This window comes from Moschus berezovskii, chromosome X (assembly GCF_049115385.1).
Source record: "Moschus berezovskii isolate FMDL1 chromosome X, NW_MosBer_1.0, whole genome shotgun sequence".
Classification (NCBI taxonomy): domain Eukaryota; kingdom Metazoa; phylum Chordata; class Mammalia; order Artiodactyla; family Moschidae; genus Moschus; species Moschus berezovskii.
The window spans coordinates 144,934,387-145,004,999 of record NC_142488.1 but is presented as its reverse complement, the minus strand read 5'-3'; the positions used below and the strand labels follow the sequence as shown (position 1 = coordinate 145,004,999).

General features: G+C 46.9%; 2 protein-coding genes, 1 long non-coding RNA gene and 2 pseudogenes across 8 annotated transcripts; 3 read left to right on the top strand and 2 right to left on the bottom strand.

The window, feature by feature from the left end:
* The first annotated feature begins 3,125 nt into the window (after positions 1–3,125).
* LOC129564075 (melanoma-associated antigen 8-like) lies at positions 3,126–5,121 on the top strand (annotated as a pseudogene).
* Positions 5,122–9,423: 4,302 nt separating this feature from the next.
* Positions 9,424–10,244, top strand: LOC129564074 (nudC domain-containing protein 2 pseudogene; annotated as a pseudogene).
* Positions 10,245–38,258: 28,014 nt separating this feature from the next.
* On the bottom strand, positions 38,259–50,376 carry LOC148773524 (uncharacterized). Of its 2 annotated transcripts, XR_016036820.1 has the most exons (4): positions 50,222–50,376; positions 49,528–49,723; positions 48,948–49,122; positions 38,259–47,610 (listed from the first exon to the last, which is right to left on the bottom strand). It is a non-coding gene; the product is annotated as an uncharacterized LOC148773524 (long non-coding RNA). The 2 variants fall into 2 exon arrangements; XR_016036819.1 differs by having other exon boundaries at positions 48,948–49,723.
* On the top strand, positions 50,260–64,169 carry LOC129564143 (protein EOLA1-like). Of its 5 annotated transcripts, none has more exons than XM_055437821.2 (3): positions 50,260–50,394; positions 53,629–53,909; positions 54,641–64,169. In XM_055437821.2, exons 2-3 carry the CDS (start codon positions 53,657–53,659, stop codon positions 54,856–54,858), a joined length of 471 nt encoding a protein of 156 aa, XP_055293796.1. In that variant the 5' UTR covers positions 50,260–50,394; positions 53,629–53,656; the 3' UTR covers positions 54,859–64,169. The 5 variants fall into 5 exon arrangements, with proteins under 5 accessions (XP_055293796.1, XP_055293798.1, XP_055293797.1 ...); XM_055437823.2 differs by lacking the exon at positions 50,260–50,394 and adding an exon at positions 50,402–50,575; XM_055437822.2 differs by lacking the exon at positions 50,260–50,394 and adding an exon at positions 50,402–50,712.
* Positions 55,785–57,038, bottom strand: LOC129564073 (heat shock transcription factor, X-linked member 3-like). Its single transcript, XM_088834323.1, has 2 exons — positions 56,813–57,038; positions 55,785–56,374 (listed from the first exon to the last, which is right to left on the bottom strand). Exons 1-2 carry the CDS (start codon positions 57,036–57,038, stop codon positions 55,785–55,787), a joined length of 816 nt encoding a protein of 271 aa, XP_088690449.1.
* Positions 64,170–70,613: the final 6,444 nt, after the last annotated feature.

The following is a 70,613-nucleotide window of genomic DNA, read 5'->3' as shown; positions in this document are numbered from 1 at the left end:
GGTACTTCACTCCCACCGCTCAGTCCTTGGTAGATTTTGACTGATGTTTGCAGAGTGAAGTGGCTAAGCATGAGTCCTCCTGGGCCGGACAGAGGCAGCAGCCTAATATCACACAGGAGTGTAGGGAGGGAGCCTGGCTTTGATGGGCTGGCCCTGGACAGTCAAACTGTCTCAAGCCCCACACATGCCCAGGTCAAAAGAAGAAAGGCCTGGCAGCTCCAGAGGCACGGGTTTAGTTCTGTCCCCCGGGACTGCAGAGGCGACAGTGTCTAAGAGAGTGGAAATGCAATTCAACCAGACAGCGTGTCTCAGAGAGGGGACCTGCCTCACAAGTGCTCCAACTAGGTAAGGGTGATCCTGGAGGCCCAACCATGCAGACCCCGGGGAACCAGTGATCCATGGCCAGCTCACTTCCTACCAGCTCTGCCTGAGCCTCCGTTGTCCCAGTGTTCATCTTGTGTCTTCTGTGGCCCCTTCATCCCCTGGGCTCCCTTGCTTTGTCCCTTCGCAAAAGGAGGTGCCATGGCCAAACAGGGATGAGGTCGGGAGGCTGGAAGAGGCTGATTTCTGGATGACAGAAACAAGGCTTAGTCTGCAGTGAGCAAAGCTGGTGGTGCTCTGGATTGCCAGCTCTCTGCAGGAGGAACCACCTGGGAATCTGTGGCAACTGTCATGAGCCAAGACTCTTGGATGAATTGAGCTACAATCCAGCAAGGGAGTCTAATGAGATACCGCAGCCTGAGTCTTGTCCACACCCTACCCCACAAGCAAGGCCTGTGATGGGCAGCAAGGTGCTCACCCATCCCGTGAACCTCTGGAAAGGGAGGGAAGGTCCCCATCTCCAGCGTCTGATGTCCCGGCCAGGGAGTCCCCTGAGGTACCATGCAAATTCCCCAGATGATGAACTCTGCATGCTCCCACCATCAACAAACCTGGGGATCCCCAAGCCTCGATCAGGCAGCATCTCTGGCCTCTGAGCAGTGCTCTGGTGGGTTGTAGGTGGGCAGGTGGCGGCCAGCCCATCGTGTGGACTGGGCTGGACTGCAGTAAGGCTGAGATTTTGGCCCTCAGGGGCCCCAGGGGCAGGGCAGTTCAGCCACCCACCCTCCTCCCTAATGTCTTTCCTTCCTGGGGGAAGAGTCTAGTCACCCAATCAGTGGGGCTTAGAACCCACAAACTCACAAGCTCTTGGCCCCGAGAGCCCCTCTGGCCACTCTGCACAAGAAGGGCCATGGCGGGGAGAGGGCATCCGTGCAGACCAGTGGCAGAGAGCCACCAGGAGATGACCCTGGGTGAGGAGGAGTGTGAAGTCACTATGAGCAGCCAAGGCCATCTCCAGGCTGCTGAGTTCTTGCTAACTCACTTGCCTCTGCTTACCCTCTTCAGCTGAAACATGCTGCTGCTAAGTCACTTCAGTCGTGTCCGACTCTGTGTGACCCCATAGACGGAAGCCCACCAGGCTCCCCCGTCCCTGGGATTCTCCAGGCAAGAACACTGGAGTGGGTTGCCATTTCCTTCTCCAACAGCTGAAACATAATTTATACAAAAATTTCTGAAGTGTGCTTACACTGAGGGTCCCCCATGGGAAGGTGAGTGGTTCCATGTGCTTCCCCATGATCATGGGCACAGCAGCACCCCCATCCAGCATCTGTGCTATTACTGCAGCCTTCTCTCAAGTGTTAACAAGGAACCCTGCTAAGACAGGACAAGGGGGTCCAGTCACCCCGTCCAGTGGACCCTATAGAACACAACTCAACCCCCAACTGGGACTCCTGGGGGCCCTGGTCCAGGCTGTCAGACTGAGACCCCACACCCACCCTCACTTCCTCAGTGAACTCGGAGAGTCAGAGGCTTGGTCTTTGGGGCACAGTCTCAGGTGGGCAGAGGGAAGTGCCCATGTACTGTGAAGACTTGAAGTGAGGACCAGAGGAGACTGAGGGTCCCCACCGGATGCATGCGCATCCCTCTCAACATCCCTGAGGGACCAGGGGGCAGAGCATTCAGATGTAACCTCACTGATCCTAATGGGAGGGGAGAAGTGAGGGCCTGGGTCAGGTGCCCGGGTTCAGGTCAGCAGAGTAAAGGAACCCAGCTGTGCTAGGAATCAAGGTAGAACCCTGAAGGGGGCTCTGGTACCACACGACATCCACATCATCAATGCTCTCAACCCTGGGTGTCCCCAGCAGAATTGTAGGAATGAACCCCCTACTCCCACTTGCCTCTCAGGGGTCCTCACTGGGGAGGGCCTGGTTCTAAAGGGAGCAAGGTCAGGGAAAGACGGTGGTTCCCAGATCTCCTGAGAGTCAAAGTGAGGAGCAGAAAGAAGGTTGCGGACGGCCGGGGGCATCGTCTAAGCCCTGGGAAGCACTGGGCTTGGAGCCGTGATGTGTCCGCAGACTATCCCTGGGTGTCCCAGTGGTGGCTTTGGTGATGAGGGTCCCACTTCTAGTCAACACAAGGGGCATCCCCAGACCTGCCAGGGCTCAAGATGAGGACTTTGAGGGAGGACACGAGGAATCCCACAGGTCCCGGCACCTGCTGTCAGCCTGGTGGAATCTGGTGGGGGCATGAGCACGGGGTCTCAGAGACGTTGGAGACTTGATATAAGAGGCAAGGTCTCAGAGATTGGAGGGGAGATTCTTAGGTTCTGAAGGAGTTTAGGTTCTGAGGGAGGACTGAGGGGATGCTAGACCCCAATCAGAGGAGACCAAGAGAAGCCCATCCTGGCTGTTTGTCCTTGGAGACCCTGACCCCAATCAGAGGAGACCAAGAGAAGCCCATCCTGGCTGTTTGTCCTTGGAGACCCTGGGGTACGATGAGCACAACAGGCATGGCCTGACTTCCTGACATCTGGGTCTCAGAGAGAGTGGGGCCGCGGTGTGAGAAGCCGGGCCTCAGGTGTGGAGAAGACAGAGCCCAGGTCCTAGCGGGAGTCAAGGTGAGGACCCTGAGGGAGAAGTGAGGGGAACCGGACCCCAGAGGGGACCCTGGTATTCCCCGGGTGGAACGACCTTGTGCAGCATATCCTGACATCGGGTCTCAGAGAGACTGGGGACCTGGTGAAAGTGGCAGGGTTTCAACGTGGCAGATGGGGAAATCCGGGTCCTGCCTGGAGTCCAGGCTCCATGCGAGGAAGGACGGTGGTTAGACCCCAACGCAGGGAGGGATCCTTGCCTTTGATGGGGATACTGGGGGCCCTGGAATGGGGTGAGCAGGGTGAGCATTTTCTTGACCTCTGGCTTAGGGCCTCGGGAGGTGAGGTGTTTGGGCAGAGAGCGGAGGCTTCAGGTCTGCTGAGGGTGGACTCCCCAGATCCCGAGGGAGGACTGAGCAGACCTCCACCCCTGTGGTCAGTGCTGGAAGTCCTGGCAGGACGTGAGGAGAAGCTGAGGCCCAAGAATCTCCCCAGCCTAGGACCCCTGGGAGGCCCTGGGCAGATGCAGTCGCATGTGGGGCCCTTCAGCGCTTTCTGTCCAGACTCGGGTCTTGTTCTGAGTTTCCCTGCAGGTCCCCAAAGGGGCGGGTCCAGGCCGGCCGGGGGAAAGGTGAGCACTACAAGGGATCCCCGATGGGACCTCCCACTGCACAATGGGGGAACTCACATATTCCACCCCTCCTACCATCACAGAAGTCGTAAGTCTGCGCCACAGTCTACCGCCGAGGTGCCCCCTCCATTTCTCTCACAGGGGCTCCAGGAACCAGGAGGCGAAGGCAGAGGTCTGAGGCCGGTGTCCTGAGGTCAGAAAGCAGAGGAGGTCTAGGCAGTGCCAGGAGTCAAGGTGAGTTGTTTCCTCTGAGTGTGCACCAGGGACTCCCTATCCCAGACAGAGGGGGCCCCACAAGGCCCTAATTCCCCCACCTTGTCAGCCCCGGAACCTCAAGCTGTGCTGGCTGCACCCTAGGGAGCCACCTCACATCCTCCTTCGGGTAGCCAGGGGTCAGGCCGCTCAGCAGGAGCTCATCTATGAAGCCCGAGAGCACCCCTCAAGAGGAGACCTGTAAGTGGCCTGAATCAGACGGCCCAGGGTGGGTTTCTCAGCGGAGGCCGCTCACAACCCCCCTCTCCCACAGGCCTGTGGTCCCCATCTGTCCCCTTCCTCACACCTGTCTGCAGTTCGACCCCAGTCATCATGCCTGGGATGCATGAGCTCCGCCTGCCTGAGAGTCTTTCAGGATCCAGGAGAGGACGAGGGTCTGATGGAGGCTCAGTTCATTTGGAGTGAGGAGGAGGAGGAGGAGCAGATGGAGGAAGAGGAGCAGGTGGAGGAGGTGGAGCAGGTGGAAGAGGTGGAGCAGGTGGAGGAGGTGGAGGAGGTGGAGCAGGTGGAGGAAGGAGATGCAGCTTCCTCCTCCTCTCTCCCGGTCTGGGGCACCCTGGAGGAGGTGGCTGCTGCTGCAACAGCCAGTCTCCGCCAGAGCCCTGTGAGTGTCTGCCCTTCTCCCACTGCCATGGCTGCCACTCCGGGGAGCCAATCTGAAGACCATGGCTTCAGCAGGCAAGATGAAGTGCCAAGCACCTCGCATGACCAGGAAGGTGCCAGGTCCTCACTCCAAGATGCACTACGGGTGAAGAAATATGAGCTGATACAATTCCTGCTCAGTAGGTATCTCGCCAAGGAGCCGTTCACAAAGGCAGAAGTGCTGAGTAGTGTCCTCCAAGATTACCAGGACCACTTTGTGGTGGTCTTCGGTCAAGCCTCAGAGTACGTGCAGCTGGTCTTTGGTTTGGAGGTGAAGGAGGTGGACCCCAGTGAGCACACCTATATCCTGGTCCCCACCCTGGGCCTCACCCTCAATGAGACGCTGAGAGATGAGCAGAGGCTGCCCAAGGCCGGCCTCCTGGTGATGGTCCTGTGCCTGATCGCTGTGGAGGTCGACTGCGCCCCTGAGGAGGCGATCTGGGGTGCACTGAACAGGATGGGGGTGTGTCCCGGAAGGGAGCACTACATCTATGGGGAGCCCAGGGAGATGCTGACCCAAGTGTGGGTGCGGGAGGGTTACCTAGAGTACCAGCAGGTGCCTGACAGTGATCCTGCTCGCTCCGAGCTCCTGTGAGGTCCCCAGGCCTATGCGGAGACCAGCAAGTTTAAAGTCCTGGAGTATCTGAGCAGAGTCAGTTGAAGCGGTCCCAGGTCCTTCCACCCCCTCTGCAGAGGCTGCGAGGGAGGAGAAAGGGGAACTCTGAGCCAGAGCAGCAGCCAGGCTCCTTCCAGGCCCACATCCAACAGCTTGTCCTGGGGGCAGGAAGGGAGGCTGTTCTTTCCCTCTGTGACTGAAGAGGGAGCAGTCAGCCTTCTTAGCAGTGAGGGCCTCGGCCTATTGGGGCAACCTGGTATGCGGCATCTTTGTGTTCCTTTTCTCTACAATGACATGGGGACTCACCTCTATTTTCTTTAGGAATTTTTCAGGTCTTACTCTTTTTTTATAGGAGGCTTAAGGAGTTTCAGTGTCTAACTCTGTCAATGCCATTGATCACACTGTGTTTGTACTTACCCATTTCAAGAACAAGAGTTTTCCTATTTTGTAAAATGAAATGAGGAACTCCTCCATTTTATTTCATGGTTTTGAACAAGATAATATGGAATTAGAAGTATTTTGGAAATGTGAAATTACTTAGTAGATACACAGTTGGTGGAAGAATTCGAAAATAAAAAGTGATTGTAGTGAAGTCTTGCTTCTTATACTTTTTGTCTATCATTTTGTACAACTAAGCTATCTCTGTTTATTTGGATTTTCCCAGGTTATTTAAGAAGGTATGAGAAAATTGATCTGAGTTCATGTTGATCTCACGTGTATTTGTACATACCCAATTCAAGACTGAGTTTTGCTATTTGTAAAATCAATTGGGAAGCCTTCAGTCATGGTTTGTGATCCCAAATTAGATAACATAGCATTGGAACAGGAATTTACCTGGAAATGTGAAAGTAATTAGCAGTACAATTAATGGGGTCAAGAAATAGAGAAATAAAAGTAAATGGTTGTTAATTATTGAATTCTTATCCTCTTCTTCTGTCATTCTGTAAAATTAAAACATATATGTATAACCTGGATTTGTTTGGCTTATTTAAGAAAGTAATAAAATAGTAATAAATGAAGTCTCTGCTCACTGGCTCATTTATTCCCAAGACCTTCACGGAGCCTGTGCCCTGTGGAAGGCCCTGTGTTAGCAGTGGGGACACTGGGAGAAGCAGGACACCCCCACACCTAGAGCGATGGTCTAGGAGCCGCAGTCACAGAAGGAAGATGGAGAGATGTCCCCTAATCCCACAGAACAGGGCAACATGGGGCAAGGCGGTGGGGCTCCAGAAGGAGCACTGGAGTGTCGATGCCAGAGCCAGGGCAGTTTGGGGCTTTGGGAAGCTGGAGTTCCTGTGAGAGGTGACTATGAGAGGTGATTGTGATGAAGCTGAATGGTGACAGCCCTCAGACCTGCAGACTGTGTGTCTTGGGGATGAGGGGAAAGTCTGAAATGGATCATTGCTATGAGGTGTCCTTTTGGAGGGCTTCCTGTGACTCAGCTGGTAAAGAATCCACCTGCAATGCGGGAGACCTAGGTTCAATCCCTGGGTTGGGAAGACCCCCTGGAGAAGGGAAAGCCTACCCACTCCAGTATTCTGGCCTGGAGAATTCCGTGGACTACAGTCCTTTTGGATCCTGGGTAAATCCCAGAGAGATCTCACCCTGGGACAAGAAGGAAGGGGTCCTGGCTCTTGTTGCGTTGCTGTTGACCACAGGGATGAAGTAGGTGTTTTCTACCCTCCATCTGCTAGGATTTCTTCTCAGTATGTGGTCACACTCCTTGAGAATGATGCCAAGAAGTCCGTGGACAAGCACTGTTTTCCCTGGTCTGGGAGAGCCAGAGTCCATGGCATTATTACTAGGTAATCTTAGGAGTATTAGGGGCAACTCTTAAGTAGTGTATAGATTTTTGGTGGAGGTGGAATTAGTGAAAATCATAGTTTGGATGGAAGAGCAGCTGGGAGGAAGAGGCGCTGGTTCTTGACAAACTGTAGAAGCTTTGAGTTGCATCCAGCTGGGGAAGACTCCTCCATGCCCAAATGAAATAGTAGATCCTCAGGGAAGGAGATCGCGCTGAGTTTTAGTTATAAAACAAAATTTCTGGCTAAATTTGCATTCTCTGTCATATTGTGTTGCATGCTGTCTGAGATATCTTAGGTAACAGCAACAACAAAATCTCCCAGAGCCCAGAGCTGTGAAATTGAGATCCAAATACTAGTACAAATAACTGCTAATCATAAAGATCAGACAGGTTCTGCGTGAGGTGCTTTATATATATCCTTGCAGTCCTACAGACAGGGCTCCTCATACCTGTTTGCTGCACAGATGAAGAACTGGGGCCCCGGGGCTTGGGCATCTTCCCAGGATCACATGCTATTAAGGACCAGGGTGGAGTCAGGCTGCCATAACAGAATATCATAGACTGTGTGTAACTGAAGCAATAGATGTTTATTTCTCACAGTTCTGGAGCCTGGGCAGCCAGAGATCAAGATGCCTTGATGGTTGGTACCTGGTGTGAACTCTCTACCTGGCTTGTACGTGGCCACCTTCACACTATGCCCTCACATGGCAGGAGGGAGAGAGAGAGAGAGAAGTAGTAAGTTCTGTGGTGTCACTTTGTATAGGGGCACTGATCTCATATTGAGGGCCCTACCCTCATAACCTCATCTAAATCTCATTACGTCCTTAAGGTTCCATCTCCAAATCCATCACATTGGGGGTTAAGCGTCAACATATGAATTTTAGGGGGACACTATTGAGTCCATAGCATCTCCCTTGTAGATGAGGAAAGACCATGAAACAAACATCTACTAAGGCTGAATTCCTAAAACTCTAGAATATTCCTACTAGGTGAAAAATGCTTCCTTAATGGGCATGCCAGCTTCAATTTAAAAAGAGTAAGTAACCATCCTTCTTCTGTCTCTTGTCTGATACATGTCTCACAGGAAATCCCTGAGTTTCAGTGTGCCTAATGGCACCTGTGCAGGTGCTCAGGCAAGTTCAGCCACGTGGAGGGTAGCAGAGACTTGGACTGAGATTGTTCTTGCATCAGAAGAAAGAAGAACATTCTTGATTAATGAGATTATAGATAGAAATTGCCATAAGTCAAGGCGCAGGCCTGACCCTGCCTCCTCCCAACCCTAGCAGCCTTTTTGAGCACCAGTCAGAGTTTAGTACACAGTAGGTACTGGTACAGCTGTCTTTAGACTTCTCTCTGGTGCAGAAAAACCTATCGTGACTCTAACCTCTACTTTCTGGGGCCCAAGGGCTTAGGCTGAGTGGGCAGGTACCTGGCAGGCCAGCCCATGATCTTTTCAGAGGGTGAAGCACTTGGCACCATGGCACCTGGAAGAACCTCCTGTAGTGAGGGTACAGCTTCAGGAGGGCATAGGGTCATTTGCTGACTTGGCACTCTGTGGGCTTTTTCACATCTGGCAGCCTGGGAGGGGGTCAAAGAAAATCCCAAGATGGAAAGATATAAGATCAACAGATAAAATTAACTGTATTTACACACAACTACAATTTTAAAAATTAGAAACCAAAAATTTTAAACACCGTTTTCTGATGAGTTATGATGAATATTATTTACTCTGATTTCTTTATTTTAATTATAATTAATAAATAATGATATAATTATTTTTGCTATATAATATATAATTATTTGTATTTATAAATAAATATAATAAGTAATAATTAATTTATTTTAATTGGAGGCTAATTGCTTTACAATATTGTAATGGTTTTTGCCATACATTGACATGAATCAGTCATGGGTGTACATGTGTTCCCCATCCTGAAGCCCCCTCCCACCTCCCTCCCCATCCCATCCCTCTGGGTCATCCCAGTGCACCGGCCCTGAGCACCCTGTCTCATGCATCAAACCTGGACTGGCAATCTGCTTCACATATGGTAATATACATGTTTCAATGCTATACTCTCAAATCATCCCACCCTCACCTTCTCCCACAGAGTCCAGAAGTCTGTTCTTTACATCTGTGTCTCTTTTGCTGTCTCCCATATAGGGTCATTGTTACCATCTTTCTAAATTCCGTATATATGCGTCAGTATACTGTATTGGTGTTTTTCTTTCTGACTTACTTCGTGCTTCAGTATAATAGGCTCCAGTTTCATCTACCTCATTAGAATTGATTCAAATGCTCTGATTTCTATGATGAGTATATGTTGCTTCTATAGTGATCAAATAGATTCTTAAGGTATTATAAAAACTTTAGGTTTTAGAAGGCTTTCCTTTCAGCTGAAAAGTTATGTGAGATATCCACTAAGTTTAATTTCATATGTAACAAGATATCTTACAAATTATCTCAATTAATATATGAATTTCCTCTTTGGAAAAAACTTACCATTTTCCAAAATTGCAATATTTAGGTATAAATCTAACAAGACATGCACAAGATCTGTGTGTTGAAAGCTACAAAATGCTAATGAAAGAAATCAACACCTAAATAAATAGTAAATAAATAGAGATAAGTATCATGGACTGGTCAACTCAACGTAGTGATGATGTCTATTTTCACTAAATTGATCCATACATTTAAAGCAATGTCAATCAAAATTCCAGCAGAATTTTTTTTGTAGATATAAACAAGCTGAATCAAAAAGTTTATGGAAGGACAAAAAACAAATTAATGTAAGGGCAAAAGAACAAGAATAGCTAAAACAATTATGGAAAAGTAGAATAGCTGCTTGCTTGGTGCCACCGTGGCCAGGAGGTGACTAGAGTTTGTCAGCCCCATTTGAGGCATGCAGTGGGGTGGTTCCATGCAGAGCGCCATGGGGCCAGTGGTACCAGACCTCGGAGGAGGTGCTCATTGAAGTTCAAGTACCGCCAGGCACTCGCGCCCAGGATAACCAGTGTGGCCTGCAGAGCAAGCATGTGGCACTGGCCATGGGTGGCCACAAGATCCTCAAGGTAGCGTCAGGGCAAACTCTTTGACTCTACAATAGCTGATGAGGGAACATGGTCTCTGGAGGATAGAAAAATGATCTGTATTGTTCTTACAAAGATGAGGAGAGATGCAGCAAATTGTTGGACTTCTCTTCTAGAATCTGAATATGCAGCTCACCCTTGGGTTCAAGACCAAATGCAGAGAAAACTTACATTAGAGAGATTTCAGAAAGAAAATCCTGGTTTTGACTTCAGCGGAGCAGAAATCGCAGGAAACTACATTAAAGGTGGACCAGATTTCTCAAATCATGAGAAATAACTGCCCTTCTGGCTGCATTCCATGGATCCTAGCAGATGTTGCCAATGTAATCAGAGGAACAGATTATGTGGTGGAAGGAAAACGAGGATGCCTACTTAACAAATTGCAAAATACATTTAAATATGGTTCTAAAGATTGCATTAAAATATGATTTACATAGGAAACATCTTAAATACTGTGGGAACTATTCTATTGATACATGGTAACTTTTCTTCTGGACTTGTTTTTGCTCAGCATGACGTTTTATATGTGGCATTTTACTAATTTCATATTTAACCTGTATGTTTAATACAAAAAGTTTTAAGGTATCAGTTAAGTTCAGTCGCTCAGTCGTGTCTGACTCTTTGCAACCCCATGAATCACAGCACGCCAGGCCTCCCTGTCCATCACCAACTCCCGGAGTTCATTCAAACTCATGTCCATCGAGTCAGTGATGCCATCCAGCCATCTCATTCTCTGTCGTCCCCATCTCCTCCCACCCCCAATCAATCCTAGCATCAGAGTCTTTTCCAGTGAGTCAACTCATCGCATGAGGTGGCCAAAGTATTGCAGTTTCAGCTTAAGCATCAGTCCTTCCAATGAACACCCAGGATTGATCTCCTCTAGAATGGACTGGTTGGATCTCCTTGCAGTACAAGGGACTCTCAAGAATCTTCTCCAGCACCACAGTTCAAAAGCATCAATTCGGCGATCAGCTTTCTTCACAGTCAAACTCTCACATCCATACATGACCAAGGGAAAAACCATAGCCTTGACTAGACGGACCTTTGTTGGCAAAGTAATGTCTCTGCTTTTTAATATGCTATCTAGGTTGGTCATAACTCTCCTTCCAAGGAGTAAGCGTCTTTTAATTTCCTGGCTGCAATCAGCATCTGCAGTGATTTTGGAGCCCAAAAAAATAAAGTCTGACACTGTTTCCCCATCTATTTCCCATGAAGTGATGGGACCAGATGCCATGATCTTTGTTTTCTGAATGTTGGGCTTCAAGCCAACCTTTTCACTCTCCTCTTTCACTTTCATCAAGAGGCTTTTGAGTTCGTCTTCACTTTCTGCCATAAGGGTGGTGTCATCTGCATATCTGAGGTTATTGATATTTCTCCCAGCAATCTTGATTCCAGCTTGTGCTTCTTCCAGCTTGTGTTTCTTCTGCGTTCCTCATGATGTACTCTGCATATAAGTTAAATAAGCAGGGTGACAATATGCAGCCTTGACGTCCTCCTTTTCCTATTTGGAACCAGTCTGTTGTTCCATGTCAAGTTCTAACTGTTGCTTCCTGACCTGTATACAGGTTTCTCAAGAGGCAGGTGAGGTGGTCTGGGATTCCCATCTCTTTCAGAATGTTTCACAGTTTATTGTGATCCACACAGTCAAAGGATTTGGCATAGTCAATGAAGCAGAAATAGATGTTTTTCTGGAACTCTCTTGCTTTCTCCATGATCCAGCGGATGTTGGCAATTTGATCTCTGGTTCCTCTGCCTTTTCTAAAACCTGCTTGAACAACTGGAAGTTCACAGTTCACATATTGCTGAAGCCTGGCTTGGAGAACTTTGAGCATGACTTTACTAGCGTGTCAGATGAGTGCAATTGTGCGATAGTTTGAGCATTCTTTGGAATTGTCTTTCTTTGGGATTGGAATGAAGACTGACATTTTCCAGTCCCGTGGCCACTGCTGAGTTTTCCAAATTTGCTGGCATATTGAGTGCAGCACTTTCACAGCATCATCTTTCAAGATTTGAAATAGCTCAATTGGAATTCCATCACCTCCACTAGCTTTGTTCATAGTGATGCTCTCTAAGGCCCACTTGACTTCACATTCCAAGATGTCTGGTTCCAGGTGAGTGATCACGCCATCGTGATTATCTTGGTCGTGAAGATCTTTTTTGTACAGTTCTTCTGTGTATTCTTGCCACCTCTTCTTAATATCTTCTGCTTCTGTTAGGTCCATACCATTTCTGTCCTTTATTGAGACCACCTTTGCATGAAATGTTCCCTTGATATCTCTAATTTTCTTGTAAAGATCTCTTGTTTTTCCTATTCTGTTGTTTTCCTCTATTTCTTGGTATTGATCACTGAGGAAGGCTTTCTTATCTCTCCTAGCTATTCTTTGGAACTCTGCATTCAGATGCTTATATCTTCCCTTTTCTCCTTTGCTTTTCGCTTCTCTTCTTTTCACAGCTATTTGTAAGGCCTCCTCAGACAGCCATTTTGCTTTTTTGCATTTCTTTTCCATGGGGATGGTCTTGGTCCCTGTCTCCTGTACGATGTCATGAACCTCCGTCCAGAGTTCATCAGGCACTCTATCTATCAGATCTAGTCCCTTAAATCTATTTCTTACTTCCACTGTATAATCATAAGGGATTTGATTTAGGTCATATCTGAATGGCCTAGTGGTTTCCCCTACTTTCTTCAATTTAAGTCTGAATTTGGCAATAAGGAGTTCATGATCTGAGTCACAGTCAGCTCCTGGTCTTGTTTTTGCTATAGATCATGTAAAATGACAGGGTGCCTTCAGGGGAAATTAAGTTTTTCTTTCAATAACTGTGATGCAGGAATTATGTTCAATAAATTTTTCTAAATAGGGAAAAAAGTAGAATAAAATTCTACTTTCTTAAAATACCTGATTTTTTTTTTTTAAAGAAAAGTTTGTAGTAATCAAGGTATACCTATGGATGATTCTTTTTGATGTTTGACAGAAAACAACAGAATTCTGTAAAGCTCTTATCCTTCCATTAAAAGATAAATAAAAATTTTTAAAAAGAATGTGTTATTTATTAAAGGGTAGACACACGGATTAGTGGAGCCGATTAGCGAGTTCAGAAACAAACTCACTGGGCAATGAAGAATTTGGGAAACAAGAAACGGGATCATAACAGGATCATAAGAATGCAGAGGTTAGGGTGATATTTGTTGGCAGTGCTGGAAACCCAGACAGTAAGTTTAGAAGTTAGTGTATTGGACAGAATGGGGTCTACACAGATAGGTGTCTGTGCAGGAGCATAAGGTCCATGTCTGAAGAAGGGTCTTCCAGCACAGAGCCTTCCCAGCTGTGGCCAGAAAGACTTCGGAGTTCTGTGGCTGAGTGTCAGAGCCAACTTCTGTGAGGGGGTAGGCAGGACTCTGGGATTACAGTCCTCACTTCCACCAGAGTGCTCAACCTTGTTTATATTTGTGAAGTGGATTTCTGCGGAAGGCTTCACTTGGAATAAGAGATTCCACATCTAAAAAAAATTTTGACATCCAACCAGAGATAAACCCATGCACCTATGGACACCTTATCTTCGACAAAGGAGGCAAGAATATAAAATGGACAAAAGACAGTCTCTTTAACAAGTGGTGCTGGGAAAACTGGTCAGCCACTTGTAAAAGAATGAAACTAGTACACTTTCTAACACCATACACCAAAATAAACTCAAAATGGATTAGAGAGCTAAATGTAAGACCAGATACTATAAAACTCCTAGAGAAGAACGTAGGCAAAACACTCTCTGACATAAATCACAGCAGGATCCTCTAAGACCCACCTCCCAGAATATTGGAAATAAAAGCAAAAATAAACAAATGGGACCTAATTAAAATCAAAAGCTTCTGCACAGCAAAGGAAACTATAAGTAAGGTGAAAAAACAGCCTTCAGAATGGGAGAAAATAATAGCAAATGAAGCAACTGATAAAGGATTAATCTCCAAAATATACAAGCAGCTCCTGCAGCTCAATTCCAGAAAACTAAGTGACCCAATCAAAAAATGGGCCAAGGAACTAAACAGACATTTCTTCAAAGAAGACATAAAGATGGCTAACAAACACATGAAAAAATGCTCAACATCCCTCATAATCAGAGAAATGCAAATCAAAACCACAATGAGATACCATTTCACACCAGTCAGAATGGCTGCTAGCCAAAAGTCTACATGCAATAAATGCTGGAGAGGGTGTGGAGAAAAGGGAACCCTCTTACACTGTTGGTGGGAATGCAAACTAGTACAGCCACTATGGAGAACAGTGTGGAGATTCCTCAAAAAACTGGAAATAGAACTGCCATATGATCCAGCAATCGCACTCCTGGGCATACACACCGAGGAAACCAGAATTGAAAGAGACACATGTACTCCAATGTTCATTGCAGCACTATTTATAATAGCCAGGACATGGAAGCAACCTAGATGTCCATCTGCAGATGAATGGATAAGAAAGCTTTGGTACATATACACAATGGAGTATTTTTCAGCCATCAAAAAGAATGCATATGAATCAGTTTTAATGAGGTGGATGAAATTGGAGCCTATTATACAGAGTGAAGTAAGCCAGAAAGAAAAACATCAATACAGTATACTAACGCATATATATGGAATTTAGAAAGATGGTAACCTTAACCCTGTATACGAGACTGCAAAAGAGACATAGGCATATAGAACAGTCTTTGGGACTCTGTGGGAGAGGGTGAAGGTGGGATGATTGGGGAGAATGGCATTGTAGCATGTATATTATCATAAGTGACCAGTCCAGGTTCGACGCATGATACAGGATGCTTGGGGCTGGTGCACGGGGATGACATGGAGGGAGGATATGGGGAAGAGGGAGGTGGGAGAGGGGTTCAAGAAAGAGAACACATGTACACCCGGGGCGGATTCATGTCAATGTATGGCAAAACCAACCAATATATTAATGTAAGATAATTTGCCTCCAATAAAATAAATTTTAAAAAAATAAATAAATAAAATTTTGACATCCACTATCCACTAGGTAAATGATGCATCATATCATAGAATTCCAGCCTTCAAGTAGCTGAGCCCAAGGTTGTCTTCAGGTCTCTGATCTATTTATCCTGAACACCTTTTGTTACCAAAGATCTGCCAACTGCCTAAAATTCACACATTAGGCTTGAGGAGATAAGTTTCTGCATATTGGGGGATGTGGTGAAAGGTTGTAAGCTCAGTCTTGGCAATGACTATCAAGAGCAAAGTCTTAAAAGTGTCCTGACATAACAAGTACAAGATGGAAAGGTCATTATTATAACTGCATAGTGTATTCCATGGGGTCACAAAGAGTCAGACATGACTGAGAGGCTGAACAACAACAATACATGAGCGACAAATACACAGAAAAAATAAACTTAAATACAAGAAAACTTTCTCCCGTTTAAGTCTTTCCTAAATTTAATCTTTGTGCAACTTTAGTTTCCAGCTGTGTTTGCAGGAGAGGAGATGGCATCCTATAGCATGTAGGCCACTATCTAAGCAACAGTCTTTAAAAAAAAAAAATCTTTTCTGTTATGGTTTATCACAGGATACTGAATATATTTCCCTGTGCTCTACAGTAGGACCTTTTTGTTATCCATCCTACATGTAATAGTTTGCATCTGCTAATCCCAAACTCCCAATCGACTCCTCCCCTATCCCCTTCACCCTTGGGAACCACAGGTCTGTTCTCTATATTCACAAGACTAATTCTGTTCCATAGATAAGTTAATTTGTGTCATGTTTTAGATTCCACATATAAGAGATACCATATGATGTTTGTCTTTTTTTGTCTGACTTACTTCACTTAGTATCATCACCTCTAGATCTGTCCATGTTCCTGAAAGTGGCACTGTTTCATTCTTTTTCATGGATGAGTAGTATTTCATTGTGTATACCATATCTTATTTATCCATTTATCTGCTGACGGGCATTCAGGTTGCTTCCAAGTCTTGGATATTGTAAATATTGCTGCTATGAACAGTGGGGTGCATGTATCTTTTCAAGTTATGGTTTTCTCCAGATATATGCCCAGGAGTGGGATTGCAGGATCATATGGTAACTCTATTTTTAGTGTTTTAAAGGAACTTTCATACTGTTCTCCATAGTGGCTGTACCAATTTACATTCTCACCAACAGTGTAGGAGGGTTCCATTCTCTCCACATTCTTTGTAGACTTTTAATGATAGCCATTCTGATCAATGTGAGGTCATACCTCATTGTGGTTTTGATTTGTATTTCTCTGAGAGTTCAAAAAAAAACACCTATTTCTGCTTTATTAACTACACCAAAGCTTTTCACTGTGTGGATCACAACAAACTGTGGAAAATTCTTCAAGAGATGGGAATACCAGACCATCTTTCCTGCCTCCTGAGAAATCTGCATGCAGGTCAAGAAGCAAGAGTTAAAACTACACATAGAACAACAGACTGGTTCCAAGTCAGGAAAGGAGTACATCAAGGCTGTATATTGTCACCCTGCTTATTTAACTTCTATGCAAATTACATCATGCAAAATAACGGGCTGGATGAAGCACAAGCTGGAATCAAGATTGCTGGGAGAGATATCAATAACCTCAGATATGCAGATGACACCACCCTTATGGCAGAAAGCAAAGGAGAACTAAAGAGCCTCTTGGTGAAGGCAAAAGAGGAGAGTGAAAAAGTTGGCTTAAAACTCAACATTCAAAAAACTAAGATCATGGCATCTTGCCCCATCACTTCATGGCAAATAGATGGGGAAACAGTGAAAACAGTGGCTGACTTTATTTTGGGGGGCTCCAAAATCACTGCAGATGGTGACTGTAACCATGAAATTAAAAGATGCTTGCTCCTTGGAAGAAAAGTTATGACCAATGTAGAGAGCATATTGGAGAAGGAAATGGCAACCCACTCCAGTGTTCTTGCCTGGAGAATCCCAGGGATGGGGGAGCCTGGTGGGCGGCAGTCTATGGGGTCGCACAGAGTTGAACACGACTGAAGTGACTTTAGCAGCAGCAGCAAACAGCATATTAAAAAGCAGAGACATTACTCTGCCAACAAAGGCCTGTCTAGTCAAAGCTATGGCTTTTCCAGTAGTCATGTATGGAGGTGACAGTTGGACTATAAAGAAAGCTGAGTGCCAAAGAATTGATGCTTTTGAACTGTGGTGTTGGAAAAGACTCTTGAGAGTCCCTTGGACTGCAAGGAGATCCAACCAGTCCATCCTAAAGGAAAGCAGTCCTGAATGTTCATTGGAAGGACTGATGCTGTAGCTGAAGCTCTAATACTCTGGCCACCTGATGTGAAGAACTGACTCATTTGAAAAGACCCTGATCTGGGAAAGACTTAAGGCAGAAGGAGAAAGGGACCATAGACAATGAGCTGGTTGGATGGCATCACCAACTCGATGGACATGAGTTTGAACAAACTCTGGGAATCGGTGATGGACAAGAAGGCCTGGGGTGCTGCAGTCCCTGGGGTTGCAAATAGTCGGACACGACTGTGTGACTGAACTGAACTGAATAATTAGCAATGTGAAACATCTTTTCACATAAGCACCAATCTTTTTAACTTAAACCTATGGTCTCCAATGATCCCTATTAATGCAGCTTAACACAATGTCCAGCCCAGGCCCCTCTGCTGATAGGCATGTTTCCTACTGTCCACTAGACAGCCCTACATGGTCACCTGGCAGAAGCTCAAGGTCGATATAGCCCACAATGGCCACATCCATTACATCTTTCCTCATCAACTAACCACCACCTCTTCCTCAGTCTCAGCCGAGAGCAATAACTTCTAGCTAGCAAGAAACCTCAGAATTCAAGATCATTATAGACTCTTCTCACCATCTAATGGTTTGTAACTCCCTGAAACTCTATCCCAGAGATTAAATTGCCAACATCCATTGGATCATTGAAAAAGCATGAGAGTTCCAGAAAAACCTCTACCTCTGCTTTATTGACTATGCCAAAGCCTTTGACTGTGTGGATCACAACAAACTGTGGAAAATTCTTCAAGAGATGGGAATACCAGACCACCTGACCTGCCTTTTGAGAAATCTGTATGCAGGTCAAGAAGCAACAGTTAGAACCAGGCATGGAACAACAGACTGGTTCCAAGTCAGGAAAGGGGTACATGAAGGCTGTATATTGTCACCCTGCTTATTTAACTCATATGCAGAGTACATCCTGAGAAATGCCAGACTGGATGAAGCACAAGCTGGAATCAAGATTGCCAGGAGAAATATCAATAACCTCAAATATGTAGATGACACCACCCTTATGGTAGAAAATGAAGAAGAACTAAAGAGCCTCTTGATGAAAGTGAAAGAGGAGAGTGAAAAGGTTGGCTTAAAACCTAACCCAACCCAACCTTAAAACCCAGAAAAAAAAGATATGTCATCTGGTCCCATCACTTCATGGAAAATAGATGAGGAAACAGTGGAAACAGTGGCAGATTTTATTTTTTGAGCTCCAAAATCACTGCAGATGGTGACTGCAGCCATGAAGTTAAAAGATGCTTCCTCCTTGGAAGAAAAGTTATGACCAATCTAGACAGCTTGTTAAAAAGCTAAGACATTACCTTGCCAACAAAGGTCCATCTAGTCAAAGCTATGGCTTTTCCAGTAGTCATGTATGGATGTGAGAGTTGGACTATTAAGAAAGCTGAGCACCGAAGAATTGATGCTTTTGAACTGTGGTATTGGAGAAGACTCCAATTGAGAGTCCCTTGGACTGCAAGGCGATCCAACGAGTCCATCCTAAAGGAAAGCTGTCCTGAATATTCATTGGAAGGAGTGATATTGAAGCTGAAACTCCAATACTTTGGCCACCTGATGTGAAGAACTGACTCATTTGAAAAGACCCTGATGCTGGGAATGATTGAAGGCAGGAGGAGAAGGGGACGACACAGGATGAGATGGTTGGATGGCATCACCAACTCAATGGACATGAGTTTGAGTAAACTCCGGGAGTTGTTGATGGACAGGTAGGCCTGGGGTGCTGCAGTCCATGAGGTCACAAAGAGTCAGACACGACTGAGGGGCTGAACTGAAAATTCTCTCACATCTATCTATACCTCACCATTGTCCCACCCAGACTGAACTGAGTTCATGTTTTTCTTTGGTTCACTTGGTGTTCTTTCTCAGCATGTATTCAATAATATTTGGTGGATCAATGAATGAATGAATCAAATCACTGATTCAAAATATGGAGCCTGTCTCCTCTCTTGCCTGGGCCTTCTGCCTCTATGGAAGAAACACCAAGTGCTGCAACTGCTCACATAGCTCATAATTCCTATGGGAAACTCACCAAGAGTGCACACATTATGGTTGTGTCTTCCCCAGGTCCAAGCACCATCTTAGAGTTGGGTATGCTCTCAACTAATTGATCCATGGTGCTTCCTACATCACCCTCCACACATCTCTCATCATTCTGGATCCACCATAGTCACAGCCTCAATTCTAGTCACCTTCCACGTGAAATAGTGAAAAGAAAAAAATGAGAAGAGAGAAGAGGAAGAAAGAGTAGATCTGATCACTAAGCTGAATATGAACATTACAGAAATAGATCAGCCATATAGAAACACTGAAGAAGGAAAGAAAGGAGAAGCAATCCTTCGTGTGTAAGAGAGACATCCTGGAGCTGATAGTCTCTTCTGTTATTTCAAATATCATTTAGTAGTGTTCCGGAGAGTTACTAAGGGGAAAGTGAGGATCTCTGACAGCATGTAAGTCAGAACTGGATAGTCAGCCCAGATCTGGTTTCCTGAAGAGGACAGCTCCCCAAGCTGTGGAGAAGACTATGTTGGACCATATTATGCCACAGAGCACCCACACCTACCTAAGGCCCTATGCGTTTCCTTAGGACAATCTACACTGTGGCAAGACTCCAGGCATTAATGAATAAGTTTCTCCACACCCTCTACCCACATCACTTGCTGCTGAAGGCCTCTTCTCTCCTTCATTCCAATAGCTAGACACGAGTCACCTTCTAAATAATGAAAAATAAAGACTGAAAATACAAGACAGACTTGTTGTTTAGTTGCTAAGTCTTTGCGACCCGATGGACTGTAGCCCACCAGGCTCATCTGTCCATGTGATTTCCCAGGCAAGAATACTGGAGTGGGTTGTCGTTTCCTTCTCCAGGGGATCTTCCTGACCCAGGGATTGAACCCGCATCTCCTGCATCTCCTGCATTGGCAGGCGGTTTCTTTACCACTGAGCTACCTGGGAAGCCCACAAGACAGACTAGTATCCTTACTAGTGGATAAAATATCCTTACTAGTGGATAAAATATCTTTACTAGTGGAAAAAATAGTGGCCCTCCATCCAAGCAATGATTTAACTGCATGCTTCCCACTTTGAATATAGACACTCAGCAGCACTGAGAAGAGGGGGCAAAGAGAAGATTAAGAAACCAAGAAGGTGCATAGTCCCAGATTTGTGTGGAATGGCAATTGCCTCAACCCTCTTCAACTCATTCTTGTGTGACAGCCTTCCTCTAAACGCTTCCAGATCTGTCATCCTAACTGCCTAGGGCTCGTAAAGCAATCCCCAGAGGATGAATCTGACATTTTGAAGAATGACGGGGATTGAGGGGAAAGTCTGGCTTTGATTACAATAGACTACAAAGAACCAGTTGAAATCACTCCCTGGGAAAATAGTAGACCTGTGTTTGTGTTTTGTTTTTTTAAATAGGAAGGGAGGAAGTAATGAAGGAATAGAAGAAGAGGAAAAGAGATGGAAGAGAGGAGGAAGGGAAGGAGATAGAGAAGGAAGATAAGTTTTTAATTTATGAAGCAAATAACTGAAACGGCTGTTTTGAGGGAGGAGTGAGCAGAAAGGAGGAGGAAGCAAAAGATCGTAAGAAGGTTAATGAAAACTCGTCCAGTGGTAAGAGCCTTGGACAAGGCGTTAGGAGTTTCAAATTCTAGTCACTGTTCTGCCACTGACTTACTAATTTGCAAGAGCCAGCCCTTCTCTAGGTCTCAGTTTCTTCATCTGTGCATTGGGGATGTGTGGGGACTTAGAGCTGCCAGCGAAGACACTGCCTGCTTGGTTTCCACAGAAGAAAGACAGATCTCACAGAATTAGGCTGTCAATAGGGATTTTTGTGTTGTTCAATTAAATTAGTAATGGATTCAGTAAATACAGATATCACTTGTTTGTGAAAAGTTTCTAATACTCCCAAACATTCAACTTAATAAATCACATCATTTGCTCATAAGCTGTAACTTCCTCTTCCAAAAAACATCTTTATTGAGATATAATTCACATACCATGAAATTCACCCACTTACAGTCTACAAAGTTGCAAAAACAGTACAGAAATGTTCTGTGTAGGCTTCATCCAGTTAAACCAAGGAGTTACTATAATACTATATCAACTGATACTGACACAATGTTTTAGTACAGTTCTGTCAGTCTTTCATGAGTGTAGAAAAGATATACATTCTGTCATGTATATCTCCTTTGCCTTTCGCTTCTCTTCTGCCTTTGAGCTATAGTAAAACTTTTATGCCCATATGCATCACCCTGGGTGAAGTTTTTAGATGTTTAGCATAATCACAGAATACAAAGTATGAATGTGAAGGAAAAGAACTTAGTTTTATCAGTTCTGTGAGCTTAGGCAAACTACAAGAGAAATTGTGAAACATACACTGGCTGTTGCATTCATCACTGTGTGTTTTCAAGCTGGATCTGGACCAAGGTGGGGTAAAGGCCCTTATGAGTACACTTCCCCCAGTTCCTGTATTGTCCTGTTTCTCACACTTGTCATAATACTTCTTATTATGTGCTGGTATTGTGACCTGATAGTTCTGTGATGAATTTTAACCAATGTGATTAAGTTCTGATTGGAGTTCTAATGATACAGTCATGTCTTATCTTTTCAACTATATGTGGAGCTTAGGAACCCATTTTATACAACTCTGTCCCACAAAGGAAAATGTATAGTGTCTTATTCATAGTAAGTGGTCAATGAATATTTGCTGAATAAATGAAGGACAAAGTATTCATGGACAGGATGTATGCCTTGGGAAATTGTGAGTTTCAGAGGCTGTGGCCTGTTCTCTTGAATAACCTCAAAGTCGCCAATAACCTTTTTTAGATGTTAGCTCTGATTTTTTTAAAGTGCAAAAGATCACTTAGAGCTAAATTCTGTAACAAAGGTATGTTAAGTTTGATGATTACAATAACCATCAACAATCAAGTCTATTATTAAGGGAAGAACTACAGATTCCTTGAGAGCCTGGTCCAAGAAGGTCATACAGCAAGGAATATCCTAAATTCTTCTGAGCAATGTCCTCTCATCAGAACAAGCTGTACAGCTTCCTGAGAAGGATGATATTTATTTGGATGCACACATTACAGAATGCAAAGAAATGAGACTTTCTATTATAATCTCAATGAGGACAGGCTATACTTTAAGTCTTTTGTTTTTTTGAACTTGATCAGATCTTGACTCAGACTGGAGGACTCTGGTCAGTAAGGACTCTAACATGCCCCTCGGTCTGCCTGCTTCTGCCCCCTGCTGACCACCAGTCTTGTCACTTCCTCTTGCCCCTCATGGTCAGTCCACTGAATGTAAGCAGGAGTGACTTTCCAAGTGTTGGGTGTGTGTCCCGAGGGCAGAGGCCTCAGTTCTTGGTGCAGGATCTGTGAGGTGGGGGTGCCACCTGACTGTGGGCTATCGGGGTGACCAGGAGCTGATCCCCTATGGCTCCTGACACTTGGTGGATACAGAGCTTCCTGCTTTTCCTTTTGGACTCAAGGATGTAGAACAAGCGGAGCACTGCTTTTAAAGGGAAGTAATTCCACACTCAGCTCTAACTGCCATATCTGATTCCTCAGCAAGTGTCCTCAAGTGCACCTGCTGAAGCATCTCCTGCCACCTCCCATTGCCATGGTAACACTTTCAGCACTGCCCTCCTCACCTCCGCCCAAGGATTCCCACACAGTTTTGACCTTGGCCCTCTTCTGATTAATACCCTCAAGTCGCTCTCCATTCCCTCCATGACAAAGTTGAAACTCTTGGCACAATATCAAAGACCTGTTCAGACAATCTCCTATCACCCAACACACACTTCCCAAATGCCTTGTTCTTTAGAAAAGAAGCTGTGTTGTTTCACATCTTTGTGCCTGCTCACCCCTCCTCCCCCTCGATGCCCTGCCCACCTAGTCTCCTCTAAACATCTGCATTGCCTGCAAGGCTCAGTTCCAGCATCTTCTTTGTGATGCTTTCTCTGACTATTCCCTCTTTGTTAGTAACAGTGTGATAATAATAATAGCAACAATGTCAAAATTACACCACGATCACCATGTCAGGCATTGTTCTAAGTGTTTTACATGTAGTAACTCCATTAGTCTTTAAAATAACCCTGTGAAGAAGGTACTATATCCCCATTTCACAGATGAGTAACTGAGGTACATAATTGCCCATGGTATTGACAGGACTGACAGCAGGCACAGTCCATCCATGTGGCTGCTCACATACATATATTTCTTAGTTATAAAGGGCAGTGAACCTCAGCGTTCATCTTAGCAGCAACACTGGCTAGCTGAGTGGAGTTTTGCAGGTTACCTTTATTAGCTGGTCATTGGCATCTTCCTCTTAGAGAGTTGTTCTGGAACCAAATGGTGATATGAACAAAAAGCCTAGAATATGCCATGTGCCTCATACATAGGGGCTTCCCAAGTGGTGCTAGTGGTAAAGAATCCACCTGCAATGCAGGAGACTTAAGAAACATGGCTTCAATCCCTGGTTTGGGAAGATCCCCTGGAGGAGGGCATGGCAACTCACTCCATTATTCTTGCCTGGACAGAGGAGCCTGGTGGGCTACAGTCCATAGCGTCACAAAGAGTCAGACATGACTGAACAACTGATACTTGACTTCATCCAGGTTCCAGGCTCCACAAATGATGATCCTTTCTCCAATTAACAGATCAGATTTTATACCTCTTAGTCCTGGACATCCCAATCCCATGTTTAAAGCATAGACAAGAGTTAGTTAAGAGCGTAGACTCAAGTCTTGTCAGAGCTATCCCACCTACAGACAGGTGAACCTGGCTTCTGAAGGTCCAGACCACAGCCCAGATTATGCACACCCACTTCAGCCAGTCCCGAGGGCCACCTGGACTGTTATTGCACCCATAAAGTAAAGAAATGTCCTTTTTCCACAGGTATGTTCAGTGATAACCTTTGGTCATTTGAGCCTATTTTTTGCTCAGCTTGGAAACTTAACAGCCATCATTAACTGACTACCATGTACACCGATGTTGCCAGTCATCAGAAGCAAGAGTGCAGGCAACCCACCTCCAGCAGAGGTGCTTGACAAGCCAGTTCCCCTTCATGCACCTTTGCCCCCTTGGCCAGCTGGTAATTTGGAAAAGGCTGGGCTACTTGAGGGCAGCCTTTGCCTTGTTCACGTCTGCATGCCCAGCATTTAGCCCAAGTCTGGCACTTAGCAGGCATCACAGAAAGACTTCCTGCCCGCAGTGGACAGTTCAGTGGGCTTTAGGAAGTATTACTGCAAACAAAACTAGTGGAAGTAATGGAATTCCAGCTGAGCTATTTCAAATCCTGAAAGATGATGCAGTGAAAGTGCTACACTCAATATGCCAGCAAATTTGGAAAACTCAGCAGTGGCCACAGGACTGGAAAAGGTCAGTTTTCATTCCAATCCCAAACAAAGGTAATGCCAAAGAATGCTCAAAGTACCACACAATTGCACTCATCTCACACGCTAGTAAAGTAATGCTCAAAATTCTCCAAGCCAGGCTTCAGCAATACGTGAACCGTGAACTTCCAGATGTTCAAGCAAAAAAAGAAAAAAATAGAAAAGGCAGAGGAAACAGAGATCAAATTGCCAACATCTGCTGGATCATCGAAAAAGCAAGAGAGCTCCAGAAAAACATCTATTTCTGCTTTATTGACTATGCCACAGCCTTTGACCGTGTGGATCACAATAAACTGTGGAAAATTCTGAAAGAGATGGGAATACCAGACCACCTGATCTGCCTCTTGAGAAACCTATATGCAGGTCAGGAAGCAACAGTTAGAACTGGACATGGAACAACAGACTGGTTCCAAATAGGAAAAAGAGTACGTCAAGGTTGTATATTGTCCCCCTGCTTATTTAACTTATATGCAGAGTACATCATGAGAAACGCTGGGCTGGAAGAAGCACAAGCTGGAATCAAGATTGCCGGGAGAAATATCAGTAACCTCAGATATGCAGATGACACCACCCTTATGGCAGAAAGTGAAGAAGAACTAAAATGCCTCTTGATGAAAGTGAAAGAGGAGATTGAAAAAGTTGGCTCAGCATTCAGAAAACTAAGATCATGGCATCTGGTCCCATCACTTCATGGGAAATAGATGGGGAAACAGTGGAAACAGTGTCAGACTCTTTATTTTGGGGGCCTCCAAAATCACTGAAGATGGTGATTGCAGCCATGAAATTAAAAGACACTTACTCCTTGGAAGGAAAGTTATGACCAACCGAGATAGCATATTGAAAAGCAGAGACATTACTTTGCCAACAAAGGTCTGTCTAGTCAAGGCTATGGTTTTTCCAGTGGTCATGTACGGATGTGAGAGTTGGACTGTGAAGAAAGCTGAGCGCCAAAGAATTGATCCTTTTGAACTGTGGTGTTGTAGAAGACTCTTAAGAGTCCCTTGGACTGCAAGGAGATCCAGCCTGTCCATCCTAAAGAGATCAGTCCTGGGTGATCATTGGAAGGACTGATGCTAAAGCTGAAACTCTAATTTTTTGGCCACCTCAAGGGAAGAGTTGACTCACTGGAAAAGACCCTGATACTGGGAGGGATTGGGGGCAGGAGGAGAAGGGGACGACACAGGATGAGTTGGCTGGATGGCATCACTGACTCGATGGACATGAGTTTAAGTAGACTCCGGAAGTTGGTGATGGACAGGGAGGCCTGGCATGCTGCAATTCATGGAGTCGCAAAGAGTCAGATATAACTGAACTGAATTGAACTGAGTCTATGACAAAGGAGGAATATACAACAGGGGAAAGACAGCCTCTTCGATAAATGGTGTTGGGAAAAACTAGAAAGCTATAGGCAAAAGAATCAAACTGGACCACTTTCTCACACCATATACAAAAACAAACTCAAAACAGATTAAGGACTTAACAAACCTAAGATCTGAAACCATAAAACTCCTTGAAGAAAACATAGGCAGTACACTCTGCTATCAGATACAGAAATACGTTTTTGGATCTATCTCCTCAGGGAAGGGAAACAAAAGAAAAAATAAACAAAAGGGACTATATCAACCTAAAAAGCTTTTTCACAGTGAAAGAATCCATCAACAAAATGAAAAGGCAGCTTACTGAATGGAGTATGTAAGTGATTTGCACATGATACACCCAACAAGGAGTAAATCTAAAATACACAAAGAACTCATACAACTCAACATCAAAAACAAAAATAACCCCATTTAAAAAATGGGCAGAGGACCTGAAGGGACATTTTTCCAAAGAAGACATGCAGATGGCCAAGAGGCATAAGGAAAAATGCTCAACATAACTAATCATCAGGGAAATGCAATGCAAAACCACAGTGAGATATCACCTCACACCTGTCAGAATGACTATCATCAAAAAGACAACAAACAACAAGTACTGGTGAGGATACAGAGAAAAGGGAATCCTTCCATATTGTTGGTTAAGTTTATAACTGGCACAGCCACTATGGAAAACAGAATGGAGATCCCTCAAAAATTTTAAAACAGAACTGCCATATGATCCAGGAATTTCACATGTGGGTATTTAGCCAAAGTAAACAAAAGCCCTATTTGTAAAAGATATATGCACCCCTCTGTTCACTGCCATGCTATTTACAATAGCTAAGATACGGAAGTAAGTGAAGTGTCCACTGATGGATGAATGGATCAAGAAGATGGGGTATACACATATAATGAAAGATTACTCAGCCATTCAAAAAAATGAATTCTTACCATGTTAAGTGAAATAAGTTAGAGAAAGACATACTGAATGATCTGACTTACATGTGGAATCTAAAAACCAAGACAAAATGAAAGTAGACAAAGATACAGAGAATAAACAAGTGATGGGGGTGGCACAAAACAGGTGAACAAGCTTAAGAGGTATAAGCCTCCAGTTATAAAATAAATAAGCCATGAGGATGTTATATACAGCATAAGGAATACGGCCAATAATACTATAATAACTTTGTATGGAAGCAGATGGCAACTAGACTTACAGTCATCATTTTCCAATGTATGCAAATATCAATCAGTATGTGGTACACCTGAAACTAACATCATGTTTATGTCAACTATATTTCAGTTTAAAAAAAGAAAAAAGAGAGGGAGATCTCTTTTCCTCCACAGGCACCAAGGAATGGTCACGTCAGGACATAGGCCGAAGGTGGCTGTCTACCAGCCAGGAAGAGAGTTCTCACCAGAAAATAAATATGCTGGTACCTTGATCTTACACTTCTCAGCCTCCAAAACTGTGAGAAAATATGTTTCTGTTATGTAAGCCACCAGGTCTATAGTATTTTGTTATGGTAGACTGAACAAATGAATACATATTTCACCTATTTTTCTTCCTTTCAAACCCTTTTCAACTCCTTTGATGGGAAGGTTCCACAATCACAAAGGTGGTTCCAAAGCCAAAGAAGAGAAAACAGTTGAAAATTATGGGTTTCCAATGTTGGAGGTTTTGACAATCTTCCCCCAATTAAAAAAAAAAAAAAAACTGGCCATGCACTTATGAAATGCGTTTGGAATGTCACAAGGAGAACTAATGCAGTATTAGAACCAAAGAAGGGCTAATAAACTACACCTTATTTGAAGTAACCACATTCAGAATAATTAACGAGTAAATATGTATTTTGGCAAGGTACAACACAACATCATCTCAGGCACGGGGAAAAACAAGCGTTGACGCAGATGAGCACTCCAGATCTATTTACACAGAAACCCTGGGCAATCCTCCTCACAGACCGCCTGGCTGCCCTCATGGTGTCAGTATTCTGTGCAGTGAAAAAGTAACTGTCAAGGATAGTTCAGTCACTCAGCCGTGTCCAACTCTTTGCAACCCCATGAACAGGACATGACTGAGCGACTGAACTGAACTATCCTTGACAGGAATACAATTTGACCCACTTTCCCCTCGACTCCTGGAAAGTCTCCAAATTTGATTCTGTGTTTATTTAGCTATCACATTTTGGGGACACATTTCCTTGCTTTCTTTGCAGGCAACCCTGTACTCCACAATAATCTTCCCTGGTAGCTCAGACAGTAAAGCGTCTGTCCGCAAGGCAGAAGACTTGGGTTCGATCCCTGGGTTGGGAAGATCCCCTGGAGAAGGAAATGGCAAACCACTCCAGTATTCTTGCCTGGAAAATTCCATGGACAAAGGATCCTGGTAGGGTACAGTCCATGGGGTCGCAAAGAGTCGGACACGACTGAGCCACTTCACTTCACTTCTGTACTCCACATGTTAAGGTTATCTGGAGTAATTCCTAAACTCCCCTGGTCATTTGACCTAAAGATGGCCTATTGCTGCTCAGCTAATCCTCAAAACATCCTTCTGAGGTCAATCATGTACAGTCACCTCTATGTGGGAGAATTCTTAGGAAAGGAGGAACACAGCCTAGAAAGGCCAAAGACTCAATGTCAGTTCAGACCCTTTCCTGACCAAAATAAGACATACCAAACCCAGTGTTTCTCCCTAACTCTCAAGTTTCACAAACCTATCTTTCAAGAGCTGAAAGTCCCCCAGCAAGACCTTTTAAGGCAGACAACTAAGACTTCCTTTTTAAATTACAGACCAAAATATCCACCTCGTGGTACCTTCTCGGTAAAGTCTCCTTAATAATGCAAGATTTTTAAAAGCTAAGTAAAACCCCCCAAAAGGTGCCCAAGACCCTGGTGAGCAGGGACACCCGACAAGTCAGCAGGGCCTGCTGAGTGACTTACGAGAGATCCCAGGCCGTCCCGCTTTTCTTCACCACAAAACATGTATGACCCGCTCCGGCCATTAGATGTACTTAGAACCCAACGAGGGACATTTCTCCACCTGGAAATCCTACCGAACACACCAGCAGGAAGTCAATATTTAATATTCTGGGGGCGTCCCTGAGAACTAAGTGCTGGCGCCTGGGGAGCCCAGGAGCTAGAGCTCACCCCACAACTTCCAACTTCGGTGTCTGTCCCTCAGCCGTGGCGGCGGCCAGAGCCAGCGTCGGTGTCCAAAGTTGCAATGAGGCGTCCGACAGCAGTGCACATGTCTCCTGCCTCCTGCATACCGAGGGCCCGCGCCGGGGGCCTTGGGCTCGCTGTCGGACAGGGCCGGCCGTTAGGCACCGGACACCTGCAGCTCCCTCTCTGGGGACAGGCAAACGGCTCTTCTTCGGGCGATGGTCATGTTCCCGCAGCGAGAATCCAGGCGCGCTTGGGCTAAGTCACGTGCATCTGTTCAGTTCAGTTCAGTCGCTCAGTCGTGTCCGACTCTCCGCGACCCCATGAATCACAGCATGCCAGGCCTCCCTGTCCATCACCAACTCCCGGAGTTCACTCAAACTCATGTCCACAGAGTCGGTGATGCCAACCAACCATCTCACTCTCGGTCGTCCCCTTCTCCTCCCGCCCCCAACCTTTCCCAGCATCAGAGTCTTTTCCAGTGAGTCAACTCGTCGCATGATGTGGCCAAAGTATTGCAGTTTCAGCTTTAGCATCAGTCCTTCTAGGGGAGAGGAAAGCCGCCGCTCCGTGGGGGGCACCCCACGACCCCGCCTTCCCGGGCCCCTCCTCTGCCTAGGCCCGCGTAAGGGCTCCACTCCTGGCACCTCCCCAAATTCCAGATTCCCTCCTCGGCCGCCCCGGAGGGTGGGCGCGGGCTCCGCGCGCGCCTCCCACGCCCACTCCGACCACTCGCCCGGCCCCCAGCGGCGCCGCGCTTCCTCAACAGGGTAAGCCCGCCCCGCAGCAGCGCCGGAAGGTCCAGCAGCCGCGGCCGCGGAGGCACCGGCAGCTGCTCGCGCCCCAGCTCGCGCGCGCTGGCGGCATCCGCCGCCGCCACGGCCGCCACCGCGGCCAGGGCCGAGCTCTCGCACGGCAGCTGTATTTTGACGGAGCCCGCGGCCGTCCTCCTGACCTGAGGGCGGTTGTGACGCCAGCGGCTCTTCCCAGCTCTCGCCTCCGCGCGCCGTCCGCGCCTTCTCAAATCAGCAGGAGGGCGAGATGGCGGCTCCAGCGCAGGGCGCGCTGCCAACCGCTGCCCATTGGCTAGCTCCGCAGCCGCCGCCAAGCTCAGCTCCGTGCACCTGCCCCGCCCCGCCCCGCCCCTCACGGCCCCGCCCCTCACGGCCCCGCCCGCCCCTGCCGCGACCCGACCCGCACCGCACCATCTGGCCCCGCCCAGCCGTCTGGCCCCGCCCCCGCTCCCGCTCCCGCTCCAGCCCCGCCCGGTCTTGCCCGCTCTGCCCCGCCCCGCCCCGCTCCGCCCTCGCCGCGGCACACCTTAGCCTGTGGACCCAGCCCCAGCAGCCACTCCTCAAACCTTGAGCACTTTCTCTTCCACAGGTGCGGGTTTCCCAGAATCCACCATCAAACCCACTCCATTGCCCGGCCCATCCCCCTACTCCCCTTAGGCTGAGAAGTCCCGCTTCACCCCCTTTACCTGTATGCCAGGCTTAACCAGAACTTTGACCAAGTGAGCTAGGAAGTGGGGAACACCACCACCCTGCCCAGGTGCACAAGGTGGTTTTGGGATTTTTTGGTTTGTTTTTTTCGCTTCACAGCCTGGCCCCAAATCGTAATCACTATTCCCAGAAATGATTTTCGCCAAAGAACTTCAAAATAGGCTCTATTCTGCTACAAGTCAAACACCACTGAAATAGAATTGCCCCCACACTGCCCTCTCTTTGACACATTCATCATTAAAGTCTAAAACCTTTGTTCATTATGATAGTTCAGTTCAGTCGCTCAGTCGTGTTCGACTCTGCGACCAGCACGCCAGGCCTCCCTATCATTATGATAGGTGCTGGGCAAAACAGATGCAAATCTGGTGACCTGGACGTGATTCTCTGTGAACAAGTTGGAACCTGACCTTCCCTGAAAGCCTGATGCATGCAATGCATGTGCTTGGTAAAGTGTAAAGGCCTACTGCTGCTGCTGCTAAGTCACTTCAGTCGTGTCCGACTCTGTGCGACCCCACAGACGGCAGCACACCAGACTCTGCTGTCCCTGGGATTCTCCAGGCAAGAACACTGGAGTGGGTTGCCATTTCCTTCTCCGTGTAAAGGCCTACTGTGGTGTAAATCATTGTTCACACCATTCCAGGAGGCAGGAATAGTGGAACCCTGGCAGCGAGACTCTTCCAACAGGGCCTTAACGTCCAGATGGCTGTGAACCTTCACCTCCCAGATCAATCTGTCTTCAGCTAGGGGCAGTCACTGCTTTACTTCTTATCAGTAGGATGCAGGATTCCTATCTTTGCCTAAGACTTGCACGAACTGAATAAGCTTACTCACACTAGGAAAAAAAAAGTTGACAGCCAAGGATTACAGGGGATCAGGGTCTGGAAAGTCCAGCAGAGAACACTGGAAGGTGCATGGTAATCCATAGGGAGCACAGTATGTTTCTGAGTTGCGGACACACATGGTGGAAGCATGTTTGGGGATAATTAGCAGAAAAACAGGAGGCAGAGTTGCTTGGAATATCTAGAATGAAGATCAAGGAAGCAGACTTGGAGGTAACCACAGGGACCCGCAGTTGAGGTGATGACACCTGAGGCTATTAAACAGTCTAAGTGGGAGTGGAGAAGCAAAGAATAGATGAGGATCTGGAAGGAAAACCCGACCAGATGGGAATGGAAGATGAGAGAGGATTCAGGCGGGGACGGTCTGTTTAAAACGCAGCCCCACACACTCTTGGTGCTCAGTGCCTTTGTCTATGGTAAGATAATGTTGAAACTTCCATCCAGTAAACACCCTTGCTGTTATCCAAACAAAAGAAAAACTGGGAAATATTAAATTTTAGGAAACAAATTCTGGGAAAACAAACAAGGGATTTTGTGCTTTACAGTTCAATGCTAACTCCTTTTGCATCAAGGCTGAACTAATACCCCAACAGCATGCTAGGAGAAATTATCTTGAAAAAAATGTTTAAATGAAAGACAGGATTAAGGTCATTATCATTTACAGAGTGACCTGATTCAAAGATAATCCATTTAGATGTAATCGGTGGATTTACAGGAGTTCATAGATTTACCAAGAGTCCATAAGAAATCTTCCCACAGTGTAATACCTTAATCAATTCATGGGGAGGCTTTTCTAAATAATTAGAAGAAAAATAATAGAGTTAATGCCCACCTTTCATTTCAGTTCAGTTCAGTACGGTCGCTTAGGCAAGTCCGAGTCTTTGTGACCCCATGGACTGCAGCACAACAGGCCTCCCTGTCTAACACCAACTCCCAGAGCTTACTCAAACTTATGTCCATTGAGTCTGTGATGCCAAACAACCATCTCACCCTCTGTCATACCATTCTCCTCCCACCTTCAGTCTTTCCCAGCATCAGGGTCTTTTCAAATGAATCAGTTCTTTGCATCAAGTGGCCAAAGTATTGAAGTTTCACCTTCAGCATCAATCCTTCCAATGAATATTCAGGACTGCTTTCCTTTAGGATGGACTTGTTGGGTCTGCTTGCAGTCCAAGGGACTCTCAAGAGTCTTCTCCAACACCACAGTTCAAAAGCATCAATTCTTCGGTGCTCAGCTTTCTTTGTAGTCCAATTCTCACATCCATACATGACTACTGGAGAAACCATAGCCTTGCTAGATGGATCTTTGTTGGCAAGATAATCTCTCTGCTTTTTAATATGCTGCCTAGGTTGGTCACAACTTTTCTTCCAAGGAGGAAGCCTCTTTTAATTTAATGGCTGCAGTCAACATCTGCAGTGATTTTAGAGCCCCCAAAAATAAAGTCTGAGAATATTTCCACTGTTTCCCCATCTATTTGCCATGAAGTGATGGGAACAGGTGCCATGATCTTAGTTTTCTGAATGTAGAGCTTTAAGCCAACTTTTTCACTCTCCTCTCACTTTCATCAAGAGGCTCTTTAGCTCTTCTTCACTTGCTGCCATAAGGGTGGTGTCATCTGCATATCTGAGCTTATTGATATTTCTCCCGGCAATCTTGATTCCAGCTTGTGCTTCATCCAGCCCAGTGTTTCTCATGGTGTACCCTGAATATATGTTAAATCAGCAAGGTGACAATATACAGCCTTGACGTACTCCTTTCCCTGTTTGGAGCCAGTCTGTTGTTCCCTGTCCAGTTCTAACTGTTGCTTCCTAACCTGCATACAGGTTCGCAAAAGACAGGTCAGGTGGTCTGGTATTCCCATCACTTTAAGAATTTTCCACAGTTTGTGGTGAAACACACAGTCAAAGGCTTTGGCATAGTCAATAAAGCAGAAGTAGATGCTTTTCTGGAACTCTCTTTTCAAATAATCCAGCAGACGTTGACAATTTGATCTCTGGTTCTTCTGCCTTTTCTTAAACCAGCTTGAACATGTGGAAGTTCACAGTTCACAGACTGTTGAAGCCTGGCTTGGAGAATTTTGAGCATTACTTTACTAGCGTGTGAGATGAGTGCAATTGTGTGGTAGTCTGAGCATTCTTTGGCATTGCCCTTCTTTGGGATTGGAATGAAAACTGACTTTTTCCAGTCCTGTAGCCACTGCTGAGTTTTCCAGATTTGCTGGCATATTGAGTGCAGCACTTTCATAGCAACATCTTTTAAGATTTGAAATAGCTCAACTGAAATTCCATCACCTCCACTAGCTTTGTTCATAGTGATGCTTCCTAAGGCCCACTTGACTTCACATTCCAGGATGTCTGGCTCTAGGTGAGTGATCACACCATCATGATTATCTAGGTCGTGAAGATCTTTTTTGTATAGATTTTTGTGTATTCTTGCCACCTTTTCTTAACATCTTCTGTTTTTTTAGGTCCATACCATTTCTGTCCTTTATTGAGCCCATCTTTGCATGAAATGTTCCCTTGATATCTCTAATTTTCTTGAAGAGATCTCTAGTCTTTCCCATTCTACTGTTTTCCTGTATTCCTTTGCACTGATCACTGAGGAAGGCTTTTTTTTTTTATCTCTCCTTGCTATTCTTTGGTACTCTGCATTAAAACGCATACATCTTCCTTTTCCCCTTTGCTTTTCGCTTCTCTTCTTTTCACAGCTATTTGTAAAGCCTCCTTAGGCAGCCATTTTGCTTTTTTGCATTTCTTTTTCTTGGGGATGATCTTGATCCCTGTCTCCTGTACAATGTCATGAACCTCTGTCCATAGTTCATCAGGCACTCTATCAGATCTAATCCCTTGAATCTATTTGTCACTCCCACTGTATAATCATAAGGGATTTGATTTAGGTCATACCTGAATGGTCTAGTGGTTTTCCCTACTTTCTTCAATTTCAGTCTGAATTTGGCAATAAGGAGTTCATGATCTGAGCCACAGTCAGCTCCTGGTCTTGTTTTTGCTGACTGTATAGAGCTTCTCCATCTTTGGCTGCAAAGCATATGATCAGTCTGATTTTGGTGTTGATCATCTGTTGATGTCCATGTGTAGACTCTTCTCTTGTGTTGTTGGAAGAGGGTGTCTGCTATGACCAGTGCATTCTCTTGGCAAAACTCTATTAGCCTTTGCCCTGCTTCATTCCGTGCTCCAAGGCCAAATTTGCCTGTTACTCCAGGTGTTTCTTGACTTCCTACTTTTGCATTCCAGTCCCCTATACTGAAAAGGATAGCTTTTTTGGATGTTAGTTCTAGAAGGTCTTCATAGAACCATTTCACTTCAGCCTTTTCAGCATTACTGGTCAGGGCATAGACTTGGATTACTGTGATACTGAATGATTTGCCTTGGAAACGAACAGAGATCATTCTGTCATTTTTGAGATTCCATCGAAGTACTGCATTTTGGACTCTTTTCTTGACTATGATGGCTACTCCATTTCTTCTAAGGGATTCCTGCCCACAGTAGTAGATATAATGGTCATCTGAGTGAAGTTAACCCATTTCAGTCCATTTTAGTTCGCTGACTCCTAAAATGTTGACGTCCACACGCACCTTTACAATTTCCTTTTTACCAATGAGCAGAAGGTAAATAAGTTAGCAGGGATGCGTGGAGTGACACTCCCATGGCCCTTTAAACCTATGGTTCTGGCCTTCAGCTGTGAGCTCAAGATCACGTAGCAATGAAGGTGATTTAATACTACAGTGGTAGACCAGTGGCCGACTCACATAAATCCTTTAAGCCAACAATACTTCTTAGGATTAATACACTAACAGAAAAAGATTCACAAAAGGGGCAACAGAGAAATAGCTTCTGTGACAAAACCTTTCCTCCTGGGGCAAAGACAAGTGATTCTGTCACCAAACCAGCTGCAGAGGTTACATGTTGCATGCACGGTCAGGTGAGGCCTGGCTAATGCATTCATCCACAGCCTTGTGCTGGGCTCCTCATTCCAGAACTGTGGGCCTGGCTGTAAACAGTTTTCAGGGGGTTAAGAGAGCCTAGAAGGTTGAAAGTTAATGTGGAATGTCTGTAGCATTGTTCTGAGTAGTCACTGAGAAGACCGCGACCTCTGATATGCTCAACATCATCATGAGGGTAACGAGAAAGGGCTTAGGGTCAGCGGGCTTAGCAGAGGCTTTACTGCACACCCAGGGCAGCTTGAATTTTTCCTCAGAAGTCTGTTTCTCTCATAGTCGCGTAGACACCTATTCAGAAGCAACTCCCCCAACTGCACCCCCATGGACTATGAAAACTTCACAGCAGGTATTAGAGCAGCCCCATAAGGAAACATGTGGCTCAGGACAAGACAACTTATTAAAACCACCCCACCCTGATGCAAACACACCTACCCATCACAGAGATGTGATACAAGAGCACAGACTAAGCAAAGCCAATAAGGACACGGTGGGAGGAGAGGAGGGAGAAGGTGAGATGCATACAGAGAGTAACATAGAAATTTACAAGACCATATGTAAAATAGATAGCCAATGGGGATTTGCTGTATGACTCAGGGAACTCAAACAGGGGCTCTGAGACAGACTGAAGGGTGGGATGAGGAGGGAGATGAGAGGGAGCTTGGGAGGGAGGGGACATGGGTGTACCTATGGCTGATTCTTATTTATGTATGACAGAAAACCACAAAACTGTAAAGCAATTATCCTTTGATTAAAAAAGAAATTTTAAAGCCCATAAGTACTGAAAAGATTGGGCTTTTGTGTTCATAGAAGGAAAAAATGCAGCATAGTTGATTTGATGCAAAGGCATTTCCACAAGGCAGGACTTTAGGACACATTTTCCTGCAAGTAGAGGCCCCAGGGTTCACCAGTCAATAAACCACTTACCACCTTACCACAAAAAGAGTTGGATGCAATGTTGCTGTTTAGTCACTAAGACATGTCTGACTCTTTCGTGATCCCATGGACTATAGCCCACCAGGCTCCTCTGTCCATGGAATTCTCCAGGCAAGAATACTGAATTGGGTTTCTATTTCCTTTTCCAGGGGATCTGCCCAACCTAGGGATGAACCTGAGTCTCCTGCATTGGCAGGCATATTCTTTACCATTGAGCCACAAGGAAAGTCCCAATCCAGTATATCATCTTGTTAAATTAGAAACCACAGCAGTGTTTTTAAATATGGACGTTTCATATGCACACACATGTAGGTAGAAGCAGGAGGCCTTAGTTTCGGTTCCCCCAGAATCACAGGCTAAAATAAGAATTCTAGAGCAAGTAGTTTCCTTGGGAGATGTGCTTTGCAGAGGAAGGATGGAGAGCTTCCATAGAGATAGGAAGGGAGCCAAGAAAAGGTGCATTTCAAGAAAGATTATGGGAGCTTAATCCTGCTGGAGAACTCTGCAAGCCTACAGAGAGTTATCTGATTGATCATGTTTGAGGATGAGGGAACTGGGTTATTTATACTCCAGTTCCTAGGGTCATCAATTCTCTGACATTTTCAGTCTGCCCTGAGCACTAACAAAGTAGGTTTCAGGCACGAGGAAAAAGCCTCCAAGCCACTGACAAGATGCTGGCAGTTTAATGTCTGGCTGGTATGTGCCTCAGCCACAAGGGAGAAGGGACATGCGCAGGATCTGCTACACAGGTCTTAATCAGAAAATCTCCCAAACATTAGGCCAGGAGACAGAGTTTTTAGGCAAACGTTGTTTCTCCCAAAGTATATTTTTCTCCCATTTCCTTCAAGCAGATCCCCATTTCCCATTTTCTGGAGTTACATCACTAGAAAGAGGCAAAGGTCCAAAAGGAGAAGCAGGTATTAGTTTGCTAGGGCTGCCAGAACAAAGTGTCACAGACTGAGTAGCATGCACAACAGAAATTCATTTTCTTTTTTTTTTTAATAATTTTATTTATTTATTGGCTGTTCTGGGTCTTTGTTGTTGCACAGGCTTTTTTCTAGTTGTGGTGTGCAAGCTTCTCATTGTGGTGGCTTTTCTTGTTACAGAGCATGGGTTCTAGGGCACACAGCCTACAACAGTTCTGGCTCCCGAGTTCTAGAGCACAGGCTCAACAGTTGTGGTGCCTGGGGTAGTTGCTTCGTGGCATGTGATATCTTCTCAGATCAGGGATCGAATCTGGGTCTTCTGCATTAGCAGGCGGATTCTGTACTACTGAGCTAGCAGGAAAGTCCCAGAAATTCATTTTCTGACAGTTCTGAAGGCTGGAAGTCCAAGATGAAGGTGTCAGCAGGTCAGGTTTCTCCTGAAGCCTCTCTCCTTGGCTTGTAGATGGTGGTCTCCATCCTATATCTTCAGATGTCACCTTGTCTGTGCATGCCCAACCCTGTGTCCCTTTATGTCTCCAAACTTCCTCTTCTTATAAGAACCACAGTCAGAAGGAATTAGGGCCCACTCATATGACCTCATTTAACCTTAATTACCTTTTTAAAGTCCCTATCTTCAAATAGAAGAACATTCTGAACTGCTGGGTTTAGGGACGCTGCTGCTGCTGCTGCTGCTGCTGCTAACTCTCTTCAGTCGTGTCCGACTCTGTGCAACTCCATAGACGGCAGCCCACCATGCTCCCCTGTCCCTGGGATACCCCAGGCAAGAACAGTGGAGTGGGTTGCCATTTCCTTCTCCAATGCATGAAAGGGAAAAGTGAAAGTGAAGTCGCTCAGTCGTGTCCAACTCTTAGCGACCCCATGGACTACAGCCTACCAGGCTCCTCTGTCCATGGGATTTTCCAGGCAAGAGTACTGGAGTGGGGTGCCATTGCCTTCTCCATTAGGGCCACAACATGTGAATTTGGAGAGGGGCACAAAATTCAGCCTATGACAGAGAGTAATGAGCATATTCAACACTTAGATTTGTAAAATTTCTATTAAGAAGGAAAGCAGTGTTTTTACCAGGCTCAAGCAAACAATTGCAGGCAGAAAATGAATAGGTGGAACTTAACTGCTGTCTTAATTTGGAAGAGACCTTTCATGAGTTCCTTGGGATCTCAGTTCAGGATGTGAGGATCACTTGCAATAAGATCAGCCTCGCCTTTCAGTAAATCTTAGCTCTATTGTTTTAAATCTTGAAATGCAGAAATGGTAAGGACCTAACAGAAGCAGAAGAGATTAAGAAGAGGTGGCAAGAATACACAGAACTATACAAAAAAGGTCTTATTGACCGAGATAATCATTTGATCACTCACCTAGAGCCAGACATCCTGGAATGCGAAGTCAAGTGGGCCTTAGGAAGCATAACTAAAAACAAAAGTAGTGGAGGTGATGGATTTCCAGCTGAGTTATTTCTGTGTTAAACGATGATGTTGTGAAAGTACTGCACTCAATATGTCAGCCAATTTGGAAAACTCAGCAGTGCCTACAGGACTGGAAAAGGCCAGTTTTCATTCCAATCCCAAAGAAGGGCAATACAAAGAATGTTCAAACAACTGCACAACTGTGCTCATGTCACATGCTAGCAAGGTAATGCTCAAAATCCTTCAAGCTAGGCTTCAACAGTATGTGAACCAAGAACTTCCAGATGTGCAACCTGGATTCAGAAAAGGCACCAGAGGAACCAGAGATCAAATGGCCAACACCTGTAGGATCATAAAAATGCAAGCGAATTCCAGAAAAACATTTACTTCTGCTTAATTAACCATGTTATAAAGCCATTGACTGTGTGGATCACAACAAACTGTGGAAAATCCTTAAAGAGATGGGAATACCAAACCACTTTCTTTGCCTTCTAAGAAACCTGTATGCAGGTCAACAAGCAACAGTTAGAACTTGACATGGAACAATGGACTGGTTCAAAATTGGGAAAGGAGTATATCAAGGCTATATGTTGTCACCCTGCTTATTTAACGTCTATGCAGAGTACATCATGTGAAATGTTGGACTGGATGAAGCAAAAACTGGAATCAAGATTGCCGGGAGAAATATCAATAACCTCTGATATACAGATGACACCACCCTTATGGTAGAAAGGGAAGAAGAACTAAAGAGCCTTTTGATAAAAGTGAAAGAGAAGAGTGAAAAAGCTGGCTTGAAACTCAACATTCAAAAAATGAAGATCATGGCATCCAGTCCCATAATTTTATGTCAAATCGATGGGGGAAAGAATGGAAACAGTAACAGATTTTATTTCTTGGGCTCCAAAATCACTGCAGATGGTGACTGCAGCCATGAAACTAAAGACACTTCCTCCTTGGAAGAAAAGCGATGACCAACCTAGACAGCATAGTGAAAAGCAGAGACATTACTTTACTGACAGTCTGTCTAGTTAAAGCTATGGTTTTTCCAGTAGTCATGTATGGATGTGACAGTTGGACCAGAAAAAAGGCTGGGTGCCAAAGAATTGATGCTTTTGAACTGTGGTGTTGGAGAAGACTCTTCAGAGACTCTCTGACTGCAAGGCGATAAAACCACTCAATCCTAAAGGAAATCAACCCTGATTATTCATAGGAAGGACTGATGCTGAAGCTGAAGAGGATGAGATGGTTGGATGGCATCATCGACTCAATGGACATGAGTTTGAGCAGGCTCCAGTAGATGGTGAAGGACAGGGAAACCTGGAGTTCTACAGTTCACGGGATCAAAAAGAGTCTAAACAACAATTGTATTAAGTCATGAAAGCTGTGACAACAAGATGAACACTTCTGAGTGCCTTCTCTGCATCAGGCACTATGCTATGCAATCTACACCTATTAAGTGATTCCTATAGGTTTGATAATACTTAATAGATGAGAAAGCTATTTAAAATGGCAAAGTAACTGCATTTTTAGTTCTTTATTAAAGCAACCAAACCTGCCTTGTCATTAATAAGAATACGAAGACAAACCTCATCTTTACTGAAATTTTTATATTTAATTCAGCAAATTTTTGAAAGTTAAACCTATTAAGCACTAAGATCAGACTTGGGGGGAAGATGGGAAGAGTGAGGTAATTAGACTTTGGACGTGTCCAAAGAGGCTGACTATGTAACTGGGAGAGAGGAGAAATGGACGAGGTAAAAATGGACTAGGTAAAAGGAAGAAAGGATACAGCCAAGCATGGTACAAAGCCTTGGGAGAACTTTGGCCAAGAGGACATTGATCCCTACAGAGAGGATGTGGGAAATCTTGGAGGTGAAGTCTGCACTGAGCTGAGTAAACTGCTGGAGGAGACATGGAAGCAGGTGGGTTTCCCGAGTCTGTCTCCGTTCTTCAACAGTATCCTTCCATGAAAACGAGCAGACAGTTTTAGCTGAGGCGGGAGCACTTTCAGACAGAAGATCAGTGTCTGAAAGCAAACCCCTGGCAAGGGCAACACTGGTGAAGACAGTGCAGTGGAGGAAGGAGAGGGCCACCTGTAGGTTCCACGTGAGTGCAGGTGTAGGCAGCTGGCATGGAGAATGCCTTTATAAAATAAGGAGCCAACATTCAAAAACGGGGAGATTCTTACAGAACGTCAGCTTTTCTGGCCACTCCGGACAAATCAAAAGGCCTGGCACCTGGCCTGCACACCCTCCTATTGTGAGTGGCAGCTCCTCCTGGGCTAGGTCATGCTCTCTGTGCGTGTTCCAGCCACTTCACTCCCTGTGGTTTGCACCCGCTGACCTCACTTCTTCAAGTTGCCTGCCAGGGCCCTGGAGCTGCAGGGACACTGTCACTTGGCTGAGTCTCATGGTGAGTCAGAGGACTAAAAAGGTCAACAGGTTCTGGGCTTAAATCTTGTTGCTACAATTTAACTACCTGTTACCTTAGCTCCCTCATCTTTTAAGTGGGAGTAATAGTATACTCAAATTTATAGCAACCATTCAGTTTGTGTAATTTGCTTAGCATAGCATCTGGACCCATCAGTTCAATTCAGTTACTCAGTCATGTCCAACTCTTTGCGATCCCATGGAGTGCAGAATGCCAGGCTTCCCTGACCATCACCAACTCCCAACGCTTGCTCAAACTCATGTCCAATTGAGTCAGTAATGCCATCCAAGCATCTCATCGTCTGTCACCCCCTTCTCCTCCTGCCTTCAATCTTCCCCATCATCAGGGTTTTTTCCAGTGAGTCAGTTCTTCGAATCAGGTGCCAACACATTGGAGTTTCAGCTTCAGCATCAGTCCTTTCAATGAATATTCAGGAATGATTTCCTTTAGGATGGACTGGTTGGATCTCCTTGCAGTCCAAGGGACTCTCAAGAGTCTTCTCTAATTCCACATTTCAAAAGCATCAATTCTTCAGCCTTCAGCCTTCTTTATGACCCAATTCTCACATGCATACATGACTACTAGAAAAACCATAACTTTGAGTAGACAGACCTATGTCAGCAAAGTAATGTCTCTGCTTTTTAATACGCTGTCTAGGTTCGTCATAGCATTTCTTCTGAGGAGCAAGTGTCTCTTAATTTCATGGCTGCAGTTACCATCTACAGTGATTTTGGAGTCCGAGAAAATTAAGTCTCTCACTGTTTCCATTGTTTCCCCATCTATTTGCCATGAAGTGATTGGACAAGATGCCATGATCTTAGTTTTTTGAATGTTGAGTTTTAAGCCAGCTTTTTCACTCTCCTCTTTCACTTTCATCAAGAGGCTCCTCAGTTCATCTTCACTTTCTGTTATAAGGGTGGTGTCATTTGCATATCTGAGGTTATTGATACGTCTCCCAGCAATGTTGCTATGCCAACAGTAAGCTGCTTAAAAACAGTCCCCAAAACCCCAGAGGGATGCAATAGCAGGCTGGAGACAAGGTGGCATGGAGTACTTTTCTCTGCCCTTGTCAGCCAATGGTAGTTCCCAAAAGCAGATGAAAGACCCCAGCAGTGTTCCTGGTTCTCTTCCCCATAACATATTTGCACACCAAATTTATCCCAGCCTTTCAACTCATGGAACCCTCCCTGTTGTCCTAGCGACTGTGCACTGTTACTACACCCAGCATACAGATGTGAAACCTGAGGCTGCAAAAGGGTCATCATTGGCTCAAGATCTTAAACCCTGGCCTCTGAGTCACGACGCTAGAATGCAAAGGACAAACCCAGGCAAGGACACTGATCTGGGCTGCTCAGCCCTGTGCTGGGAGGCTAATTGGCCATACACCTTCACGGGTAACCAGGGAACCTGGAGGGTCACTAGGGCACAGAAGCCAGGGTGGGCAAGCAAGAGACAGCTTCCAGATCACAGGCTGGCAGAAAAACCACAATTTTGCTCAGGGAAAACCTGGCCTTTGCAGTTTAGGGTCCAGGTTAATCCTAAGAATATGACTAGCTACCAAGCATGAAGTAAGTGAGGCCCCGGTGCCACTCCCTAAAGGCAGATTTCCACCCTATCCAAAGTTAATGCACAGGTTTCTCTGAGACAGAGGGGGCCGCCCAGCAGGGCAAGCAGCACCAGCAGCAGCACAATGCCCTCTCTACCTGCATTTCCTATTGGGGCTTGAGAAGTGTGCTATGAAAGCAAGTCAACCAAGTGAGCCTAATGCTGCTGAGCTTCCGGTGTCATTGCCTGTATCCCCAAACCAGAGACTCCTGAATCATGTTAACACCCCAGGATTGTGTGGGTGCACCCAGGTTTTGTGGGGCTGTACTGGGAGACTGCACCAGGCTCCCGATGTCCTGAAACAAGATGGTGGACATGTTTCCAGAATTACAAACAAGTGAATACATGTGCTTGCCAAGTGTCCTTCCTCTTTTTAGCTCCAGGTTCCTCCCATTTCTACCACAGAAGACCATGGTTGGTACCAGAAGATTCCATATCCTGAGGCAGTTTGGCAGATGGTGGTGTGTGCAGTCATCCAGGTTGACCTGGGGCTGGCCCTCAGTCCTGCCTGTCCCAGGATGGGCATCCCTGCAGGCCGAAGGCTGGAAGAAGGTAACACATCAAAAATCCCTGGGCCTCTGTCAGTCCTCTGAAAATGTTGGCTCTTATTGGGGCTAGGATCACTTGTGCCTAATGCTTTGTCCAAAAGCCTTGGGTGCCACAAGAGTTTAGGGATTTAGAAATCATTAACAGGGACGCAGAAATCATCAACACCCAGGCAGGGGCTGGCAAACACACTGACATGGCTGCAGTGAACTATGTGACTGTTAATACCAAGTGGGCTATATAGAGAAAATCCGGGATAGTATAACTAGCTCCTTCGTATCATCCATTTTTGGATTTACCAACAAAAGTGTTTCGGAGAAGGCAATGGCAAGCCACTCCAGTACTATTGCCTAGAAAATCCCATGGATGGAGGAGCCTGGTAGGCTGTAGCCCATGGGGTTGCTAAGGGTTGGACACGACTGAGCGACTTCACTTTCACTTTCACACATTGGAGAAGGAAATGGCAACCCACTCCAGTGTTCTTGCCTGGAGAATCCCAGGGACGGGGGAGCCTGGTGGGCTTACGTCTATGGGGTCACACAGAGTCGGACACGACTGAAGTGACTTAGCAGCAGCAGCAACAAAAGTGTTTAGGTCAAGCTGGTGAAAACACTTGGCTGCTGAAGTGTTCTGGGAGACAGAATGGTGGACAACAGATCATGGACCTAAGGCAGCAGGCAGTTCAGGGAAGAGGCTCCCAGCTTTATGGATTCCTGGTCATACTACAGCCCCCAGTTCACAAAGCCCATCAGTTTGACTTAGCTTACACTGTTTTCTGTCCCCAGGGGCCACTATATATATCTTTACTCAAAATCCACTGATGGCCCTCAAGTCCCAACCCAGGCCAAATCCTATAGAACATTTGGGACTGGGGGGCCAATGGTGTCGATGTTCTCCTCCTTTCCTAATTGGAGGCTCTTCACTGTCCTTCTGTCTCCCAGCGGCAGGCTTCAAGGTACACACCTGCATTCCCACTCATTCTGGGCAAAGCGCTCTTGGGAAAAGAGATGCCTCTTCAATCACTATTCATAGCAGGTGCTTTCTGGTTTACAGATTGCTTTCATGTGAATCATCCCATGACTTCTCACTCCCATCAGATACACCAACAAATAGGATTACTCCTAATGGGGACATTTCACATTGTGCTCATCCTCCAGATAAAGAAATGGCAACTCAGAGAGTGATTTGTTGAGACTCGCACTCCGGCAGTGGTAGTGCTGCAGATCAATCCAGGTTTTAGACAGCAGAACGAAGTGTCTGCTTCCTCTCACAGTGCCTCTGTGGAGGACCAGAGCCTGCCCAGCCTACCTGGGTAGTGCTGCACATACCAGCATGCAGCCTTGCCTCTGCAGGCAATGGATATAACTTCACAGCACATCAGAGTCTCTATAAATCCTTTGCCAAAACTCCTTCTGGGGACCTGAACAGATGGTGTCAGGCTGGGGGCCCTCCTTCAAACTTGCCTGGTCCAGTTACACTCCTGAGCACAGTGCTTTTCATGGGCCTGATCCTTCTGGGGGCCCTTCCCCCATTTCCCAGCCAAGGAGACCCTCTTCACTACAAGACCCAGCCCAGATGGCCCTCCAGTCTGTAAAAGCCCTCCGTGGTCCATCACTTTGAATCAGTGATTGGTTCTCCACACTTCATGCTCCCCAACCTCTGACACGTTTCAGGCTCTGCTCTTTACAGGTCTGCCTGGAAGATGTGCTCCAGCCTCCCCAGCCCCCAGCCCTGAGTGATGCATCGGTGAGTGGACACCTGACGCCCTGCACAGTGGAGGAGTTTCTTGCACGACGGGTGTCCTTGAACTTGAATGCACTTTGCTTTGTGCGGTCTGGCACCCAGACCTGCCCTCTCCTATCAGGCTGTGCTTACACTGGGGCTAGCAGATGGCTGGGTGGCCAGCGCACTGGAAGCAGTACTCCTGCCAACCCAGCAGTTGTCTAGTGCAAAAGACACCAAGAGGCCCTCCCACCAGGCTGCGTGCAGGGCAGAGCCTGGTGCCACCCAGCCAAAGGCACTTGATGTCATGTGTGTACACACAACTACTGCTCAGGCAACAATTCCTGGTGTCACTTTTCCCAATTGGTCAATAGTGATCACGAGGCCTCAGGCACTGTGAGGGCCCAACAACTGGGGCCCACTGTGGACACCTCCAATGCCTGTCTGTGCTCTGCACCTCCCAGCAGGCTGGCAGGAACTGTCAGGTCAACACTGCAGGTGAAGGGATGCCCTGCCCACCCCTGCCTGCTCCTTGTTCCCTTAGTAGTGAGTCCTCAGCCAGTGTCTGGCACCACCTCCCCCCAACTCGTGGGAACAGCCTCACAAAGGTCCCATCCTGAGAAGGCTGGCCCTGGAGTGGTCTGAGGAGAGGTGGCGAAATGGGGCCTTGGTACGGGGTTGACATCCCCTGCCCCACTGGTTATGAGGAGCCATCCTGGGGGTAGTTGGTGTGCAATCACCCCTGGGCTCAAGACCACAGCCCAGCTGCTAGAAATTGCGCTGGGCTGGCAGTGGGAGAGGAATTCCCTAGCAAGTGAGAAGATCCAGGAGTGTGGAACATGGGAGAAAGAGAGGGAAGTGACTTCTTTGCTTTGCTGTCTACAGGCAGATGACCAGCTCAGGGTGAAGAACAGTGAGAACCAAAGGGGTTGGCAGGGTCTCCCCAGTAGCTGACAAAGCTTCAGGCAGTGGACAAACATCAGTCCAGGATTCAAAAGGAGTGGCTGAACCTCAGAGACTGAACGTTCGGCCAATGCAGGCCTGACCCGCTGGCATTGGAGGTCCTCTTGGGAAAACTTGTATCCCTGACATGAGGGCCAGGGAGACTGGGAGGCAGGGTGCAGAAGACTGGGACATCCCAGATGTCTGAACTTCTGAGCCTGCAGCAGCAGCCCACCTCCTCCACCCCATAAATAGCTGGTGTCCCTCCCACCCCCAAGGGAGCAAACGGGATCAGAGTCCTCCCCCACATGTGCCCTCCATCCCAGGAAGCAGGGGAGCTGGCCGCTCCGATCTGCGGCAAGACCCACAGCACTAGCAGCATGAGAACCAAGGAACCATGGGAAGAGCTGGTCACCTACTGCTTGGCCACCAAGCAGAGTGAAGTCACTGTGCAACACAGGCCGGGCTTGACAGGCCTCGTGGTGGAGGAGACGGACGACACCCCCCAACCCCTGTCACCACTACCTAGGGGCTGCAGCAGAGGTCACGTGGTCGCTCTGAGCAGTCAGGACCCAGGGACCATGACAAGGTCTGCCGCCACCCAGGAGGCCGGACCCACAGAGCAGGACAAGTGGTCAGTAAAATGCAGCCTCCCAGAGGCTCAAGAGGTGGGCAACTGACCAAGGTACAGTCCCAAATGACACTGAGGCCAAGGGTAGCTGCCCCAGTAAACAGGTCAAGATCCCTCATCCAGGTTCAGCCCCTGAGCCAGTTCTCAGATCAAACTGAGGAACAGGGACGGGGCAGGCCCCTGGTGGATGGACACTGCTGCACCACAGCAAACAGACACAGGGATGACCCCAGCCCCTCCTAAAGGGACGTCAGGCTCTGTGTCGGTGACCCCACATTGGGTGGTAGGATCACCAGAGGGGTGGAGGTTGCCAGACCCCAGGTCAACTTGACAACGACGTGGGAGACAAGGTTAACTCTGACTCTGCAACCACTTTGGAAGGACCCACTGTGCTGGGGTTTCTGGGCACAGGGGCTCTAGGGGCAAGGGACACAGGGCCAGTCCCGAAGATTTGTCAGTCAGTCTTGACCTGGGAGAACCTGGAATGCAGTATCACCCAGAACCAGGTGCAGGGCTTAGTGAGACATCTGTCGAGGAGTCCTTCAGAACCTGGGGGAACATGTGATGTGTGGAAAAGATGGTAAGGCCAAATGGAACTCCATTGAGTGAACTCTGTTGAGTAAAAGAGAAACACACAGAAAATCCGGGGGGGGGATATACGCCCCACTCATGAACTGGAGAACCTTCTCACTTCTGGTGGCACCTCACGGGCGTTCTCTGCTCCTAACTCCTCACACCCTCTCTGTGCTTCGCCAAGTTGCCACGGTGGGCACACAAGTATTCAAAGGGTAGCCAGACGGGGCTCCCGCCCAGAGCACAAGAGTCCACTCATGGAAGTCCTCTCACCATGGGTATGGGATGACAATGCACACTCCAGTCTGCCCTTCCTGCTCCTTGATCTCACAAACTAAACAGCTGGATCCAATCAGTGGGCTGCAACCTGCTGTCTGGAAGCCTCTTCCAGTGCTGGGCAGCCTGGCATTTGGGTTGTGGCCAACCTGCCCAGACAAAAAACAATGAAGAGCACATAGACCCCAGAGCTCAGGAATGAGGGACATGCGTAAACCAGCATCTCCCACCCCTGTGTCAGATGTGATATAAAGGCCTGTGATGTGAATGCGAGCAGGGCAGTGTCAGAGGCTCACAGAAGGTCACCCTGGGCAGTGCCCCAGCCCTTTGACAGACAGCACCCTGAGCAGCGGCAGCAGTGGCCACCCGTGTCCACAGGTCCCAAATGTGCTGTGTCCTTTGACCTCCTGGAGCTACATGGCTGCCCCTGGGCTTGTCCCGTGTGCAGGAGTCCAAGGCCCGGGACTAAAGCCAGGCAGGGACCAAGGGACCGACATGGACGTGAAGGAGCCCTCTCTCACGGGCAGAGTGCTGGACACCAGGGCAGCATCTCCTTGGGGACTGCTTGCCCCAGGTATGAAGGGGTGGATGGTGGCCCCCAGCGTGAGGGCATGACAGACACGTGCTGACCTCTGGGGCACTTACGGCTCCAAGAGACCAGGTGAATACTGAGTCCATTGCTAGCCTGCAAACAGAAGAGGACGAATCTGCAATACAAACACCAGGGCGGGATGAATGCCCAGACCCTGAAAGACGTGCCCACAACTCGGCACAGAAAGGACACATGGCTCAGCAGAGAGATGGGCAACAGGCGTTTCAGAGAAGAAAACACATCGGCCAAGGAGGACATGAGGAAAACCGAGAATCTGGGTTGAGCCCATCCCAGGTCAGTGCTGCCCACAAACGCACAGCAGGAGGAAAGTGGAACCATCACCAAACCTCAGAGACACAGGTAGGGTGGGAGGCAGCACTCCTCGTGGCTCGGTCCGCATATGTGGGCACGTGAGGAGAGCTGGGGCCAGCAGCAGGGAAGGGATGGGTGTGGAGAAACGCCAAATAGCAGGTCCTCACAGCTGCCCCCTCAGTAGCCACACTTCATAAGTGTCCAATTTACTGGGCAAGGTCTAGTTCAAAACCAGGATTCGGGAGGATCAGCAGGATCCTACCCGCCATTCACAGAAAACTCCCTCATGATCTGAAACCACTACCAGGAGGTTCTGGGGTTTCTGGAGGTAGCTGGTAACCACTCTCAGGGCGGGGAGCGGGACGCCAACATGAGGGAGTTGGATGTGGTGATCGCTCGAGTACCCTCAGTGCTGAGGCCTCAAATACAGGAGGCAACCTCTGCTCCTCAACTTGTGGCTGGGAGACTCCTGCAAGGAGAGAGCAGGCTGCACGCTGGAAGAGAAAGCACTGCTCCAACTCAGCATTCCCATGGCAGCAGTTGTGTGGGTGCCCGGCTAATGGGAACCAGGTAGACACCGACCTTATCTTCCTGGGACTCGGCGATGCTCAGGGGTCCAGACTCGTGCCCAGCAGCCGCAGCCTGGGAAGAAGAGGGAGGCAAAGGCAGGCTGCAAGAAGATGCAGGGGGCCCCCAAACTCCCAGATGAGAGTGGCTGACACTCGGGTGGACGGAGAAAGGGATGTTATGGTCCTGCCTGGAAGGATGACAGTAGGTGGTCAGGACAAGAGGAGTCAGTAGTCCAGGGGCAGAACTGCATGAGAAAGTGTGGGGTCCCGGATGAGCTCTGCACAGAGTGCGTGGCCAGCACAGCCACCCAGAGTGCTGGGTGACAAGGAAGGAGACCTGAGACCACCAGAAGCCCCCCAGGGTACCATGGACGGGTTGGGGCTTAAACAGGAGAGGGCTCAGCTGCGCTTTCAACCCGGGATTGATGAGGACAGAGGTGTGTGCGATGTGACACAGAATCGATGGTGTGTGCAACTCCGGCTGGAGGAAGAGAGACAGGAGGGGTCCAGGAGGCTAGGCTGACAGCACTGGCCCCAGGCCATGAGGCCTGACCTCAGCTAGTAGCAGTGGGGACAGGAAGAGGATCATTTACTCTGATCAGGCAATTGGGAGGCTGGGGCACAGCAGGGAGGACGGCGGTCAGGAGCAGAGTCAGGGGGTTGCCCTGGGTGGGCTGAGCCCACAGACGAGAGGAAGAGGACAGGAAACAGTTTTGAAAGTGAAGCTTCTTTTCTCTGGGACATCTCAGGTTCCAGGGGCAGCAGGAAACTGAGGATTTTCCTTCGCATCTGCAAAAAACAAAAAGAGACGGTTGCTCAGCACTGGGCCAGCAGCCCCAGGGTGGCTTGGAGGGGAGCCGGCCTGGATTTTCAGCCCAGAGATGCGGAGTTCTGCCCAGAGGCCCCGCCTCTCCCCGCTTCCCTGGCCCCTGGGTTCCACGCTGAAGCTCGGATACGGTCGCTGCCACTTCGACTCTCGCCGAATCTCTCGGACTGGACGCCTATGGCAAAAACTCAAAAGGGCACGGTCTAGCCTACGCCATTGAGTGGGTCAGTCCTTGCCTCCGTACATTGCTAGTACCCACAGCTGCATCCCTGTCAGCCCCGCCCCGCCCCGCCCCGGTGGCTCCACCCCGCCCTAGCCCTGCCCGGCCCCGCCCCGCCCCGCCCCAGCCCTGCCTCCTTCTCCAGAAGCTCCTCCTCACCCAGCTGTTTCCCACACTTCAGCCCCAGACTCCTCGCCCTGCTCCTCCCACCTCCTCCCCTCTCTTCCGCCAGGCAGCTCACTTCCTGGTCCTCCCCCGGGTCCCGCTCCAGGCCGCCGGTCTCGAGGCTCCTCCCGGCCTGACCTTCCAGGCGCCTCAAAGCGTGGCGGATCCTATTCTATCTCCTAGCAGACAAGGCCGGCGAGGGAAAGCGCCTTTGTTCGTACGTGCGTGTCTACGTAACTGCGTGCCTACGTGAGTACGGAAGCCATACACACCGGAAATCAGGGGCTTCAGTGTTTGTGGGCGCGACGCGACTAAGGCCAACGAGTGCAGTCACCTGACAGCGGTCCCGGTGGCGGACTACTGTCCTGCCTGGTGGCCGCTACCCGGCCATCCCAAAAAAGCGCCCGCGACTCGCTCTACTTGCAGGAAGGTGGGACCTGCCTCGTGCTCAGACGGTACCTCCGGGCGGGGGTTTCCAGGCTCTGGGACCAGGAGCCCCTGCCAGGGGGCCGAGCCGCACCTTCCGGTCCCCTCCACGGCCACAGTCCCCGCCTGCTTTCCTTCCACGTATGTGTCCTGGCGATGCCCTGGGACTCATGCGAAGATGCCGGCAGACCTGCCCTCCAGCCTCCTGCTCCTCCCCCCGGACTGTGACCTCACACGAGCCCCACCCGCCCCCTGTGAGCGCCCCACACCGGGCCCTGACCTGAAGAGCTCAGCTGCTTGTACACGTTCCCCTCCTGGTAGGGCCCAACCAGGAGTCCGTGGAGGGCGGCCGACTGACTGTGCCAGCCTCCGTATCCTTCCAGAGTGGCAGTGTGAGGGGAGGAATAATTTTCTCTTCGTAGTTACCCCACCATCACTCCTGGGGGATGGGTTTCTGTGCTGACCGTTGAGGCATTGTGGGGTCCCTGTCCCAGTCACATGAGGACAGGCCAGCTGCTGTGATGAGCAGAACCCACTTTGAAGAAACCTGCACGTGTTTTTCTCATCAGTTGGTCCCTCCTGGGTCCCCGTGGTCTGAGGCCCCTGCTAAGGAGAACAACGTGGTGGCTTGTTGTCCAACATTGCTGTCTTGTCACTGGTGGTTTTCTCCCTGTTCCTCTGGTCCTCGTGCATGTGAAGACGCTCAGACAAGCAGGCGGAAGAGTGTTTTCACTTCTGGCCACGAAGCAGGCACCCTCTGCTTCAAGTGGTAGGAAAGCTTGATCCCCATCTTGCTCAGGGATTCCACCCACACAGGTGAAATTCGGTGGCACACAGGACGAAGGGGTTGGGTTGGCTGAGACACTGAGTGGCGGAAACTGGGCAAGCCTGGGATCCAATCACATACCCCAGTAGAATACGTAGCAATGGCCACACCCCAGGGGCCAGCCAGGCTCCCTGGTAACCAAGCCAGACCCAGTGAAGAGGGTGACCCTTTGTCATCCAGGAGGTGGACAGAAGTTCAGCGGGATGATGATGCTCGGGGCCAGCCAGTGTGTGAGGACTTGGCACCTTTGCCTGTGGTTTTTGAAGTGGACACAGGGGAGCCTTTGTGGAAGACCGTTTGCTGGCGTGTGTTAGCACCTTAGGTGTGTGCCTTGTTCCCTGGGCCGCCTCCTGCATGACTCTTCAGTCAGTGAGTCTGTGGTCATGCCGAGTGGCTTTATTGGCAGAATGAGTTTTCCCTACTCTTCCATCAGGAGGGAAGCATCAGTACTTGTGGGAACCCCAACACTGGGAGGTGTAAACAGACACCGTATAAGGGTGAAAACAAATGCATGAAAACAGTTATGCAGATGTGGAGGAGTGTGCCCAAGGTGCTGGGAGTGGAGAAGCCATCCCCCCTTGCCCCTGCGGAGAGATGTCCGGACAGGGCTGACCCTCTGGCTTCGTTTGCTGGCAGTCATGTTAGGGTCACACAGGCTGGGTGGCTCAAATATGAACCGTGTTGGTTCAGGAAGCTGGCAGCCGAGGTCGAGGTGTCAGCTGATGTTGGCTCTTGTGAGGGCTGTAGAGTCTGTCCCATCCACCCCCTCACTTCCGGGCATTGCTGACCATAGTGGGCGTGTCTGGGCTTAAAGAGCTCCACCTTCCTCTTCTCCCCTCTTCTCTGTGTGCCTGTCTCTAAATGTGTCTGTCTTATGTATGGGGGCAGCCGTCCTGTTAGAGGAGGGTCCATCCTAATGAGCTCACTTGACCCCCATTAGCTCTGTGAAGACCTTTCCTTTGTCTGTAAGGTCATGCCAAGGTATTTGGGATTGAGACTTCAGCACCTGAATTTGAGGGAACATGATGTGACACCTCACACCCTACAAAGGCTATGAGGTAGGAACAGACTGGAGTGTTCCAAGGATGGAAGGATGGCCTTCATGGCTACAGGGGGTGAACCCAGGGGCGAGGAGAGCAGGCCATCAGGCTAGGGAACAGATCACGTGGTGTCTCATGAGCCTGGGAGAATTGTGGCTCTCCTGTGCTTGGGGAAAGGACGGTCCAGAATGCCCCGGGCTGGGTGCCTCTAGGACCTTGTCCCCGTCCTCACAGCCACGTGGAAACGGAAGCTCCCTCAGAGGTGCTGAGACTCTACAGAGGTTCAGGCCCACGGCTCTGATCCTCTGCCTCCACTCCCCTCTGTTAACAGGGACCCCCCTCCAGGTACAATGAAAGAAGTGAGGTTCGAGGTACGTGTAGTCAGGTCCCCTGCAGTCATGGGCTGTGACTCTGTGCCTCGGCGCCTCATCAGGTGTCGAACAAGGTGACAGTAACATAGCGGGTAATTTGGGGTTTGAATTCTGTGATCCCTGCATGGTGCCGTCCCAGGCCCTGGCAAGGACAGGGAGCATGCCAGTCCCAGTAGTTTCTGCTCTCTGTTCTTTCTCTAGGCTCTGGGTAAGGGCTAGGGCATCTGATGACAGTGGAAACAGTGATGTGGGAAGGACTGGGAGGAATGTGGCTGCCAAAGGTGTGGGGAAGATACCTGGCAGGGCCGTCTGAGGTCCAGGGTGTCCCAGGGCCGAGGCCAGATTTTAGCATGGAGATCTCCAGAGCATGGACAGGAATGGGGCTGGGAGCTAAGGGGTGGGGTGGTGGCTGGGGGTAGGGGAAGCCAAGCCCAGGACAGTGCCTGTCTGTGCTGGGAGGGGACCGGAGCCCAGCCACTGGGCTGTGAAGCCAGGGGGCTTGCCCTCCCTCCTCAGTGCTCCCAGGGTTTCGAGTCCCTCTGTCTTGGAACTCACCATGTGCCTCTCTCCCACTGTCCTGCCTTCCTTCCTGACCTCCCCACAGACTCCATGTGATGGACAGGTCCTCTGGGTTGCCACCCCTCTATCTGTGGACCATGTGGAGACAGATGGAGAGAGCCAGCCCTCTCTGACCCCCCGCATTCTGTGTCAGCGGGCTTGGAGGATGCTCGGGCACGTGGGGCTGAGGTCCAGCCCAGGGCTGTGTGCTTGCAGGCCGCTGTATCAGGCTCCTGACCTTTGTGGTTCTGTGTTTCCACAGCCACGTGAGGCCCTGGGAGCCCTGGGAGATGAAGTTCCGCTGTCTGTCCTTCCGACAGCCTTATGCGGGTTTCATCTTAAACGGTGTCAAGACCCTGGAGACACGGTGGCGGCCCTTGCTACGTGGCCATCAGCACTGCACCCTGGCTGTCCACATTGCGCACCGGGACTGGGAGGGTGCAGCCTGGCGGGAGCTGCTGGAGAAGATGCTGGGGATGAGCCCCGCCCAGATCCAGGCCTTGCTGCAGGACGGAGACAAGTTTGGCCGTGGAGTGATCGCGGGCAAGTGACACCCTGCCCCACGCTGTCTGCATGGCCCCAGTGCTGCCCTGCATTGTTTTCTGTTGAACCAGTTAGTGCGGGGGGAGGGGGGCAGCTGAGGTTTCTTCAGAGGAGCAGCAAGGGTCCCTTGGCTGGGAGACGTTGGCCCAAGGTCCCTGACCACCAGTCTGGACCTCAGTCCCCATTTGTGCTCTGAGGCAAAGGCAGGTCCAGGTCTACATGTGGCACTTGTCTCTATGTGTGTGTGTGTGTCCCCACGTGTGTGTCCCCATGTGTGTGTGTGTGTGTGCCCAGCAGAGACCATGAGAGGCAGGAAAGCACCCAACCTGGTTTCCCCACTGCCACTGCCTGCAGCTGGGCCTGAGCAAGTCCCCTGACTCCCCAGGGGTGAGGCCCCACAGCAACAACTCTCTGTTGTTGAATCACTTCGGGACCTGATAGCCACAGGCTCCTCACCAGGGCCGTCCTGCTCTGTCCCTGCGGCCTGTAGTGGGCAGACTAAGAGCTGCCTGTGGCCTGGTGGGTTCGTGGAGCACCAGACCTCTCCTTTTCATTTCGCTCCTTCCCTTGCTTGGTCTTACCCCAAATTCCCTTTGCCAAGGTGAGCCCATCTGAAATGCTCAGCCAGAGGATTCGGTTCACCTGGTTCCCTGCCATGATACGTCTTAGTCTCTAGCAGGTGAGACTTTGAATCACCTTGTTCTCATTCTGTGTACTATCTTTGCACCCAGGTCTCGTGGACATTGGGGACACTTTCCTGTGCCCAGAAAACCTAGATCCCAAAGAGGTGGAAGAGCTGGAGAATCAAGCCCTGTTGCCCGACCTGCGACAGAAGTACCTGACTGTGCTCACCAACCCCCGCTGGTTGCTGCAGCCCATCCCTAGAAGGGGCGGGAAGGACATCTTCCTGGTGGACATCCCCGATCACCTGATCCCCTTTGGGCATTAGGCCTGTCCAAGCTGGGCTTTCAAAAGGTAACCAAGAGACCAGCACATGGTGACACTGTCCAGTCACCAATGCACCCTGGACGTGCCCGTCTGGTTCAGTCTGAATTGGCCCCACCCTGGGGTGTGCTGCCAACTTGGTGTGGGTCGGGGTACCAGAACACCCCTCGTGCAGTGCTGCTCTGGACTCAGTGAGAGTCTGCAGGAATTTGACCTTTACGATAAGATGACGTCGCCACTCGTTTTGGCCCTGCTGTGTCTGGGTGGTTGAGAGAACTGTGTTGTTGGGAAACCGCTTATTGTTTTTTCTCTCTGTTCTGGTGAAAACTCCCTGATATTGGAACAGTGACCAGGGGGTGATGGGGGAAGGCTGGGGACTGGGCTGTGCATCAGCAGGTGGAGAGGCATCCAACACACGGAGAGGCCCACAGGCCCAGAAACAGGCCCCTGGATCGGGAGCTAGAGATGCTCAACTGGTAATCAGAAACTTGTGGCATCGTTGGGGGACCCTTAAGGAGCCCCTTCTGCTTCAGGGTGCAAGACTTAGGGAAGGTGACACCCCTAAGGTCAGGAGCCCAGCTGGGTCATCTACTGAGTGGCAGGCAAGGCCCAGGGACAAGCCTGTCCTGGGCTCGCCTCAGCACTCGACTTGAGGGTCAGACCCTTGGCCGAGTGTGTGAAATGCTGCTGCTTCAGTTGAAAAGGAACCATGGGGACCGGACTGAAGCCTGCCTGGGCCGTGGGCTTCCCGCCTCATCTGGCTCACCCTGTGCCATGTGTGAATAGCATGGACAGACAGAAAGAACACAGACACGCAGTTCTCGTTTGATTCTTTATTTACTCCCATGGAGTTTTGCTTTACTTTATTACAGCCAGAAATCTATTTGATTACAAGAGAGTACTTTTGAGTGTCCCTAGGGACCTAGCAGTTCAGGGATTGGGCTTGTCCTTGAAGTGCTCACAGAGGACACACCTGTAATCTGAGGAGTCTCCCTGCTCCTCCATGTCAGGGGCCTCGTTTGGGGCCATGACTGAAAGGGCCACCATCAGGATGGAGTAGCAGGTCTTATGCAAAGCCATCACCGAATTGTAATTTGGGTACTCCAGGGGCCTCTCGGGCAGTTCCCCTGCTCCATCCCTTCCAGAAGTAGCTGGGGGCACAGATGTGGCATTGCTGGACGTGCCCTCTCCACTGGGACCGCCCTGCTTGCTGGGGAGATGGTTTCTCCTGGCCCACCCAGCTACACTGCCCGTAGACCAAAGGCCAGAGAACACAAATGAGCACCAGCTGGGGGTTCTGCGAGCAGGTGGCATTCCCTTCTGGACTTTCTTGCCCGCCTCTTGGGTGCACTGGTTGTGGTGGAGTCGAGGAGAGTGTCTGGTGCCACCATTCACTTCTTTCTCTTTGGGATCGCTGTTGTGCTGGCAGCAGGCTGAGCAGTTGTTCTGGTATCGTCTTTCCTCTGGATGTTCTGCAGGAGGAGAGGCTTGTCTCTCTGAAAGTTGGAGTTGGGATAGATCTGAAAGGAAATGAATCACTTTAGTCATCGGGTGGGAGAAGAGCCCTTCCTCGCCACCCTCCTCCCCACCACCATCCTGGCCTTGCCTTGCTGTGGAGACAAGGTCCGTTCATTCCTGGCAGGTTGTGAGGCCCTAGCATGTTGCTCCCTAGAGCTCCCCCAGGGCCGTCTTCACTTGAGGTGTTACTGGCCCTCCCTGACATCACGTAGTCCCTCAAGGTTTGGGGTCACCCCTGTGGGTCCTGTCTAAGAGGGGAGGTGGAACACAACACATCCTGCTCTCTCTTCTTTCCTTAACCACCCTCTCACGAGAAAAACTTCCTGGGAAATGAAACCCGTCCAGCACTTGGCTCGTCTAGTCTAGTCTTCCCAGAAGGACTTTCTACAATACCATCATCATCATCTTCCCTGCAGAGTGACCCAAAGGGTGGATTTTACTGAACCCATACAGGTTCAGTTCACTGATGAAACTCTTGATGCTATCTGTCTCAAAGATCTGGACCATGCCTCTGCGCTGGATGACCTCTATCTGGAAGAGATCTACTTTGATGACCACCATGTCTTCCTTGTCTTTCAGCACACAGAGGTGAAGGCCGCATCCTCCATGATCCTCCAGAGCTTCCTGGAGCCTGAGGATGGCGTTGTTCTCTTCCTCCTTGGCCATTTTTGGGTTTAGGCCCTGTGGGGGTGGATTGTCTTGGAGGCGTGGATCTTGGCTCTCGGGTTGCTCGCCCTGCCTCTCCAAAACCTACCCTCAATCCACATTTGGATCTGGGGAGGAATCGCGGGAGTCCCTTTCTGTGGGTTCCCCATCAGTTGATGGGGCCAGCCGGGCTGCGAGTGCCTCGTGGGAACTCTGACTAGCCTTGGAGCCAGTCTAGCTCAGGAGCATTCTCTACCCAAGCAGTGAATGCTCAGGGCAGAAGGGCCTCAGACAAGGGTCGGGGTGCCCAATAAATACTGTCTGGAGATTCTAGAATCTGGATCATGGGACAGGCAGCCAATTAAGTGATCTGCTTCCTTAAACGATAACAGTATTTATTTTTGAGGATGAAAGTGAGGTTCAACTCGTCATTGTGTGTGATCCTGCCTTTGAGCGCCAAACATTAGTGGATAATCACTTGTGATTCTTCTTTCTTTGTTGTGTTAGAGAAGACTACAGAATGTTTAAAATTCTAGCATTTACTGAGGGAAACAATTGTAGCATGTGTTTTGAGAGAGCAAACTTGGGATCAGGGAGTTCCAAAACACAGAGCAAACCATCCAACAAATGCACTTTCCACAGTAAAGTAAGGAATGATGATACCCCAAGTAAAAACTACTCCTTAGAAATGTTTTCTGTCAGCCAACTAAGCCCCAAGGACCAGACATTCCTACTTTACAGTTTAGCATTTTATTTGTTGCATTTATAATTTGCTTAATCTCTCCCTCCATGCCTCCCCTCATTGTGAACTTTAATGACATCAGAGGTTTTAGCAAAATTCTCAGTGATGTGTACTTTCAGGATCGGGCAAAATCTCTTTTTTTATATGAGATTCTGAATAATTGTTTCATTCCCACAATGAGAGAAAAGCGTGATTGCTAAGCCTACAGTGGTGTATAATATGGTAAATCAGCTTAATGATGTATGAATAAAACTGTCTAGCTCAGGAGCATTTTAAGAAAAAGAAAGTGAGGTTCAGGAAGGGGGTCAAATATGGACTTTGGCTTTTTACTCAATTGTGTCATTTAATATTATAAATATTAGATAAATGTTTGTCCAAGTAAATAAAAAGATATATGTGACTTACCATTCAAGAGGGCAAACAAGACAAAATACCTGTCGAGTGATCCCATTTAAATAAACCACATTGTATATGCATATATTTATATGTATGAGTGTTAAAGGAATAGCCATAGTTCTGGAAGGATGTTCACTGAGAGGTTGACAGTGTTCTTCTTTGTGAAGGGAAGGGGACAGAGGCGAGAGGGTGACACTATTTCTTCTCTATTCTTCCCATTGTTTGAACTGTTAAAAAGAAAAAATAGTTAGGGATCATGGTAGCTGTTTTTATGTGTCAGCTTGGCTAGGCTATACTGCCCAGTTGTTGGTTAAACATGTCTCTAGATTTGCTGTCAAGTTATTTTTTCCTGTGATCGACATTTAAATCGGTGGACTATAAATAGGTTATTCTCCATAATCTAAGTTGGCTGCATCCATGCAGTTGAAGGCTTTAAAAGAAAAAGACTGAGGTCCCTCAAAGAGGAGGAAATTCTGCCTCCAAACTGCCTTTGGACTCAAGTTGTAAAAGTAACTTTTCCCTGAGCCTTCAGCCTACCTGCTTGCACTGAACAATTCAGAGATATAGATACAGATATGGATATAGATGTGTGTGTTTGTGTGTTTCAAACACATTCCTTGGAGCTGAAAAGGTCTGACTGGGAATTCCAGCTTCCTCACTCACTTCTGTGTTCTTAACCAATTAAATTAAACTTTATAGATTTCTATTTACTTATTGGTATATACAAGGGAAATAATGGAAATAATTATTTGCATTACTCTGAAAATCAAGTGACATAATACTACTTGCCTGGTTCATTGAGCATTATCACAACTCAGCAAATGCCATTTATTGTGATTAAAAATTTTTTTTTCAGTTTTCAGGGTAGTTTTTGGGCAGACAAATGCTCCTACAGAGAACAACAGGAAAACCCCATTAAAACATCATGTATTCCCACCACATACACACAAAAAAGATAATTATGTGATGTGACAGATGTGTTAGCTAACCTTAAGGTGGTAACATATTGCAACATATAAATGTATAAAGTCAATATATTGTATACCTTAAACTTACACGATGTTATATGTCAATTATATCTCATTTTAAAGGAATTTTTTTAAAAAAATAATGTAGGATAATGGCATGAGGGTGGACTAGGACTAACTATAAATAAGGAGGGTACCTAAAGCTCACCTGCATGGTGGATTTGTTACTGAGTCCAAGCTCATGGGGCTTCAGGTGGCACCAGTGGTAAAGAACCTTCCTGCCCATGCAGGAGATGTAAGAGACGTGGGTTCAATCCCTGCGTCAAGAAGATCCCCTGGAAAAGGGCATGGCAACCCACTCCAGTATTCTTGCCTGGAGAATCCCACGGATTGAGAAGTCTGGCGGGCTACAGGCCATAGCATCGCAAACAGTCGCACATGATTGAAGCTACTTAGCATGCACACACGCACAACAAGCTCATATTGCTAAGCACATGACAGGCCAAATAAATAGACAAAGTTTTGGAGCAAGGAATAGTGACTTTGTTCAGAAAGTCAGCAGATCAAGAAAATGGTTCATTCATATCCAAAAGAACCATTTTACACGAGTTAGAATTCAGGCTTCTTTAATAGTAAAAAGGGGAGAGTGTGACTGGTTGTTGCAGACATCTTGGTGCCAGACAGACCCTGGAGGAAATGTGATAATCCCTTGTTCTTGCAGGTGTCCAGGTAGGTCAGGTCAGGAACTTATTGAAGTTCCTGTAAACCTTCAATAAGACAAAAGCTATTTTCTGTTTTGCAACCTTTTATCTCTGTATGAATGAAAAGTGTTATGGCTTTAAAGGTTAAGCCAGGGAGTCAGAGACTTGAGAAAAAGTCTATTATATATTTTAGGCGATAGGCAATGTTCTTTTACTGATTGAAGAGATGAAGGTGCAGAGCCAGCACGACTAAGCGCAGGTGACAGAGCACAAAGATTAGAGCTAAAGGAAGAGATACAATACGGAGTCAGGCTTGTTCTTCTCTGATACAGATTTATGGGGTTTTCTACTATTCCTTGGACTGTTAATGTACATGATACATTTTTTTCCTTTGTTTATATACAGTATTTTTTAATAATAACATTAATAGCAAAGGCAGTTATTTAAAGTATGACAAAAATAGTTTAAAGCCACTGGAGAACTACTGAATTCATCAGGACTTAAGGAGCCAACATGCTGGAGAAAGGAGAAGCATGGAAAGATACACTGACATTTTGCAGCTTCTTTTCCTCTGCAGACATTTGCCAATTCTAGGGCACAGTGAAGGAGGCTGAGAATCCAGGCTTCATCCAGATAGGTGGCTATATCTGGGGACCAAAAAAAAAACGAGCACAGCTTTCAGTGGTCTCACAGGCCCAGAGAGACAAAATTAGAGACTTAAGGAGACAAGATTGCAATGAGAAAGAAGAGATGGAGGACTGAGTCTGTCACATTGCAGTCAGAAGCTAATGAGCTAAGCAGAAAGCCTTTCTAAGACAGATAATAGTATTTGTCTCATGGTAAGCTTGTGAAGTCAAGTGGGCCTTAGAAAGCATCACTACGAACAAAGCTAGTGGAGGTGATGGAATTCCAGTTGAGCTATTTCAAATCTTGAAAGATGATGCTGTGAAAGTGCTGCACTCAATATGCCAGCAAATTTGGAAAACTCAGCATTGGTCACAGGACTGGAAAAGGTCAGTCTTCATTCCAATCCCAAAGAAAGGCAATGCCAAAGAATAATCAAACTACTGCACAATTGCACTCATCGCACACGCTAGTAAAGTCATGCTCAAAATTCTCCAAGCCAGGCTTCAGCAATATATGAACCGTGAACTCCCAGATGTTCAAGCAGGTTTTAGAAAAGGCAGAGGCACCAGAGATCAAATTGCCAACATCCGCTGGATCATGGAGAAAGCAAGGGAGTTCCAGAAAAACATCTATTTCTGCTTCATTGACGATGCCAAAGCCTTTGACTGTGTGGATCACAATAAACTGTGGAACATTCTGAAAGAGATGGGAATACCAGACCACCTGACCTGCCTCTTGAGAAACCTGTATGGAGGTCAGGAAGCAACTGTCAGAACTGTACATGGAACAACAGATTGGTTCCAAATAGGAAAAGGAGTACGTCAAGGCTGTATATTGTCCTCCTGCTTATTGAACTTATATGCAGAGTACATCATGAGGAACGCTGGGCTGGAAGAAGCAGAAGCTGGAATCAAGATTGCTGGGAGAACTATCAATCACCTCAGATATGCAGATGACACCACCCTTATGGCAGAAAGAGGAACTAAAAGCCTCTTGATGAAAGTGAAAGAGGAGAATGAAAAGGTTGGCTTGAAGCTCAACATTCAGAAAACAAAGATCATGGCATCTGGTCCCATCACTTCATGGGAAATAGATGGAAAAACAGTGGAAACAGTGTCAGACTTTATTTTTTGGGCTCCAAAATCACTGCAGATGCTGATTGCAGCCATGAAATTAAAAGACGCTTACTCCTTCGAAGGAAAGTTATGACCAACCTAGATAGTATATTAAAAAGCAGAGACATTACTTTGCCAACAAAGGTCCGTCTAGTCAAGGCTACGGTTTTTCCCGTGGTCATGTATGGATATGAGAGTTGGACTGTGAAGAAAGCTGATCGCCGAAGAATTGATGCTTTTGAGCTGCGGTGCTGGAGAACACTCTTGAGAGTCCCTTGGACTGCAAGGAGATCCAACCAGTCCATTCTAGAGGAGATCAGTCCTGGGTGTTCATTGGAAGGACTGATGCTAAAGCTGAAACTGCAATACTTTGGCCACTTCATGCTACGAGTTGACTCACTGGAAAAGACTCATGCTGGGAAGGATTGGGGGTGGGAGGAGACGGGGACGACAGAGAATGAGATGGCTGGATGGCATCACCGACTCGATGGACATGAGTTTGAGTGAACTCCAGGAGTTGTTGATGGATAGGGAGGCCTGGCATGCTGTGATTCATGGGGTCGCAAAGATTCGGACACGACTGAGCGACTGAACTGAAGAAAAACAAATGAAAGGTATTCATTATTAGAAAAGAAGTCAAACTGCTACTACCCGAAGACAACATTTTCTTTTTTTTTTTTTTATGGTTCTCTCATGGAACTTTATTTTTTTTTAATTTATTTTATTGGAGGCAAATTACCTTACATTAACATATTGGTTGGTTTTGCCATACACTGACACGTGTCTGCCCCGGGTGTACATGTGTTCCCTTTCTTGAACACCCCTCCCACCTCCCTCTTCCCCATATCCTCCCTCCAGGTCATCCCCATGCACCAGCCCCAAGCATCCTGTATCATGCGTCGAACCTGGACTGGTCACATATAATAATATACATGCTATAATGCCGTTCTCCCCAATCATCCCACTTTCACCCTCTCCCACAGAGTCCCAAAGACTGTTCTATATACCTATGTCTCTTTTGCAGTCTCATATGGAGAAAGCAAGAGAGTTCCAGAAAAATATCTATTTCTGCTTCATTGACTATGCCAAAGCCTTTGACTGTGTGGATCACAATAAACTGTGGAACATTCTGAAAGAGATGGGAATACGAGACCACCTGACCTGCCTCTTGAGAAACCTGTATGCAGGTCAGGAAGCAACAGTCAGAACTGGAAATGGAACAACAGACTGGTTCCAAATAGGAAAAGGAGTACGTCAAGGTTGTATATTGTCACCTTGCTTATTTAACTTATATGCAGAGTACATCATGAGGAACGCTGGGCTGGAAGAAGCACACGCTGGAATCAAGATTGCCGGGAGAAATATCAATCACCTCAGATATGCAGGTGACACCACCCTTATGGCAGAGAGTGAAGAGGAACTCAAAAGCCTCTTGATGAAAGTGAAAGAGGAGAGTGAAAAGGTTGGCTTGAAGCTCAACATTCAGAAAACAAAGATCATGGCATCTGGTCCCATCACTTCATGGGAAATAGATGGAAAAACAGTGGAAACAGTGTCAGACTTTATTTTTTGGGGCTCCAAAATCACTGCAGATGCTGATTGCAGCCAGGAAATTAAAAGGCGCTTACTCCTTGGAAGGAAAGTTATGACCAACCTAGATAGTATATTAAAAAGCAGAGACATTACTTGGCCAACAAAGGTCTGTCTAGTCAAGGCTATGGTTTTTCCCGTGGTCATGTATGGATGTGAGAGTTGGACTGTGAAGAAAGCTGATCGCCGAAGAATCGATGCTTTTGAACTGTGGTGTTGGAGAAGACTCTTGAGAGTCCCTTGGACTGCAAGGAGATCCAACCAGTCCATTCTAAAGGAGATCAATCCTGGGTGCACATTGGAAGGACTGATGCTAAAGCTGAAACTGCAATACTTTGGCCACCTCATGCAACGAGTTGACTCACTGGAAAAGACTCTGATGCTGGGAAAGGTTGGGGGCGGGAGGAGAAGGGGACAACAGAGAATGAGATGGCTGGATGGCATCACCGACTGTGTGGACATGAGTGTGAGTGAACTCCGGGAGTTGGTGATGGACAGGGAGGCCTGGCGTGCTGTGATTCATGGGGTCGCGGAGAGTCAGACACGACTGAGCGACTGAACTGAACTGAACTGATACAGGGTTAAGGTTACTATCTTTCTAAATTCCATGTATATGCGTTAGTACACTGTATTGATGTTTTTCTTTCTGGCTTACTTCACTCTGTATAATAGGCTCCGATTTCATCCACCTCATTAAAACTGATTCAAATGCATTCTTTTTGATGGCTGAAAAATACTCCATTGTGTATATGTACCAAAGCTTTCTTATCCAATCATCTACAGATGGACATCTAGGTTGCTTCCATGTCCTGGCTATTATAAACAGTGCTGCAATGAACATTGGAGTGCACGTGTCTCTTTCAATTCTGGTTTCCTTGGTGTGTATGCCCAGAAGTGTGATTGCTGGATCATATGGCAGTTCTATTTCCAGTTTTTTGAGGAATCTCCACACTGTTCTCCATAGTAGCTGTACTAGTTTGCATTCCCACCAACAGTGTAAGAGGGTTCCCTTCTCTCCACACCCTCTCCAGCATTTACTGCATGTAGACTTTTGGCTAGCAGCCATTCTGACTGGTGTGAAATGGTATCTCATTGTGGTTTTGATTTGCATTTCTCTGATTATGAGGGATTTTGAGCATTTTTTCATGTGTTTGTTAGCCATCTTTATGTCTTCTTTGGAGAATGTCTGTTTAGTTCTTTGGCCCATTTTTTGATTGGGTCACTTATTTTTCTGGAATTGAGCTGCAGGAGCTGCTTGTATATTTTGGAAATCAATCCTTTACCAGTTGCTTCATTTGCTATTATTTTCTCCCATTCTGAAGGCTGTCTTTTCACCTTGCTTAGAGTTTCCTTTGCTGTGCAGAAGCTTTTGATTTTAATTAGGTCCCATTTGTTTATTTTTGCTTTTATTTCCAATATTCTGGGAGGTGGGTCTTGGAGGATCCTGCTGTGATTTATGTCGGAGAGTGTTTTGCCTACATTCTCCTCTAGGAGTTTATAGAATCTGGTCTAACATTTAGCTCTCTAATCCATTTTGAGTTTATTTTTGTGTATGGTGTTAGGAAGTGTTCTAGTTTCATTCTTTTACAAGTGCCTGACCAGTTTTCCCAGCACCACTTGTTAAAGAGACTGTCTTTTGTCCATTTTATATTCTTGCCTCCTTTGTCGAAGATAAGGTGTCCATAGGTGCAAGGATTTATCTCTGGGCTTTCTATTTTGTTCCATTGATCTATATTTCTGTCTTTATGGCAGTACCATACTGTCTTGATGACTGTGGCTTTGTAGTAGAGCCTGAAGTCTGGCAGGTTAATTCCTCCAGTTACATTCTTCTTCTTCAAGATTGCTTTGGCTATTCTAGGCTTTTTGTATTTCCATACAAATTGTGAGATTATTTGTTCTACTTCTGTGAAAAATATCGTTGGTAGCTTGGTAGGGATTGCATTGAATGTATAAATTACTTTGGGTAGTATACTCATTTTCACAATATTTATTCTTCCAATCCATGAACACGGTATATTTCTCCATCTATTAGTGTCCTCTTTGATTATTTTCACTAGTGTTTTATAGTTTTCTATGTACAAGTCTTTTGTTTCCTTAGGTAGATATATTCCTAAGTATTGAATTCTTTTTGTTGCAACAGTGAATGGAATAGTTTCCTTAATTTCTCTTTCTATTTTCTCGTTATTAGTGTATAGGAATGCAAGGGATTTCTGTGTGTTGATTTTATATCCTGCAACTTTACTGTATTCATTGATTAGCTCTAGTAGTTTTCTGGTAGAGTCTTTAGGGTTTTCTGTGTAGAGGATCATGTCATCAGCGAACAGTGAGAGTTTTACTTTTTCTTTTCCAATTTGTATTCCTTTTATGTCTTTTTCTGCTCTGGTTGCTGTAGCCAAGACTTCCAGAACTATGTTGAATAGTAGTGGTGAGAGTGGGCACCCTTGTCTTGTTCCTGACTTTAGGGGAAATGCTTTCAGTTTTTCACCATTGAGGACAATGTTTGCTGTGAGTTTGTCATATATAGCTTTTATTATGTTGAGATATGTCCCTTCTATTCCCACTTTCTGGAGGGTATTTATCATAAATGGATGTTGTATTTTGTCAAAGGCTTTCTCTGCATCTATTGAGATAATCATATGATTTTTCTTTTTCAGTTTGTTAATGTGGTGTATTACATTGATTGATTTGAGGATACTGAAGAATCCTTGCATTCCTGGGATAAAGCCCACTTGGTCATGATGTATGATCTTCTTAATGTGTTGTTGGATTCTGATTGCTAGAATTTTGTTAAGGATTTTTTGCATCTTTGTTCATCAGTGATATTGGCCTGTAGTTTTCTTTTTTTGTGGGATCTTTACCAGTTTTTGGGATTTGTGTGATGGTGGCCTCATAGAATGAGTTTGGAAGTTTTCCTTCCTCAGCAATTTTCTGGAAGAGTTTGAGTAGAATAAGTGTTAGCTCTTCTCTAAATTTTTGGTAGAATTCAGCTGTGAAGCCGTCTGGACCTGGGCTTTTGTTTGCTGGAAGATCTCCGATTACATCCTCTAGTTCCGTGCTTGTGATAGGTCTGTTCAGATTTTCTATTTCTTCCTGGTTCAGTTTTGGCAAGGTGTACTTTTCTAGGAATTTGTCCATTTCTTCCAGGTTATTCATTTTATTGCCATATAATTGCTGATAGTATTCTCTAATAATCCTTTGTATTTCTGTGTTTTCAGTTGTGATCTCTCCATTTTCATTTCTAATTTTATTGATTTGGTTCTTCTCCCTTTGTTTCTTGATGAGTCTGGCTAGTGGTTTGTCAATATTATTTACCTTCTCAAAGAACCAGCTTTTGGCTTTGTTGATTTTTGCTATGGTCTCTTTTGTTTCTTTTGCATTTATCTCTGCCCTAATTTTTATGATTTCTTTCCTTCTACTAACCCTGGGGTTCTTCATTTCTTCCTTTTCTAGTTTCTTTAGATGTAGAGTTAGGTTATTTAGTTGACTTTTTTCTTGTCTTGAGGTGTGCCTGTATTGCTATGACCTTCCCCCTTAGCACTGCTTTTACAGTGTCCCAGAGGTTTTGGGTTGTGTTTTCATTTTCATTCATTTCTATGCATATTTTGATTTCTCTTTTGATTTCTTCTATGATTTGTTCATTATTCAGCAGCATGTTGTTCAGCCTCCATATGTTGGCATTTTTAATAGATTTTCTCCTGTAATTGAGATCTAATCTTACTGCATTGTGGTCAGAAAAGATGCTTGGAATGATTTCAATTTTTTTGAATTTACCAAGGCTAGATTTGTGGCCCAGGATGTGATCTATCCTGGAAAAGGTTCCGTGTGCGCTTGAGAAAAAGGTGAAATTCGTTGTTTTGGGGTGAAATATCCTATAGATATCTGTTAGGTCTAACTGGTCTATTGTATCATTTAAAGTTTGTGTTTCCTTGTTAATTTTCTGTTTAGTTGATCTATCCGTAGATGTAAGTAGGGTATTAAAGTCTCCCGCTATTCTTGTGTTATTGTTAATTTCCCCTTTCATACTTGTTAGTAATTGTCTTACATATTGCGGTGCTCCTATGTTGGGTGCATAAATATTTATAATTGTTATATCTTCTTCTTGGATTGATCCTTTGATCATTATGTAGTTTCCTTCTTTGTCTCTTTTCACAGCCTTTGTTTTGAAATCTATTTTATCTGATATGAGTATTGCTACTCCTGCTTTCTTTTGGTCTCTATTTGCGTGGAATATCTTTTTCCAGCCCTTCACTTTCAGTCTGTATGTGTCCCTCGATTTGAGGTGGGTCTCTTGTAGACAACATATACAGGGGTCTTGTTTTTGTATCCATTCAGCCAGCCTTTGTCTTTTGGTTGGGACATTCAACCCATTTACATTTAAGGTGATTATTGATAAGTATAATCCCGTTGCCATTTTCTTTGTTGTTTTGGGTTCCAGTTTATATACCCTTTCTGTGTTTCCAGTCTAGAGAAGATCCTTTAGTATTTGTTGGAGAGCTGGTTTGGTCATGCTGAATTCTCTCAGCTTTTTCCTGTCTGTAAAGTTTTTGATTTCTCCTTCATATTTGAATGAGATCTTGCTGGGTACAGAAATCTAGGCTGTAGGTTATTTTCTTTCATCACTTTAATTATGTCTTGCCATTCCCTCCTGGCCTGAAGAGTTTCTGCTGAAAGATCAGCTGTTATCCTTATGGGGATCCCCTTGTGTGTTATTTGTTGTTTTTCCCTTGCTGCTTTTAATATTTGTTCTTTTTGTTTGATCTTTGTCAATTTGATTAATATGTGCCTTGGAGTTACGCCTTGGGTTTATCCTGTTAGGGACTCTCTGTGTTTCTTGGACTTGGGTGATTATTTCCTTCCCCATTTTAGGGAAATTTTCAACTATTATCTCCTCAAGTATTCTCTCATGGTCTTTCTTTTTGTCTCCTTCTTCTGGGACTCCTATGATTCGAATGTTGGGGCGTTTAATATTGTCCCATATGTCTCTAATATTGTCCTCATTTTTTTAAATTCTTTTTTCTTTTTCCATCTCTGTTTCATTTATTTCTACAATTCTATCTTCTACCTCGCATATCCTGTCTTCTGCCTCCGTTATTCTACTGTTTGTACCCTCCAGAGTGTTTCTGATCTCATCTATTGCATTATTCATTGTATATTGACTCTTTTTTATTTCCTCTAATTCCTTATTGAACATTTCTTGCATCTTCTCAATTCTTTTCTCCAGTTTATTTATCTGTAACTCCATTTTGCTTTCCAGATTTTGAATCATTTTCACAGTTAAAATTCAAAATTCTTTATCGGGTAGGTTCCCTGTATCTTCCTCTTTTGTTTGTGTTGGTGGGCATTTATCCTGTTCCTTTATTTGTTGGGTATTTCTTTGCCTCTTCATCTTGCTTATATTGCTGTGCTTGGGGTGGCCTTTCCGTCTTCTGGCAGTTTGTGGAGTTCTCTTTATTAAGTAGTTACCTCGTTGTGTGTGGGGTTGGATGGGTGACTTGTCAAGGTTCCATGGTTAGGGAAGCTTGTGTCGATGTTCTGGTGGGTGGCGCTGGATTTCTTCTCTCTGGAGTGCAATGAAGTGTCCAGTAATGAGTTTGAGATGTCAATGAGTTTGGAGTGGCTTTGGGCAGCCTGTATATTGAAGCTCAGTGCTGTTCTCCTGTGTTGCTGGATAGCTTGTGTAGTATGTCTTTCACTGAAACTTGTTGACCCTTGGGTGGTGCCTGGTTTCAGTGTATGTATGGAGGCATTTGATGAGTACCTATCAATTAATGTTCTCTGGCACAGGAGATCTCTGGTGTTCTCAGGGTTTGGCCTTAAGCCTCTGCCTCTGGTTTTCAGTCTTATTCTTGCAGGAGGCTCAAGGCTTCTCCCTCTGTTACTTCGAAGGCAGTTCCTTCTGTTGAAAAAGCTCTTCTGTTTTCTGGTCTCCTCAGTGTCTAATTCCCGTCCTGACACCAGGATGCGGTGGTGGACACTTTTTTTTTTTTTTTTTTTTTGTCCCAGCTCACCTATTCAGTCCTGCTATGGGGAGGGAGGAACAGCTAACAAATATCCCTGGCGTCTGTGGGGAGTGCTCGCAGTGTCTCGGCTACACTGGGAATGCTCCCGCTTGAGGTGTGTGTGCTTTCCCTGTTTATGCTGCTTAGGCTTTAGTTTGCTCTTCTGGGAGCTCTCCGTGGCTGGCGCTGGGTTGCATGCATTTCCCAGGTCTGAGTGGCTCAGGTTCAGGTCCTCGGGTACTTGACAAAGGCGCAGACTTGGCTGGGCCTGCGTTTTGTGCCTTCCCCGGTCCTAGCAGCTCAGGTGATCAGGCGTTTGGTGAGCACGGTCGCTGCAACTTATCGCCTTCCTGTTCCCTGCCACTCGGTTTTCTGGGAGTATAACCGGCGCACTTTCTCAGGCGGATAGCGACCGGCCAGAACCCAAGAAGTCCTGACCAGCAAGGAAGCCTGCCTGCAGCTTGGCACGGGAAGCCTCTCTGGGGCCGTGGCTGCCCCCGCCCCGGCGCTGGCTGCCCTCCCTGCCTGCGTTGGTGGGGGCTGGGGGAGGGGCCGCCCGCTGCCGCCTTGCTCAGCTCCGCGCCCCGTTCTGTGCGCAGGGCTGGCAGAGTCCTGGCTTGGGGCTTTTTGCAGGCTTTTTCCAACCCTCTCGCCCTTCACCTACAACCTCTGCTCTGGTATCTTAAGTTCGAGCCCTCAGTTTGCCCTGGGGCATTCAAGCTCGGTTCTCCCTCTAAGCGCCGCTGCCCACGCCTCCCTGCCCAGCCCCCGCCTGCTAGTGAGGGGCGCGGGCGTCTGCGCTGCTTCTCTGCTGAGAGTTTCCTCTGGGCACTTAGTCTGTGAGTTTTAATTATTTATGTATTTTGTCTCCCAGTTATGCGACCCTCTGAGGTTCCACTCGCCAGTGTTTCCAGGTGTTTGGAAACTTCTCTTTTTTTTTTTTTTTTTAAGCCTCCCTTCCAGGGATGGGGCTCCATCCCTCCCTCTTTTGTCTCTCTTTTTATCTTTTTATCTATTTCCTACCTCCTTTCAACGACTATGGGCTGCTTTTCTGAGTGCCTGATGTCCTCTGCCGGTATTCAGAAGTTGTTTTGTGGGATTTACTCAGCATTCAAATGTTCTTTAGTTGATTTTGTGGGGGAGAAAGTGGTCGCCCCATCCTATTCCTCCACCATCTTCCCGTGCTCCCCCAACATTTTCTATATATAAAAATCTCATGGAGTGAAAGTCGCACAGTCGTGTACAAATCCCCATGGACTATAGAGTCCATGGGATTCTCCACGCCAGAATACTGGCGTGGGTAGCCTTTCCCTTCTCCAGAGGATCTTTCTAACCCAGGGATCAAACCCAGTTCTCCCGCATTGCAGGCGGATTTTTACCAGCTGAGCCACAAGGGAAACCCAGGAATAGAGTGTGTAGCCTATTCCTTTTCCAGCGGATCTTCCTGACCCGGGAATC

Coding starts and splice junctions, on each gene's coding strand:
- LOC129564143 (XM_055437819.2), top strand. CDS start 51,093: ATGAGCAGAACCCACTTTGAAGAAACCTGCACGTGTTTTTCTCATCAG. Junction 51,341..53,628: donor GGCACCCTCTGCTTCAAGTG/GTAGGAAAGCTT, acceptor GTGTTTCCACAG/CCACGTGAGGCCCTGGGAGC. Junction 53,910..54,640: donor TGGCCGTGGAGTGATCGCGG/GCAAGTGACACC, acceptor CTTTGCACCCAG/GTCTCGTGGACATTGGGGAC.
- LOC129564073 (XM_088834323.1), bottom strand. CDS start 57,038: ATGGCCAAGGAGGAAGAGAACAACGCCATCCTCAGGCTCCAGGAAGCT. Junction 56,375..56,812: donor ACTGAACCTGTATGGGTTCA/GTAAAATCCACC, acceptor ATTTCCTTTCAG/ATCTATCCCAACTCCAACTT.